At 31.9% G+C, this 70,397-nt stretch overlaps 9 protein-coding genes and 1 long non-coding RNA gene across 17 annotated transcripts; 1 reads left to right on the top strand and 9 right to left on the bottom strand.

Annotated features, from left to right (window-relative positions):
- Window positions 1-9,144: 9,144 nt before the first annotated feature.
- Window positions 9,145-10,255, bottom strand: LOC114189216 (ethylene-responsive transcription factor 4-like). Its single transcript, XM_028077930.1, has one exon. It carries the CDS (start codon window positions 10,167-10,169, stop codon window positions 9,495-9,497), a length of 675 nt encoding a protein of 224 aa, XP_027933731.1. The 5' UTR covers window positions 10,170-10,255; the 3' UTR covers window positions 9,145-9,494.
- A 7,558-nt stretch (window positions 10,256-17,813) lies between these two features.
- LOC114189101 lies at window positions 17,814-18,493 on the bottom strand. Its single transcript, XR_003605556.1, has 2 exons — window positions 18,156-18,493; window positions 17,814-18,079 (listed from the first exon to the last, which is right to left on the bottom strand). It is a non-coding gene; the product is annotated as an uncharacterized LOC114189101 (long non-coding RNA).
- A 2,499-nt stretch (window positions 18,494-20,992) lies between these two features.
- On the top strand, window positions 20,993-23,452 carry LOC114188174 (uncharacterized protein At4g28440). Of its 2 annotated transcripts, XR_003605383.1 has the most exons (3): window positions 20,993-21,362; window positions 22,684-22,936; window positions 23,162-23,452. XR_003605383.1 is itself a non-coding variant. In XM_028076724.1 (2 exons), the coding sequence occupies exons 1-2, from the start codon at window positions 21,005-21,007 to the stop codon at window positions 22,872-22,874; spliced, it is 549 nt and encodes a 182-aa protein (XP_027932525.1). In that variant the 5' UTR covers window positions 20,993-21,004; the 3' UTR covers window positions 22,875-23,160. The 2 variants fall into 2 exon arrangements, 1 of the variants encoding a protein (XP_027932525.1); XM_028076724.1 differs by lacking the exon at window positions 23,162-23,452 and having other exon boundaries at window positions 22,684-23,160.
- A 1,954-nt stretch (window positions 23,453-25,406) lies between these two features.
- LOC114187083 (protein NUCLEAR FUSION DEFECTIVE 6, chloroplastic/mitochondrial-like) lies at window positions 25,407-28,252 on the bottom strand. 5 transcript variants are annotated; one of them, XR_003605188.1, is made up of 5 exons: window positions 28,043-28,252; window positions 27,848-27,969; window positions 26,652-26,722; window positions 25,952-25,998; window positions 25,449-25,754 (listed from the first exon to the last, which is right to left on the bottom strand). XR_003605188.1 is itself a non-coding variant. In XM_028075211.1 (4 exons), the coding sequence occupies exons 1-3, from the start codon at window positions 28,183-28,185 to the stop codon at window positions 25,991-25,993; spliced, it is 273 nt and encodes a 90-aa protein (XP_027931012.1). In that variant the 5' UTR covers window positions 28,186-28,251; the 3' UTR covers window positions 25,457-25,754; window positions 25,952-25,990. The 5 variants fall into 5 exon arrangements, 3 of the variants coding, with proteins under 3 accessions (XP_027931013.1, XP_027931012.1, XP_027931011.1); XR_003605189.1 differs by lacking the exon at window positions 25,952-25,998 and having other exon boundaries at window positions 25,407-25,754; XM_028075211.1 differs by lacking the exon at window positions 26,652-26,722 and having other exon boundaries at window positions 25,457-25,754; window positions 28,043-28,251.
- An 830-nt stretch (window positions 28,253-29,082) lies between these two features.
- On the bottom strand, window positions 29,083-32,250 carry LOC114188860. The gene is made up of 3 exons (XM_028077517.1): window positions 32,074-32,250; window positions 29,684-29,842; window positions 29,083-29,502 (listed from the first exon to the last, which is right to left on the bottom strand). Exons 1-3 carry the CDS (start codon window positions 32,083-32,085, stop codon window positions 29,278-29,280), a joined length of 396 nt encoding a protein of 131 aa, XP_027933318.1. The 5' UTR covers window positions 32,086-32,250; the 3' UTR covers window positions 29,083-29,277.
- A 3,800-nt stretch (window positions 32,251-36,050) lies between these two features.
- On the bottom strand, window positions 36,051-37,282 carry LOC114189013 (protein E6-like). The gene has a single exon (XM_028077712.1). It carries the CDS (start codon window positions 37,231-37,233, stop codon window positions 36,370-36,372), a length of 864 nt encoding a protein of 287 aa, XP_027933513.1. The 5' UTR covers window positions 37,234-37,282; the 3' UTR covers window positions 36,051-36,369.
- Window positions 37,283-40,548: 3,266 nt separating this feature from the next.
- Window positions 40,549-41,311, bottom strand: LOC114188781. The gene has a single exon (XM_028077421.1). The coding sequence runs from the start codon at window positions 41,107-41,109 to the stop codon at window positions 40,666-40,668; it is 444 nt and encodes a 147-aa protein (XP_027933222.1). The 5' UTR covers window positions 41,110-41,311; the 3' UTR covers window positions 40,549-40,665.
- A 1,688-nt stretch (window positions 41,312-42,999) lies between these two features.
- Window positions 43,000-46,148, bottom strand: LOC114187235. Its single transcript, XM_028075428.1, has 9 exons — window positions 45,860-46,148; window positions 45,608-45,735; window positions 45,291-45,338; window positions 45,007-45,120; window positions 44,331-44,399; window positions 44,154-44,210; window positions 43,780-43,920; window positions 43,476-43,556; window positions 43,000-43,375 (listed from the first exon to the last, which is right to left on the bottom strand). The coding sequence occupies exons 1-9, from the start codon at window positions 45,993-45,995 to the stop codon at window positions 43,319-43,321; spliced, it is 831 nt and encodes a 276-aa protein (XP_027931229.1). The 5' UTR covers window positions 45,996-46,148; the 3' UTR covers window positions 43,000-43,318.
- A 693-nt stretch (window positions 46,149-46,841) lies between these two features.
- On the bottom strand, window positions 46,842-61,685 carry LOC114188189 (glycogen phosphorylase 1-like). Of its 3 annotated transcripts, none has more exons than XM_028076744.1 (22): window positions 60,848-61,672; window positions 58,503-58,617; window positions 57,571-57,671; window positions 57,349-57,440; window positions 55,521-55,656; window positions 55,317-55,385; window positions 55,073-55,174; window positions 54,663-54,761; window positions 53,619-53,729; window positions 52,460-52,666; window positions 52,010-52,117; window positions 51,559-51,654; window positions 51,404-51,460; window positions 50,790-50,936; window positions 50,208-50,267; window positions 50,013-50,117; window positions 49,522-49,683; window positions 49,282-49,355; window positions 48,257-48,380; window positions 47,726-47,817; window positions 47,402-47,522; window positions 46,842-47,304 (listed from the first exon to the last, which is right to left on the bottom strand). In XM_028076744.1, exons 1-22 carry the CDS (start codon window positions 61,514-61,516, stop codon window positions 47,152-47,154), a joined length of 3,000 nt encoding a protein of 999 aa, XP_027932545.1. In that variant the 5' UTR covers window positions 61,517-61,672; the 3' UTR covers window positions 46,842-47,151. The 3 variants fall into 3 exon arrangements, 2 of the variants coding, with proteins under 2 accessions (XP_027932545.1, XP_027932546.1); XM_028076745.1 differs by lacking the exon at window positions 60,848-61,672 and adding an exon at window positions 60,625-60,644 and having other exon boundaries at window positions 46,845-47,304; XR_003605385.1 differs by lacking the exons at window positions 46,842-47,304; window positions 47,402-47,522 and having other exon boundaries at window positions 48,257-48,372; window positions 60,848-61,685.
- A 2,307-nt stretch (window positions 61,686-63,992) lies between these two features.
- Window positions 63,993-68,389, bottom strand: LOC114187277 (DNA-directed RNA polymerase III subunit RPC7-like). Its single transcript, XM_028075479.1, has 8 exons — window positions 68,069-68,389; window positions 67,603-67,732; window positions 67,128-67,241; window positions 66,955-67,008; window positions 66,513-66,559; window positions 65,559-65,669; window positions 64,318-64,372; window positions 63,993-64,196 (listed from the first exon to the last, which is right to left on the bottom strand). The coding sequence occupies exons 1-8, from the start codon at window positions 68,165-68,167 to the stop codon at window positions 64,180-64,182; spliced, it is 627 nt and encodes a 208-aa protein (XP_027931280.1). The 5' UTR covers window positions 68,168-68,389; the 3' UTR covers window positions 63,993-64,179.
- Window positions 68,390-70,397: the final 2,008 nt, after the last annotated feature.

Raw genomic sequence — 70,397 nt, 5'->3', positions numbered from 1 at the left:
CAAATTGTTAATTTGATTTTTCTAATATTTGAAAGGAAAAATAAAATATATTTTAATATCATTTGTAGTAATATTTTTCCGAAGTGAATGATATATACAGTTTTTTACCCTATATACAAGGAAGAGAAAAGAGAAAATCATTTGAGTGTTTCTGCCAGATTCATTAGCTTAAGCAGAACAAAATTATTTAGTTCATTTTTTTACTCAGTAATGTATTAACTCAAATATCACAATTATAAAAAATTTGACAAAAATCACAATTGTGACCAAAATATCACAATTATCATATTTAATACAGGAATCAAAGAGCATACTTTTTTATTAATTAATATTAATGACTAATACAGCAACCAATTCAGTATAATGATCACTGTAGAACTCAATTTATTATTTTAGTTATTAATAATTTTAATTTTTAAATTAATATTTCAATTAGTCATAATAATTTTTTGTTTTTAAAAATAATTATTATCTAGAAATTTTCTTATAATTATATACAAAAGAAAAAACTTACCAAACTTATTATCTTCAAATTTTAGATTAAAATATATTTTAATTTCTTATATAAAATAATCATGGATTAATGACGTTGAATCTTATTTCCATCTTGTGAAAGAAAGATAGAAAATTTTCAAACAATCCAGTCCCAATCTGAAGATATTATAGATGTGATCAAATATTTGACACCCTTGTAATAAGGGGATACACATAGTTTTGAATAAGATAAAATTAATTATGGAAGAAGGGAAATTGCATTCAATACGTTTACACATGAACTAGTCTGAAAAGTTTGAAGTCCCCTTGGACAGTAGGGCCTGCAGAAGAGACTAGATCGAGATGTTCTTCTTTGTTTTCTTTCACTATTATTATTTTATATTTTATTAAAATTCTCTTGGTATTCATCTATTTTTTTTAATATTTATTATTATTATCATTTTACAAACTAAAATAAAGTTCTGTAAATGATATTAACATGAAAGTGTTAGTATAAATTAGAATAGGTTTATAATATTTGGTGTAAAGAGTTGTTAATTAAAGATATTGTTGGATGAAGGCAATCCCACGCAGAGATCTGTAGGACCCATGAACCAAAATGTGGAATTCATAACAAAAGAAAGTCAAGAACACACTATCTGCTTTTACGCGTACACCAAATTTTTCTTAGATTCTATACCCATCTATTTCTTTACGATTTAAATGACATTCATGTGTACACGTCACACTCACCCTTAATTATTATTGCAACCTTAAGTATACCTAATTCTTTCCCTTCAGTTTACTTGGACTTCTAAACAAAACCACCTAGTCAAATTTGTGAACAACTAGGACTGTTAAACAGCTGGGTCCACTTTGTTTGGGCTCATTAAGCTATTCAACTAATTTCCTCTTTTCTTCTCATCGTAAATTACTTTAGATGTCCAACATTTGTCACTTTCCTAAGTTGCACAAATCTTGATCATACCAGTAATAACATTTAATTTTAAGAAAGTTTGTCTAGCTATTTTATGTCATAGTTTCTTCTTTATTCTAGATGTTAACAATATACCTTTCACATTATATGATAGGTTTAATTCAGGTTTTCTCTTTAAAACTACTTTATTTTTTTATTGGACCTTTCATTTTTATTTTTAAATGTTTTTTTTTCTATCGATTTTTTTTTTTATCCAATACATCATGTCATCTTTAGATTAAGACACTCCTAAAACAAGTACAGAGAAAGATAAAAATTAACCAATTTAATTTAATCAGTATGGATTTCGGAATGCCTGATTATGGTCCATGAGACAGGTTTTCGGAATGCAAGAGTCAAGTATGGATTTCTCTCTGTATGAGTCATACTTGCAACATAGTAGGATGAAGTGTTTAATCAGTATATCAATCTTTTTTTTATAGTTTTTGTTTTCCACTGGATTTATTAATACTTACACATTTTTTTCTTCAGGGGTCCTTAAATTAATATCACGACTTCCTATTTGGATAAAATGGAAACTTCTGATATTTAGAAAAATTAAGAGAAAAAAAATGAATTCTTATAGACAAAACATATGGTTAAATATAAATTTTCTAGAACTTAATAAGACATTTTAAAAATCATCTAGCCCCTACTAGCTAGACTCACCAAGTAGGTTACGTATTTCAAACATTTGGAACATTTAGAAACAATAATATCAATCACCTAATTAGTTTTTGTTGTTTAATGTATTACAAGATTTGACATTAGATAGATAATATTCTACCTACCTAAATATACAACCTACGTGAAAAACTATTATGTCCATAAAGAATCCAGAGCCACTCATTTGATAGGGCATGAAATATTTGAAAAACCATACTTACCTTTCACACTTTATATAATGGACGGCTAAATTTTTTAATAGACATGATATATACTATGGTCGTTATCGTGATTCATGTGATGAAGCACAACCATTGAATGAAGTTGAAACGAAAAGCGGGGACCATTCATAGTTCTGTTCTTAGGTAGTGTTTTGAATTCAAAAGTTGTTTGTTTGATGGGCCAGTAGGAGATCGTGTTAGTTTTTGTCTCATTCGGCCATGGCCATGCAGCTGAACAGACATTCCTCAAAGGTCCTGTAAAGAAGTATCATTTGGCTTTTTTATAAAGTCAATTACTTCATCATTAAATCTTTGTTAAATCACTTCCTCCATTTTCATTGCTTCCTCCTTTTTAGGCCATTTCTTTTTATTGGATTCTAGGCTTTACTCGTGAAACCAAATGCAGAAAAAAGTTACCTGAAAGTTGAAGAAAAGGAACGCAAAACCACTCCTCCATTCCAATATCTCGAACGGTCAAGCCACACTTTCAGGTCGTAGTGGAAATCATGATTGTAAAATATAAAGCAGCCCCACTAACATTTTGTACTGTCATATACAATTAAACAGTTTTTAATTCATATGCAAAAAACCATTCACCTTCAACAATACCACACTCTATAGCAACAGTGCTTCATTCATGCAAAGAATAAATTTTTGCAGAAGACTTAGCACAAGCAGGTGGGGGGCAACAATTTTGTACAGTTGCATTTGATTACAACAAGACACACCAGCATGGGCTACAATATTATATTATACAAAAGAAAAAAAGCAAGAGTAATATTCATCTTCTAAGTGTTTTTATAAACAACTACTCCTTCCCAGTCACAATAGTAATAATAACCCATGACCCATCTCATAAGTAGATTGCTCAAAATTTCAGAAGGTAGAGACAAAGTCTTATAAATAGGAAAGTCATCACTTACATGATGATAACAGTATCATCATCAGAAACAGTAACTATCAAAGAATAGTTTATTGAAAACTATAAATTCGAATAACAAATCATAAATAGGGGCGTGTTTATGGGCTCCATTCACCATTAATTTTTAAGAACTTGCAATTTTGCTTCGTCACTATAACAGGGTTACACAGTCATTTGGTGAGACAAATTTCGTAATCCTGCAGAGCATTTTTGAGCTCATTACGTTTTTTCACACATGAATAACGAAATGATTTGTTTTTAAAGTCTAAATTATATTACATAAAACCAGCAAAGTTTTTTCAATTTTTTCATCTCGAATTAATTAATAGGAGACTTAGATATAAAAATGAAACCACCAAACGAAGAGAAAAAGAAGAAATTTCTCTTATTTAATTTTTTGCCTCAACTTGTTATGATTCAGAAAATTGGGCTCAGTACTTACTGCGAGAGAAAGACAAAGGAATAGTTGCATAATTGAGCGTGTGAAAGGTTTTTCTCTGCAGAAAATAGATGAGTCAAATGCTTGGTTAATCAAATACCTAGGGTGTGGAAAACGTGTTGATTTTTAATGATGCTTGCATTCGCATTAGTCACATAACTTCCATAAACGCAGCCTCAGTACTTATATTTTATTTTCATCTTAGTTTGAATATAAAATGAGTAATTATTGGTTCCACCGCGTATTGGTGTTATTTTATTGATAGAAGCCAAAATGCCTCATCATTCTCCATCTCCACACCAGAACCACAAGCCACGTGCATGTCTCTTCTTTCAATTTTGAATTTAGATACTCAAAATCTTCTAGATCAAATTTCAGTGACTCACCTCTTGTGAACACCCACATGAACATATTCAAGACTTGTACAATTTTCTCTTTTTAAAATATATCTCTGGGACGAGGTTTTCCTCATAATTGATTTTGTTACTATTGTTCCTTTCTCCTCACGTATTTTATCTCATACTTCTGTTTTAATTGTTGAAAATATTGAACATTGATAAAAACCTCGTCCTTTGTAATTACAGTACTAAACGACAAGGTAGAATGGTCAAATATTCCAAATCCACTACTTTTCAGACCACGAAATTTGGTTTTTGACGTTGAACGCGCTTAGAAGGAGAGTGTGGAATGCGAGTTGAGGAGAAAAGGAGAATTGAAAGTAGCCTCCGCCTTTATATTTATATGTTTATGATATTTATTCTTTTCCCTTTCCACAAAAGGTGTCACCTCAATGCACAACAAAATATTTAAAATTATAATCAGCACCAACAAAAAAATAATAATATTATTATAAAATAAAGGACAGCAGCCGCCCACACCTAACCAATTTTTTAACATGTCGTTTTTTCTTATGCGATTGCAATTGTAGTAATTATTTTGACATTACTATTATGGACTACGATAGTGGTAGTAACTCTTATTTAAGCAGCGCATGAATCTATAATATTTATTCTAGATTGGGGTGATATGATTAACCTATGTGTGTTTCGTTTTTGGTTGTGGGAGAGTGAGTGTTCCCCAGCGCTGCAGAAGATAATAGCCGCAATGGGCCCCACACCCACAAACATCTTTTTTTTTGTCCAAAATTGCCGACCCGCCGGCGTAGCTGTCTGTCTCTGTCCGACACGTCACCTTGATTCGTGCACCCTTTTCTCTTTCTTCCCATTCCCAATCCAATTCACTATTCTTTTCATCATTTTATTATCTATTTCTTCTTCATGCCCATCATTCACTATTTACTTTTCATTCTTTTATCACAACAACCACACTACCATTCAAATTAAATAATTTCATACTTATCACCAACACTTTTTATCATAAATCAATTTTATTTAATTATATATATACGCTGCAGTTCAAGTTCATATTATTGTATTGAGCTTCCGCGATTCTCCAATTCAACAAATGTGATCCATAAAGATTTTATCAAAAGAGATCAACCTCATATTAATACTTGTATAATAGAATCAGTCTTTAACTCATAATCAGACAAATTTTTAATGGAGGGTATAAAATACGTACAAAATACATAGTTATTATAATACGGAAACAAAGAGAATCATGAATAATTTGCCTCCACTTGTCGATCCTTGCTCATAATAAAGCAGCATCTTCGTATATCAAATCGACAAAGCAGAGCATGAATCATTGATTAATTTATTTTTAATTTGACATGTTGTCTTTTAATTCAATGCAACTAATGAAATGTTACAATCCGGAAAAAAGAGCTGCGCAGCACTAATCCTTTCCTTGAGCCTGGTGTTAAGGAGAATCAATCATTGCTAGTTATCTAATCTTCCCAACAATTACCCATTTTTCATCAATTTTTTATTCTCCAACTACAATCTTGATCCAACTAATATAGATTTTTATTAATTATAATACATATTTTAGTTTAGCACAGATTTTTGAAATCAAAATCCGGGTACAACATGGAAGTTGCCTTTTTGATCTATATCTGTAATTTAATAATAAAGTTTGACCTCTTTTAAATTGTTTCTAGATGCCAAATTTTAAGTTTATAAATTATGCATATCCTCTTTTACAACTGGTTTTTAATTGTTTTAAGGAGTTATTCACAATAGGTAACGATCTGTGAAAATTGATTTTGAGATGATTTGGAAAAATTGGGTCATTTGATTTATGTTATTTGTGAGGATTTATAGAAAAAGTTTCTTAAAAAAGAATTGTGAAATGAACAAAAAAGCTTCAACAATATTACTTTTCATTGAAAATTAATAAGTAATATTTCATTTTTTTTATTTTCTCAATTATATTTTTATAACAAAAAATAGTAATATTTTTATAAAGGCTTAAATATCTTTTTGGTCCTCATTTTGGTAGTGTTTGTTGCAAATGGTCCTCATTTTGACAGAAGGTTTAAAATGGTTCTCATGTTTACCGAATGTTTAAAATGGTCATCATTTTCGCAATTCGTGTTTTATTTTGTCATTTCTTGTACACACCTTAATACAAACCGTGTCACATGTACAATGCTTCGTTAATGATTTAAACGACATTTTAGAAAAAGACCAAATAAAACACGAATTGCGGAAATGAGGACCATTTTAAACATTCGGTAAAAATGAGGAATATTTAAAACATTCTGTCAAAATGAGGACCATCCGCAACAAACACTACAAAAATGAGGACAACAAAGATATTTAAACCTTTTAAAAAATACACATATAAATGTTTTTAAAATTATCAATCATATCTATCAATCACATTTTTATTCAAATTCATTATTAGCTTTCAATTCATTTAAATTAACTTATTTTTAACTGTTTTTTTCTTCAAATCACTAGTTTTCATCTGCATCATCATTTATTTTTCTTGACTATTATCGCGTTCACATAATCCGAAACGCGTGTATGGTGAGAAAGCTTTATTCTTAGTCACCAATATCAACTATGTACTAAACCAAATTACTTTTGGCTTCAGCAGCATTTTCTTTTCTCTCTGATTACAATTTTCCTATTATTTTTCATTGCTTAGCTTTTTTGTATTCTGAGTTTTTTTTTTCCTTTATGAAAAAGTGTTTTTTGGATGGGAAGAAGGTCTGCATAACCATTAAATATTCATCTCATCTTATTTAATTATCTTTGAACAGAAAGGCTAGTATGCATCGGCCACGTTCTTAAAATTTGCTTTCCAAAGGAAAGGCAGAGAAATAAAGTGAATTATTTTTATTTGTTTTTAATGCATTCCTCATTCATACAGGTGGAACCCTTTCAGAGTCTTCAATCAATCAATTTTGCATCCTGACCCAACCAATGTCAATAGAAGCACCTCGTATAATTAAAATAATTCACCATATAATCAATTAGATATTGTAATTTTAAAATCCCATATTACGCATCAGTCAAAGTCCAAAGTAGTTAAAGTAGAGAATAATAATATGGAGAGAAATTTTTAATGAAGAGAAGGAGATGAAAAAAATGGTAGAAAATATGGGCGGTGATTGCAACATGTGAATTGTGAAGAACAGGACCACATTGAAGAGTGAAGTAAGAAAAGTGTGTGTAGTGTAGAAGTACTTGAGTGGTTGGTGGGCAAGGTACGCTAAAATGGGAATAACAAATGAAATGTTTGGTTTCTACCAAACCAATCGTGAACCACGCTTACGTCTTTCTTCTCTCTATCTCTTTCTATTACAACACAACCTTCATCTCATCATCATTTTATTCTCTCATTTCGATTACCTTTTTATATTAAGCTTAATCCATTTTATTCCCTCCATTGACACCTAGTTTAAGCAAATATGTCATAACGAATTTTCTAAGTCAGAGTTAAAGGACAAAATAACTTGGAATTCCCTTATCTATTTTTATACAAAATATGAATGGTTCCCCCTGAAGATTACTTAATAAAACATCTTTAAAATAAATATTATTAATTTTGAAAATTGATGTTTTTATTTTAATTTTATCCTTAAAAATATGAAGGCGACAATATAAGCATCCTTCCACGTGGAATGCATCTTAGGAAATAGTAAATCATAGGATGTTACTCATGTTATTCCTTTTGTCAAAGTCCAAACAAAATAACGGTAGGCCAATTTGTCTTTTGGCATAATTAGTTTGATAAGGTTATGATGAGAAGAGAGGAAAGAAAATAGAGAATGATAAAACGGGATTCAATGAACCAAAACATCACAAAGATGCATCTCCTCCCCCATACATGGGTTAATCATATTTCTTTTGTATCAGACGCACATTAAAGAATTGGTTGCGTATTGAATATATATATCTAACCGCGTTATGGTTGCTTTCTTTTTCTGCGTGGCTTTCTGAAGGAACCTTCGTCCTTTGTGGAATCAACTAACGTTTAATCATTCCTTCAGCCGCAAACTCATCTAATCACATGCTCAGTTTCCACCAAATAAAGGAATTCAAAATATTTAAACTTCAACGTGCCGTTGCAATATATAATATAATTCCAATCACATAAAACTACACGTATCCTTATGTAGTAATATTCAGTAAAACTTACAAAATATTTTTATTTATATTTTACAAAAATAAATGAAAACAAGCATATATTGTAAAAGGAAAAAATATTTAATGTGAATGGGTTTTATTGTATGTGTTCTGAATGAACTGCATCAGGGTTCTATTATAGAAGATTCCACCGTAACTTCTTTTGTATTGTGCCATTGGACGATGAAGCACGGGCGTATCTGTGTAAACCCCAAAGTGGGTCAGAATTTTGTAGTCACGTTATTGTTGTGTAAATTATGCATAGTTATTCCCTGTCACGAGTTATTTAGAGAATGTCGATATTGCATTAGTTGTCACAGGATTTCCAGAATATTTTTTCCTAGTTGCATGTTATTACAATTGTCTTTCCTGTCTGTGGTTTGTGTTTCAACAAATTTGAAATATTTATTTTTATATAAATAAGCTCAATTGTGAATAAAGTTACTAACCATATTAACGAATTTGATTTGGTTTATTAAAATAGTTAATGGAATGATAGAAATATGATTAAAAGTAATAAAAAGTGGAGATATGGTTGTGGTATTGAAAGAGGAAAGATAGTTGTTTGGGATGTGTAAGGAGGAAGAAACGTAAAATGGATCCGTTATGTGGTGTGACGTATGTAAAGAAAGGGGGAAAGAATTTGATGGGAAGAAAGTGGTAATGGTATGGGTTTTGCAATATGGAGGAATGAGTGTGGCAGTGGGACACGTGTGGTGTGACCTTAAACTTTTCAAGAGGAAACAGGGGCCAGCTGTCACGTGGCGGCAGGTCAATAAATCAACGCCACAACAACGACCACTGCTACCAAGTACGCTTCACCCACACCTTTTCTTTCCCACTCCCCATCCCTATCCATTTTCCCATTCTCAAACAACAATTCTAAAACAACATCACAATCAACATAACCAAAACTTTGCTGTTAAATTCATTTAACCAACAACATTACACCTTACACAATATACTACTCACCACTAATCCAAACCAAAATAATAATAACCGTTTCCTCATTTAAGAAACAACAGCATCAAACCGACGGTTCGGTTCTTCTTCTGTCGCAAAAAATACAGACAATCATATCGCCTACCTATTCACATACTACTATTCCTGTCCTTTCCTGTTATTTTAGGTTATCGGACGCTGCTATTTTCTCTACTCATAAAAAAACTAAAGAGAGATTCGTAATCCGAAAAACAAAAATTAAAAATCAAAGAAAAAACAAAAAACAAAACTCAAGGCTGTGTCAGATTCCGGATCAGGCCATCTCCTGTGGGGGAGGGTTATTAAGGTCGAGATCGAAAATCCTGGAACCGCTCCCCTTCACATCGCCTTCGCTGTGGTTCAGATCGATCACGGAGGACGAGTCGGAGTCGCTCGTCGTCGCGTGGAACTCGCTCGCCGCAACGGGATGCTGATTGTAGCCGAACCCAAACCCACGCGGGCCGCCCAAACCGGCGCGTATGACAGCGTCGAAGTACAAAACCTGGTTGGCCGCCGCCGCCGGGAAAACGGGGAACTGGTGCTGGAAGGGGAAGCGGGCAGCGGATACGGCGGCCGGGGCGAGGTTGAGATCAAGCGGGGAGGAATCGGCGGCGACATCGCGGTCGCGGCTGGAGGACTCGACGGTGCTACTCTGGCTAGGGCTGGCGTTCTTGACGTTACTATCGGATGGAGGAGGGAAATTGGTTTTGGCCTTGGGGCCGCGAAACTCCCGAGCGGCGGCGTCGTAGGCACGCGCCGCCTCCTCCGCCGTGTCGAAGGTGCCCAGCCAAACGCGGCTCTTCTTGCCGGGATCTCTGATCTCGGCGGCGTATCTCCCCCATGGCCTCTTCCTGACTCCCCGAAAATGCACCTCCTTGACCCCGGCGGCTGCGGCGGCGTTAGCGTTAGTGTTAACCTTAACGGCAGTGGTCTTGTCCCTGGGCGCCATAATATTGTTATAGATTGAATTTATTTTTGGTTTGTAGGAGAGTGAGAGAGAAAAGGAAGCGCATGGATGAGTGGGTGTGGGAGGGAGCAGGTAGGTTTTTTATAGATGGGATGGGATGGGATGGATGGGCCATGCATGATGGATGATGAATCTAGAGAGAGAAAGAGAGTGAGTCAACTATGTATTTGACTGGGGTGTTGGAGATGGAAATTACCATTGCAGTGTGGAAGTTACAAAGTTACGTGGCATGTGGGTTGTCCAGACAGACAGCAGACAAAGCAGTTGGTTTCGTCTGATGATCACATCATCCACCCCCACTTATCCTATGCCTCCGGACAACCCTCTCTCCTAAATTATTTATTTAATTCATTTCTAAGTATTTTTTCTGTGGTGGTGATTTCATTTAATAAAGATTTGAAAATGGATGGATAGTGTAGTAGTACGTAGAAAAGTTGTCGGCGGAATCTTCTGTCTCGGCGCGTGACTTGATAGTTGGATCTATATCTGATGTTTTTTTATTTTTTATTATTATGAAAGGAAGGAGGGCTGCTATTGTTTATGGGCATGGGAAACGCTCACTCGCTCCCTCTCCCAATGACATATCAATCTGCGGCGGCTAATTTTATTATTATTATTCCAAACCAATCACTCTATCTTACATTCCCTTCCTACCCTTTACTTTCCTTTCATCTTCATTCTCATTATTATTATTTTACTCCTTCTTTACATTTACTTATAATATGCTTATCCTTAAGATCCTTCTCTAATTAACTTAATTAGTCAGGTTCTGTTAACCACCTCCCACCCACTTTCTCTCTCTCTTCCTTCCTTATTCCACTAAGTTAATCTTTTTTTTTCTTTACCTTAAATTTTGACAATCAAATACTTAGTTAAATTATGTAGCTTTTCAACTTCCTCCCTTTTAGTTACGCTGAACCTATCTTACAAGGGTACATACTTTATATTATATTATCTCTGTTTTAGTATGTCATTTCATTACCTTCTACTTGTTTAGGAAAATGAAATCCCTAATTTCCACCTTTTGAGAGGAAAGAAGGAAAAAATGTTTAAACCCTGCAATAACTCTATTCCTCTTTCCAAGTCAATCTGAACCAAGATATAAACCTTGTCTTTCATGATACATTTTAGTTAGTTCTATAAATAACTGTATCATTTTCTTAATCATTTATTCAAATAGATTAAAAAAAAAACATGTTTGCCTCTAGTTTACACAAATTTTACCTTGTAATACACATTTTCAAATAACTATTATTATAATTTAAAGCATTTTAATCACAAAGCAACATAAAAAAACACACATTTAGTAGCTATTTACTTTTGTTTCAAATTTAAACTAAAATATTTCAGCTTTTTTTTTTTACTTCAAACTGAAATGAAAATGTTTTATTGATTTTTTATTTTAAAATTAAAGTGAAAATATTTTAATAACTCTGATTACATCAATAGTGGAACTCAAAACAATACAATTAAAGTATTTAATACAAAAATTCAAGAGTTTTAATTTAATTTAAAATTCAATCATAAATATTTTAAAATATATTTCTATCAATAATATAATTATTTTCACTTATTTTTTATTGTATACTATTATAATGGAATACACTATTTTTAACCGGTCTTTTTTAATAAGACAATTTACTCTTTAATAAAACTAAATCATTTATCTTTCAATATATAAAAATAATTTATTTAATGAATGAAATACGGAACTGCACAGTTTATCCATTCAAATATAAATTCTGTAACTTATCTGCTTAAAATAACTAACTCGTGAATTTATTTTTTAATTTTTAAGTTTTTCTTTTATCAAAAAGGAACATATTTAAAATCTTTATTTAGTGTTTAATTTTAAATAAGTTATCCATTATGCTTTCTATTTTTCTTATTTTAACAGGTGAAAGCTCGTCCAAGTGTGATTATTTTTTCATAATAATAAGAGATAAATTCATATTTCAAAAATTAATTATTGTAATAAAATAATTAAAAACATTATCAAAATTTATATTAAAGCTATAAGAAAATTAATATATGTGAAAAATTATTATAATTTTTTTAAAATCTCCTAGTACATTTCTATATAAAATAAAAATCAAATTTATGATAAAAATTGAAGAAAAAATAGTTATAAAATACTTTAATTTTTATTTAAAAGTAAAGATTATAGTGATATAATAGAATAAACTTCCAACTTTTTTTGGATTATTGTCTTAGATAATAAAAAATAAAAACTATTTTAATGAACATAAAGATAAAAGAATTTAATTAAAATAAATATATAACTAAAATAATATTTTATGTTAGAATTTAAAAATACGACAAATAAAACAGTGGATTTTGTTAAAGAATTCACAAAATAAAAAAAATGAAAAATAAGAAACACATCACATCAGTGTGGCTGAAACTGTTGGAAAAACATAGCCATAGGGTTCCTGGGTAGCAAGCATTAATGAAGATGGATCCATTAATATAGCTTCAATTCATTGTTAGCGTGATTATAGGTCTACCCCAACTATAACAGTGTGCCTCTGTGTCACTGCTTTACAACAAAAAGTTCAAACAGAACAGCACGTGTAGAAGAAAGAGGTGAGGTGAACCAATTCAAAAACAAGTAACAAAGAGAGAAGCATGTGGTCAACCTTGGTTTGGTGTGAAAGCCTAATTATTTCTTTGTTCTCCACCAACTCAACACGCAAACAACTCACAGCCTAATAAGTTAAAAAACCACACACTCCATTAATAACTCACACACCCACTACCCATTAATTCACAGGTATTCTTGTCGGATCAATTTTCCATTAATTCAATTTCATTCATCTCAGTCAACTGTAATATCTATAAGTACCTATATATTACCAGCTGATAAAATGTTAAATATCAAATTAGTAATTAATTTAGAGTAATTAAAGAATTTAATTCTATTTAACTAATATTCTTGGTAAACTAGCTTCTACAAAAACTAAACATGTTATTTTACTAAATCTAGCAGCAGGGATCATTTGAACCTGCCTCTCTCATGTCATTATTTAATTCATATTCTTAAGAAAGAAAAGAGAAAGAATGTAAAGTAGATAGAAGGAAAGTTATTCGTTTTCCATTAAAAAAACAAAGAAGAAAACGTGTGAAGACAGAGTCAAGTGGTCCATTATATTACTTACCACTAAAAATCTAAATGGGTAAAGTGTTTTCTGAACTCTACAAAATTCTTATGAATAACTACTACCAAACTTTGATTTTTTTTTTCTTTTTTTAATATGTAAGTTCTGAAATAGAAGTACTCTGTTATCCACAAGGTCACACAACACGGTGCTGAGCAAATTGCAGGCCCTACCAAAAAAAAAATGATCTTAAATTTGGGTTTTGGTTTTATATGAAATGCTAGCGTGTTCTGTTAGGTGTACAAGAATTTCCTTCATTGTCCATCTTTATCCGTACCACTTTGACACCTAGTAGCAGCAGCCATTGCGATATGTCCGACACGTGTCGACAACTGAGTGTGTGAACATTTTTCTATCTAGGACACGACCCATTAACCATGCCTGGTGATTGGTCCCACAACATTGAACATGTGACTACCTCGTGTTTCTTTTTCTTACTATGGACTCAACCCAACTTAGAGTAATAACAGTGTTAGGTTGTTAACCTTTGCATTCACAATTCTTCTTTGTGACCGCGGATTACTTCCACCGTGTTATGTTACACGTCTTCAAAACATTACAAAAAATTTAATAGAGATTTTTCTATTGGAAATAACTATTTTGGTATATGATTATTTTTTTGTTGAAAAATATGTTATATGTGAGATGAAATATATTATTATATTAAAAGGAAACACAGTTAAAGAAAGTGAAGGAGTTGGCATTTTACACCAAAGAAACAAAAAACACATCTACCCTGGCTGCTAACTCTGCTAATTTGTGTCAAACTGATGCTGCTGCCGTCGACTCAACAAACGCGTTGACCCACGAATTTGACTCCAACGTTTTCTTTGACCCAATCTAAAGCTGAATTTTCAGTTAAAAAGTTACTAAAATATTGTGACACGGTTCATGAATATATTTTTTTAAACACTCATTTAATGTCATTCCTCAAATCAATATATTAAAAAAACTACTCCATCCTATTATCATCATATGACCTTTCCAGTATAAAAATACACACCAATATAATTGATTGATTAAACTAAAGTTGTTAAATTTTTTGTGAATTATCAAATTTGAACTAATTATTCCATATAGTCATAATATGTGATAAAGACAACAAAATTATAAAAGATATAGTATACGGATCATCAACTTCTTGTATAAATGTCTGTCTTGTGTTAAGGATTGACGGAAGAAAGTAATTGGCTAAATGGATTTTAATATTTTAAAATTAATGTTTTAACAATTAGTTACTTAAAACCTGACAAGATTCACTGAAGAAGTCAAAAGTTGTATTGAAGAATGTTACAATAAAGTCCACAAATGGTTCCAAAAAGAAAACATTGTATTAATTTGGTGAGGCATGCATAGAGTAATAAGCAACCTTAAGATACACTAAAATTCAGAAAGTTAAGTAATCCTCGTCTAAATTTAAGAGCAACATGATTCACGAACATCTTAGGAAGAAATAATACCAAATTAAGCACAGGCCATTTGTATTGTTATTTTCTTCTATCATAACACGCTTGCGGGCCAAGTTAGTTCAACTCGTACGTTGTACCTTTTTTGATTTCGTGGTTGGGGGTTTCATATTCTTATATTCTGTCCCCATTTGCTAAGAAAAAAGAAAAAAACAATTCCCAATTTGTTGCTTAAACCAACGACATGTATCCATTGCATTAGTATTATAGAAAATTTACGACTAAAACTAAGTGTACACAAGTGTGAACCTTTGACTGCATCATAAATTGGCACTGAACCTGATGTGAGATATTTTCCACTAATTTGTTGATACTGAGCAATGATAATTTATAGCCAGAATTCCATTGGAACAGATGGGTGAAGCAGCAAGAACTGACTCAGACATGTTAAATCACCATTCCATGGTTATCCCATTGGAGTTCAAAGTCTCCACACATCTTCATATCTTAGCCATGTCTTCATAATTAATTCTATTTTTTTAGCTATTTTTCAAATGACTGTTCCGTACACATCACGAGACAATAACGGCAAATATAGGGTCAAACCATTCACAACACCCAAAATTGGGATATATCATTCAAGATCTAAGCATTTTCAGAATTCGGTATCTTGGGGGAAAAAGACAACGTTAAAAACGCAGAGTCCCTCTCTCAGGAGTCAATAAATTGTGTAAAAAAAAAAAATGTGTCCTGTGTTTAAGGTTGCACTTGGTGGAAAATAAAGAAATTGACCAGACAGACATGTAAACCAAAATTGCAATTAGGTCTCTCTTTGATTGGTTAAAGAAGCCCACCTAAATTGAAAAAAAAGTTTGGTACAAAGTTCTCTGTTTCATTTTATTTAGTTAACTCCTCGCGTTTTTCATACATAAAAACTTTTTGTGAAGTAGACTTGAAATAAACTCTAGAAGTCTTTTTATGAGTAATCTAGAAGGACAAACATATTATTTTATGACTTGATTAATAGTTTATTACTCGTTTAAATTGTTTAAATCAAAATTAATCTTCTTGAATATGATTAATTTTTTATACTGGTTTTGAATGGAAGAAATTATTTGTAAGATTTGTCTTAGAATATAAATGATACAAATGAAGTGAAGTCTGAGCAATTTATTAGTTGAATTAAAAATTTAATAAAAAATTGAGAAGTTAAAATACTCTTTTTATTGTATAGCATAAGATGACGTGTATATAATAAAAAGGATAACACAATATCGGTTGAATGAATTTGACAATAATAAAATTTAGATTTTTAAATATATATTTGTTTTACTCTTTTGTTTTTCATAGATAGAAACTTCTTCATGGTAATCGGTGTATCATCTTCGATCTTAGAAACTATTGTGTGTGCAAAATTGTATACGAAGGAAGAGACAATATTATTGGAAACAAATCACGAACAAAGAGATAAAAGTAAAAGAATCATACAGAGAAAACTACTTGAAGTGGGTTAAATCAAGAAGAAGAATAAATAACAAAAGAAAAAAGTATAACTAAATTATACATACAAAAGAAATATAAAATTACGTGAAACTTGAGATTTTTTGAAATTACAAATCCAATAGAGAGGAGAATGAAGGAGAAATAAAAGTAGATACTAACAAACTGGAAAATGAAAGACTTTTAGAAATTTACAACAGATAAAAAATAAAAAATAAAAGGAGAAATACCGGTTTCATTAAATTTTTTCATATAATCAAATTTGTAGTACTGTTTCATTACCAAAAAAAATTGAAAAAGAAATTAAAGGCAATGTATAGTTGAATTATAAATATACAAATAACTACGTTAGAAAAAATAAAAAATTCCCAAACTCGATATTATTGGGTGATAAATTTAACGAAAACATAACAAAAAGAAAATAAAAAATAGACATCGTCTAAACAGTAAAAATATAAACTTTTATTATACTAATTAAAACTAAAAGATTTAATTATTATTTAATGTATGTTAAGCATGGATCAAGGAAAATGATTACTTATGAGAAAAAAAATTATAGTAACTCACGGATTTGCTGTAAAACACTAGAAAACTGAACTTAAAAAAAAATGATCATAAAACTTCTGTAATGTTTTCAAATTATAATATTTCAAAAACTACGTTACATAAAAAGATTATTCGAGGATAATAAAATTAAGATGTGTATTACAAGGACAATAAGAAGGTAAGGTGCATGGATGGACTTTGTACTTTGGTTATTGATTAATCAGTTTTAACTAACGATCTTGCGCGTTTCATGAATTCCATCAAAATTGAACTACACCTTCCACCATTCATTAAATTGTGCTGAACTCTAGTTCTGGGTTTTTGGTCTATTTGGACTTCATACTATAACCAAAAGTCATCACGGGCCTAGGCCCAAAGTTTAACCTTAATGGACTCGGGACTCGTGTAAAAAACCAACGAATTCTTTATTCAATTTTAGAATTGGGGCATCTTCTACAAAACGAGCTCAACAAGTATTTTAATGAAAATATATGTACAATATAAAAATTAGGGATAACAATACAGTCTGTCCCATTTGTTTAGGCCTGTCTCTTATTTGGTCTATAAAATATAGGTTAGATTGATCCGTTCCAGGTTGAAAATACATATTTAAATATTTTGCCCGTCTCACATAAATTCTAATATGTGGCCGACTCTTTTTTTAAAAAAATCTAATGATAAAATTTTTAATATTTAACAAATTAAGAAATTTTAAGAAATTTATAAAATTAAACAAAAAAATTGAAGAGTTTAATAATAAATTGATAATTCAATATTTTCATCATATTCCTACTTTAACATGCACAATGAATTATTCAAATCTTAAAACATTTAAAAATAAATAACACTTATTTTTTTTATGTAGTCCAAAAGAAAAGTAACTAATAAAAATAAACATATGCATTGAATTAAAAATAAAGAATAAAAATGTTCCGAATGAAGTATTAACAATGATGTGCCAACTAGCATAAAAAATAAAAAAGCAAACATGATGAGTGAAGTATGAAATTCCGATAAAAACAAAATAGATAAGAATTGAACCTCTGAGCCCATGAAGTTGTCCTCCACAGTCACTTTATTGACAAGCTTATAATTTGGTGCATGAATTGTTAGTGTTCTATGTCCAATGTCCAAGGGAAAGTACTGACTATAGTACACAACATTTTAACAACGGTTAAATTGGGTTTATTAAGACGGTTTTTCAACTGTTGATATATGAGTGCTGGTCACGGTTGTTGTGCCCAGAATCCATGGACTCTACCAGGCAGCGAAGCCCAAGAAGCTTGAGTGAAACAGAAGAAGCAAATTAATGAGAGCATGATTAATGAAGTTGAGGTTGAAGTTGAAAGAGAGAGTACCTTAGAGATATAGAAGGAAGAGCAATGTGTTGGGTAAGAATATGGAGAAAGAAGCGTGCCCCGTGAAGGAATGCCAAAATTCCTGTGAAACATAACACCAACAGCTCCATCATCCTCTCCTTTTTCTTCACCTTTGGTTTCAGTTTCAGAAGCTGAGACAGGTTATGGTTATGCTTAAAAATTTATTTCATTGATGAGGGGTGGCTATGTGGGTTCAATCGTTTCAAGAGGAATTATATGAACCACCGTTTTCCAACAAACAACCCTTTCATCATCAAACTACTCAAAATAAATGATAAATGCTGTCTAACCACTCTTTTCAATTATTGCCACACTTTTCCCTATGAAAAAACTCTAATTTAAATGAACAGCAGCAGTATTTATAATGTTATATCTGTTTAGAGATTATATTTTTACTTTATTTGTATTAGAAAAACACTAATTGATTATATATATTTATTTAATTAAGAAGTCCGACAATAATATAAAATATTTTGTAGTTGTGTGTGTGTCAATCATTTAACAAAAAATGTGATAAGGGAAAACAAGTCTCCGTTTTTTATTTTTGGGATATACATAAAGAAAAGCCAATCCGCTTCGCAATTCCTTATTCATACCAGGGAAGTAAATTACGTACTAGTCTGAAAGTCAAATTATATAGAGTGCACGTTTGATTAACGTTTTCCAAAAGTTTTTTTTACTTTAGTTAACTTTTAATAAAATTTTTAAAATTAATTATTTCCAAAAATGCTGTTGTTAAACTTGCATTAAATTCCTAACTAATAAATTATAAAGTCATACAGAAGTAAGGAAATTTTTTTAATTTGAACTATATTTAACCTGTTTGTTTTCATCAAACTTAATATTTTCATCGATTCCGTTCCTCAATTACTGAAAATAAAAAACAACGATATTTTCATAATAATTAATCAGTGAAGAGATATTAACCAAATATTAATTAACTACCCAATATATTTTTCATATTTTCTATCTTATTTTTCTTTAACAACTCAATCACTAAATTAATACAAATAAAGTGTATTTAGTTTATTGTGTATATCATCAATGATATATATTTTGCAATTCAATTATCTTTTCCTAAATACATCTCGATATGTTAAGTAATCAAATGTGTTAATTTAAAATTAAATAAAAAGATTGAATTAAGAATCGGCCATTCCACTTATTCTTAGGGTAAATATATATTGTATAAGTAATAAATTAAACATTTTTATTAAAATTGATAATTATTAAATTTAAATTAGACCAGTAGATATAATTACTTTAGTTTAATTACTTTTATCTTACAAACTATCATTCAATTACATCTCAAAAAAAATATTTTACCTAGATATTATGTATACATGAAAGCAAGACTAGTCAAGAACACACAGGACTCTTGTTTTCATCGCCTACAAAATAACAAATGTTAAACTTTTAAACTTTTAGATCTATTATTTTCAGATTAGTTTCTTTGAATTCAGGCAAAATAACTTAATAACCTCTCACATTTTTTATAACTTTAATTTACTTTCATATTTTAAAAATTATTTTTACATTCATAATTTAATTTTTATATTTTGGTCAATATTTTCAATTATCAACAAAATATCATTTCATATTAAATTTTAATTTCATTTCCTTTAATAAAAAAGTAAAAAATTTAAATATACTATCATTAATCCTCCGTATGTAATATGAAAACTCGTTCAATATATATTTATTTTTGTTAACATAACATACCAATAAAAATTAGTAACTAACATTATGAATCAATCATATATATGACATTCTAACTTTCAAAACAAAACCATGATTTGATATATTAATAAAAATAATATAAAGAATTTTAATAATTGATCCTCTGAGGATATTATACGGTTGCATCTCCCAACTATGTTTAGGAATGATCATGATTTAAAATGTTTTGTCCTATTCTTATTCTTATTTTTCATTAAAAACAAAAAAAATCAAAAAACCATTCAAAGTACTCGTAAACTATATAAGCTTAAATTACGTATTTGTTTAACGTGAAAGTAATACATTTCTGGGAAGAAAGTGGTATATGACTAATATATATGATTCAACCAACTGAGGATGAAGAACCAGATTCACTGTGTGACAGAATACAAATTTGAACTCCTAATAACAAAAGTGGAAAAGAAGAAAAAGGATTGATATGAATACTGTTGCCTTCAACATTATCCTTTGATGGAATAAAAATGTAATACACATTGAAAACAAGAAATATAAGCAGCTACAAGGTATGGAGTTTATTAGAGACATGTTAATGTATTTGTATCAAAAGTACAAAATGTGCAATAAATCATGCACATAAAGGAGGATAAATGATAGAAAAATGATAGGTTGACAACCACATTTCATCACTTTTTTTACCACTTTCATAGGTTACAAGTTAATTTATTTGGATTACAAGTTAATTTTAAAGTGATAAAAAAAGTGGTCAAATGTGGGTGTTAACCTATAATTTATCTAAATGATATATATAACTTTCAGGCGTTTCAATAGAATGATGCATTTTATCTTTTTAGTGTTTTATCTTGGTGAATTCGTAACTGATCTTAATCTTTGTATTTTAAAAAAATTGTCATGTTTTAACCTTCCAAGGTTTATAGAATGAGCGAAATTCAGAATTATGAAAAATGTAAAAACCAAGATTATTATTGTAATGCATAAAAAGTAAGTAAATTAAAGTATATTGCATAAAAAAAAAAGGGAAACTGAAGTCACGTGAGGTTAGAGGATGGGAGTGGAAACGACGTGTCGCTTGATTTAGAAGGGAAGTGCAATGGAAGGTGCGAAAGAAATGCATAAAACTGGTTGGTTTTATGGTAGGGCTTGTGTTTGGTAGAAGAGTGATAGAGAGAAGAGTGAGTGAGCGAGGAGTGAGTGTGTCTGAGAGTGATTCATTCGGATCGATCGAGTGTTCAATTCCAATGGCATCATCCAATTCCACTCAGCAAGATGTCAACAAACCTGCCAAGAGAAAACCCGTCTTCACCAAAGTGGATCAGCTCAAACCCGGAACCAACGGTCACACGTTGGTGGCCAAGGTCTTGTCCTCCGACACCGTCGTGCACAAACCGCGACCTTCCTCTGCCCATAACATCAAACCCACTGTCATCGCCGAGTGCCTCATCGGCGACGACACCGGCACCATCATCTTCACCGCTCGCAACGAACAAGGTACTCTAATTTCGCCTACCCATCTTTGTAAAACTTATTCTTTTTTACTTATTTCAGTTTCCCTTTTATCAAAACGGAAACTTTCCACATGGGCACTGTTTTATTTGTCTCAATTTTGAGTTTTTATTTTCATTTTGGGGTTTTCCTTTTGCGATCTGCATTGTTCTTGGGTTTGTGAGATTGCGCTTGTTTCGTGCCCTGGTTTCAATAAAGCATCTGGGTCTATGATGGTGGTGAGTGGATCATGAGTGCCTGATTCCATAGATAAGATAAGCCTTTCTTCTCATATATTTTTGGTTTGATTGCGTGATATCTTAATCGTTTTTAATCGGGCTGAAATCTCCTTCCTTTTCTTCACTGATCTTACTCCAAGTGGTTTGATTCGGTTCTATAATGTGTCAACCGGCGTAGATTTGGTAAATTCTCGTGCTTCTTGCTCTGCTCCTGTGATGACGACTGTGTTTCCTCTTCCTTGAGGTGTTGATACGAACTATGAATATGATTTGATATACTGGGTGAACTTTTTGTGGGAATGAAAGTGTATGATTGTGGTAATATTGTTCCTTTTTTGTGTTTTGCGATTACAAAGCAAGTTTTGCTTAGAAGGTGATAGTAGCGATCTTAGGTGTCTTCTTTTTAATTTTATATTCCTAATTTAAACTAGTTTTATCAAAGTGTTTTAGTTGATGTGTCTGCGCCCAGTTAATTATATTTTTCCTGCTCCAACTTTTTTGTTAATATTTCTCTTGCTTTTTTCTTTATCTCTATTGTTCATGGGATTGCTTAACCAGGAATGCCCTTAGTACTTCTTGATTAATCTTCGCCTCTTTCAAACTCACGGGCTTTGGCTTAAATGTTACAATGTCTACACTGATGAACAACATCTTGATTTTATACTTTTCCAGATCCACGTTCTTGAATAACATCAGTGCCTTCTGTTTCTGTACACTTCGTGAGTAAGAATAATAGTAAGGAAAATAGGAGTTGAGTTATGAAAATTCAATGTAAACAGACAGAATATTGATGTTACATTACTTATTTTCACTCTTTTCTCCTTCTTTCTATTTTGAACAGACAAAACCTTGAGTGATGGGTTTAATTTTGATTTCAGCAGTTCATACTATGCAAGTCTGCATGTATAAGCATTTGCATTTACATGAGTTTCAGTTGATTTATTTTAGTGAAAATTACCTTGATGTATGTACTTCCTTGGTAGGTAATCAACCTACAGGTATTGATAATTCATATAAATGTAGGCAGAGGATGAAGGGACTAATATATGTTATGTTCAAGTTATTAGATGACCTTTTCTTCTGTGCAGTTGATTTGATGAAGGCTGGTTCTACTGTAATTCTTCGTAATGCAAAGATTGACATGTTCAAGGGATCAATGAGGCTGGCTGTTGACAAATGGGGGCGTGTTGAGGTAACTGAACCTGCAGATTTTGTAGTTAAAGAGGATAATAACCTATCCCTGGTTGAATATGAATTGGTGAACGTGGTTGAAGAATAATCCCATGGAAGAGAGCAAGGATAGCTTTATGATTTGGTTATGGTGCATTGGATACCCTCAAGGTAAACTTAACTGGTGATGGATGGTTGGTAAACGTTCTCACTTTAATTAGCTTGTATTTCCCCTTTAACATGCTTGACATGATTTTGGGTTAAGTTGATGTCACTTGAACAACCTTTGTGTCAAGCGAACAATATTTGCTATTATCTTCATCAGCAACTGTATTCAATGAACTTAAGTATAGTATTATGTTAATATAGTTATCCGTATCACATCTTTCTTTGCAGTTTCCTGTGCATCGATATACATAGGTATGCCTGTGTTTGAGTTAATGAAGCAGCGCAATCATTATTCATAGCTTTGGCTTTATGAAGCAGCGCAATCATTATTCGTATCTTGGCTCAAATAAGAGAAGACAGTGGTTAAAAATTTGGGTTAAAGTCAACAGTCCATAATTTCTGTTTCTTCTGCTAATGAAATTCAATGACCACTGTGTCATTCATGCTCACAATATGTTTTTATTTTGGTTGTGTACGTCATAACTTTTTTCCCGTGATAAAGAATTTTGTTCACTATTAGTGTATTGATTATGAAACTTAAGAGGCGATTGAAATTTAAATTCTCATAAAGTTGTGAAGGTCGTAAGTTTTTTTCCATGATAAGGAATTTTGTTCTCTAGTAGTGTCTTGAGTTATTAAATTTAATAGGCAGTTGAAAACTTAAATTCTCATAAATTCGACGTACTGTGCAGACTTTTTGAATCAAATCAGAAGCCTATACCAGAATGTTAAAAATTTGTTGGCTGAAAAGTTACGCGTGTGTGTGTATATATCCATTCAAATCTATTGGTTTGATAGAATGGAAGCTTCTATTTCTTTTTTAGATGTTTATTAGAACGCGATCACCAAAGAACCTGATGAACAGGCAAGGGTGTCCTCCTTTTTTGTTAATTCATCTTTGTATAGTGCAGATTAAATACATAGGGTGTATTTTCTTCTCATTTGACAGTATTCGAAGGCACACTGTCTATTGTTTGTGAAAATGCACAAATAAACCTTTGTACGATAATTCTTAAATTTTCAGGTTATACACTATGTCTTCAACCTAAAATTCGTAAATATTGGTCCTCTCTAGTTACCGAACATGGAAAATTGTAATCAGTTCAACATCCAAATTGAACTTCACGCTGATTAATAATTTATGGCTTCTCTACCGAATTGCCCTCATTATATTAGTGATTAGCAAAACTTCTGGTGGGAAGCACGAAAATAGGGGTGTAATTAATGTAGTTGGTTAAACAAGACAGCTTTGGGAACACGTTCAACAAGGCTTTGGAATGTGCGGGTCGAGCCTTAAAGGAATCACCATTGGAAATGAGTGATGAAAGCGGATATATAACACTATAATTGCATTTCCGATGTTGAGGTCAAGTAGGGTGAGTCTACGGTAATAATGAAGATACCATTGCTATTTTATCCTTACTGTTTGTTTATTTCATTAATTTACATCTATTTGCGTTAATGATTCAGGTTATGTATGCCAACCTTTAATTGAAGCCCCTCTAACTTTCAAAAAAAATAAATAAAAATTAACGGTATGTACATGACGTAATTTGGTTTGTAAAAAGGTTGATTCATTCTTTTATGTTTTTTTTTTCCTGTTCTAAACTCTCCCTTCCAGAAAGCTGTCAAAATAAACCAAGTGTTCTAGAAAACTCTTCTAAGGCAAAACATTTAGTATTTTATCTTTTTCTCATCCGGAATTGTTATTTATAATTAGTTATTCTTCTTAAGGTTTATAATTAAATATTTAAAATTTGTGTCTACAACTTTTGTTTGTTTTTTCTTCTAGTATTTTAATTTGTGAATTATCTTCACGTCGATTTGTCTGCTTTTGTAAAGAGTTTAATATCAATCAGCAAACCCTATAAGACTATTTAGTAAATTGATTAAGCATGAGATGACATGTAATTCCTCAAGCAATTAATTTACTTAACCAACTAAATTTAACCTCTATACGATCGATCTCAGCAGAAAATTGAAGAGTAACGACAGTAAATGATTAAATTTAGTAGTTTTCATGTAAAATTATTGACTCAATATAATAATATGAAAAAAACAAAAGCACCGTTTGTATGGTCAACTGTCAACAATTTTTTCATCCTAAATTTACTAAAATATGAAAAGCCGTGAGTGAGAGCATTAAAATCAATTAATCGAAAACCTATATCCTGATGATAAAACGTCCAACTTAATAACAGATATCAATCCTACTTATTCAGTTATTGAAAACGTAAAAGATAGGTTGTACAAAGCTAATGGTGACGTAAAATGAAATGTAAAAATTTTTGTTCTCGTATTAATTTAATGTGTTGTGAATTCATTGGTAGTTTTATGAGAATACATGATATTGAAGATAGGTAGTGGAAGCCATTTATGGCCTCCAATTAAAGTGCTCGTTTGCTTTTATATTTATCGATGTTTGGCATTTCGTTCGAAAGCATAATTCCAATCCGCCAGAAGAAAAAAGCACTGACAAAAGTTCCAGTTTATGAATTCTGAATCTCTATCCAAATTCATCGGTTGAACTCTTAAGGGACATGCTTATTCGTGTAACATTTTAAAACAAGGGTGAGAGTAATCCCATTTCCAATTACAGGGTCAATTATCGTAAATCGCAGGTAGAGAAATGTTGCAATAATATTCTAAGGAGTAATCATACCTAAGCATGTACCAGCTCTGGTGCTTGTACAATTTAAGTCTTGGAGGTTTCATATTCGACCAAGGACAAAAAATCTCTAACAAGGTCTAACTAAGTAAACTGAAATCCACGGAAAGTATGACCAGATGCACCGCACCCAAGACAGCAATCATCATCCATCTAGAATTAAAAAAGAAAATATTTTTGAGAAAACTCAATTTACATACTACAATACAAAATCAGAATCAAAAAGGTTAGGATAATCTAATAGTCATACATAGTATATTAGTAAATTAAAATGCAAATCATTTAGATACAGGACAGGAATAGATCGAGGTAAGGGAAAGCAAAGCAAAATGGAAATGACGAAACATTACATGGCTAGTCCTCAAGCCTAAAAGCCAAAGTGCAAATGATCACGACCCTAGACAAGGAAACAGCCAAGTCAAAATAAAGAGTTGCAAAGAGGTCTACATGTATAAAAAAACTTTGGAGCGGCAGCATATAAAAAATAAGTCATTTCAACACATTGCTCATTTTACACAGAAATGTTAAATTTTATACATTCCAAATCACGTGCTGACAGACCAGCATCTGGCATCATTCCGGAGATTATTAACAATATCCAAGTCAACAAGAACTGCAATTCTAAAATTACAGTTAGCAAAATCTCCAGTTTGCTTTAGTGACACTCTAACATCACAATAATGGCTTTTTGCAGCAGTGAACTATATAAGATATAGCTGGCTGGTATTCTGTATTGAGGTTGATTTAAAATTCTAAGTATTCTTAATGCCTGTGATAGTTTGCATAAGTGTGGTTAATGGATGATGTCAAACTTCATTCATGCATGAACAAAAATCATTCCCATACATAAACTCAACATCTTTGAGTAAGAAAAGAAAAATGCAGAGTATGCACACAAACGGTATCCATAAGTCGATATCAAGATGCAATTTTAAAGTGGACTAACTATTGCTAAGTTTGAGTCACTTATACAATTTCAGCAAATGCTTGTTTGACGTTAAGGTATACAGTAACAATTAAAAATCCCAAAAGAAAAATTTACTTGACCACCTTTTTTCAAGCGCATCTAGATAAAACTTTGCTCGAACCCTCTGTCATTCATCATACATCATCATTGCAATCTGAGTGAATACAATCAATCAGTATGATCTTCATGTGATTATCTCTTAAGTGAATGTTAGCTAATATATAAGTCTAGACATTTTAAAAGGTGGGATGCACTAAATGCGACAATCCATAACACTTTTTCTAAGAGAAAGAAAGAGGAGAATTGCCCAATAACTCAAAATGAAATTTCTTTGTCACGAGAAGTTGTTGCAGATAAATTAAACATAATAATTAGGGTACTTCTAAGAAATACCATTGAATAGCACCATAGCCCCCACATTTGTTTTCATGAGATATGGTGTTCATTTTTACATTCAACTAAGAAATTTCATGCTCTCCCTAATCTACGGAAGTCAAGTTCTCAATTCTTCAAAAACCAAAATTTGAAACAAATCCATGTGACACCATCTCTGATGCTTGATCTTCATCTAGTCTTCTCTTGCCCTACAAAGAGGAAAAAATATACATCCTTTCATTGTGAGAGCAAGAGAGAGAACCTAACCCAAAAAAATGAAATGTTTGAACAGAAAAATAGTTGCCCATATGCACCCAACACTTTCATTTAACACAGTCTGTTCACACAAACCTTAGCTACCACACAGAAAGGGGACAACGACAAGAAAACATTTTTATTTAGCATAAAATTTAAATCCTATTTTTATGCAACCCAAGAAAAAAGGAAGAAATAAGTATTTCACTATGGCATTGCGTAGTAATGAAAGTAGTGCATCAGGCTTCCGAAGGGTATAAATAAATTTTCTGGGAAACCTAGACAGTTAGACAATTCGCATAACGCAGCATGTTTAACCCATGGAGTTTAGCTAACAGATATGATTTTTGTTACAGAAGTCAAATTGGCGTAGAGCAAAAACTTTCACTCCTTGATTCTAGACCAAATAACCATCCATCAAATAAAGAAAAAAAATAATAATTGGAATTTATAATTCACAAGCCAAGTAAAATGAGCATGTTTGCAGACAATCGGGTAGGTCCAGTAAGTTACAATAACATTTCATTAAATTTAATTTCAGAATCCAATGTTGGCATTTCATAAACTTAGCTCTTCAATCATATGTATCACATACACATCCAACTAACTACGTTGAAGATAATGGGAGGAAAGTGTTTGGAGGGAATACCTTCAGGAGTCCAACCGTAGGAGTGGCGAGACACAGAGAGCATCGAATTCAGCAATGCGGAAGCAGTAGCACTGTGATAAGGAAGCATCGATTCCACGCAGAAACTCGCTTCTACCGGTAACCTGTACCAAGCAAAATAATATTTTAATCAAATTGAAAATGTTTGGAAAATGCGATAGAGAGGAGCAGTGTTACCTGAAAACGCGATTCGAGATTGAGGTTTGCTTTGGGAGACGAAACGGAGATCGTGCAGGTCTCGTTCTAGCTCCGGCTGCCAGATTTGCCGCACCGGCAGCGCGGGACGTGGCGGAGCGCAGCAAACACCTGGCGGCGGACATCGTGAAGAATCAACAGGAAGGGGTTTTGGCCTTCTGGGGCTTTGATATTTCCTTTTTACTATATTTTTTTGTTCCTATTTTGTTAAAGAGCTATGCCATGGGTCACCAGTGTGTGGATTTCTTTTTGCACCCATACTTTCCTTTTGCACCTACAGAAATATAGATTTTTTTACTATGTCTATTTAGTTTAAAGATTTTTATAGATTTTGTATTTAATTTAAGAAAGTAAAAAATGTCTTTTGATTCGGAAGTTATTATTTTTCATTAAGAGTTTCTATATTGTATATTTGAAAAAGGTATTTTTGAATTACACAATTTGAAAGTTGGAAATGACTTATAAATTACACAATTTAGAATTTATTTATTTTTGTCTAAATCGTATTTTCATAAAAGAAATATTTGAAGTTGTATAATCTAAAAATATCTTTTAGATGACCAATACAAAAATCATAATTTGCATAAGAAAAAAATTCTAAAATGTGAAATTCATAAGTAACCTTTTCATTGTACGATCCAAAAGTGATTGTTATTGACTAATGCACTGTAATATGTTGATCTCTTCTAAATGGAGAAAATGATTGGTTTAAAATAAGTTGAAATTTACATATGCAGTGGGAGAAGTTAAATCGGGATAGAAAATAGAATGATATTGTTGTGGAAAGTAGAAAGGGCAATAACTGTGTAGCGAATGGTCCTAAGTGCATGTACTTTCTGATGATATGGGTTCCAGCTTTCATGTAGTTGGCTTCAGTGCCCATGATATCACTCCACAAATTTCGATTCCTCACCCCACAAATTTCCATCCACCAATAAGCTTTTAGCAACACTCCAAATTATACTTCACCATCTCTTCATATGCATACGGTGAAAACTAGTTGTTATAAAGAAAGGACTCAATAAGAAAATACAAGTAACCTTTTATTAATTTGCTATGGTATGAAATGAAAAAACGACACAACAAACTTGAGAAAGTTCAAATGAGTGATGTAAAGAAAAAGTGACTGAAATAACTGGTCATCGTCACTCGATTTTGACTAGGAGCAACAACAAATTTATGAATTGGTTTTTGGAAATGGTGCAGTGGTGTTGTAGTTAGTTCCTTGAACTCTTCTTACTCTTCCTAATTTTTAGCAAGGGTATGCAAATGACTCGAGACATATCCATTTTAGAGGCATCAGAAGTAGAAGCCTTTGCTAATTTCTTTTTCCTTTCTTCAAACCGTGAGTTTGGGAAGTACAAGCGTCCTCTTTCTCCTGCTCTAACTCCAATCAGTTGGGCAAGGGATACACTGTTGTCTTGGAAGAACGATGCCGTCGACTTCTTGTTGCAAAACAAAAGCATTGCAGTAATAAACTATAATAACCATTATAATTGTTCTTGCTCCATAACAAGAGTGATAATACTTATTTAACCAATTTATGAAATAGTAGCATTCATTGAATAACGAGTTAAAACAGATTTTGAAACCAACCGTAAGATAGGAATAAGAATAGAGTACCTCTGTATCTAGGTTAGAGGATGAAAATGAAGAGAAACTGGTGGATGGCACGTGCAATTGGTATGGTGCCATTGAAGCTGTAGGGAAGGATTCCCCAACTCTAAGTCTCATGTTCAAGAAGCCAAGTCCAAGTGGCCAACCAATTGGCATCTCATCATTCTGAGATCAGATGACAGTAGAAATTACCAACATTAGATACTTTAAATAACTTCAGAAAAACATCTGTGCATGTCCTAAAAATTCAGTGCCTTAATTACAAGAATGTTCAAAAGAACGAGGTCGAGATTTAAGTTTCTGATGAATAAAATGATATCTCCTCTGTTGGAACTTTAAAATATACAATGGATCTAGTTTGGAAGAGTAAACAAAATGGGTAGTAAAGTGTCAAAGATATGAATAGGATATTGTCGGTTTCTCCTAATTACGTGAAAAAAAGCAATTGGGGGAAATGGAGAAGTTGTACTGAATTGAGAAATTGTAATCGTGTTTCTATTCAATAGATATTGAACCAAAAAAAAGTAGAACAATATGGAAGGTACCATTGTTGCCACTTTTTCAGTAAGTGTAAAGAGTCAAAGAGAAACAGTGTCATATTCTTCACATTGTTGGTGTTCTATTACTATCCTCCTCGTGGTAGAAGAATATATTACAGGAACCTAGTTCATATGACACCGCAACTCTTTCCTACCAGACTTGGTCAAGTCTTAAAATTATTTTTTCTAAAGCCCATAAGCTTTTGTACTGATAAAGAATATCCATAAAAATAATCACATACAGGAATCAAGTCAGCAAGATATTGGATTCTGTCTATAGATTCCAAGGTTCAGACTATTCATTCTGATCAACTGGGTGGGTAAGTTCAATCACAGTAAATTCCGAACACACTAATCCTTGTTTATAATAAGAAATACAAAACTTAGATTGAGCTCAATATATGCTACTGAAGTTATTGTTTAATTAGAATTAGAGTTTTAATATGTTAACCTTTATTACCCAGATTACCAAAGTGAAATACTAATACGACTGGAGAATAGTGCCAAGTTAGAACACCTAAGTAAAAGAGTATGAGATAAATAATACTAACAAGTCACAATCAAAGCATCAAGTGTTTGCTTGTTCCTTCTAGTTTTTGTATCAGCGTTATACCTAACTGAGGCTTTGTTTTCCGCTGTGAAATGGTAAAAGAAAAACATGAATGGAAAAATTGAGAGAGATTGAAGTGTCGGCATAATTAGCAAATGACCGATGTTCAGCTTATGGGTTGATTTCTCCAGATATTTTCAAATATATTTCTCACTCCTTTTGTACATCTTAAACTATTCCTTATTTTGTTCTCTCTTGCTTTTAGATTTGGCCCACTTCATGTGCAACTCACTCAGCCTTTTTTACTCAACAATATAAAATATAAAAAAAATAGTCACTCAAAATAAGATGGATGGTTGCACATGTAATTTTTACATTGAGGCAGACACTTGGGTGAAACTACTCCTACACCATGTAATTATGACATGTTATGCTTAAAATGAACATTTTTATCTGCCTCTCTCTTTGCTATAACTCTTTAGCTACTAAAATGATCAAATTATTATTAACATACTGATAGGGGACCTCTCTTTTTTCTGTACTGCATTAAAATTAGGACTGATGTATCAGTTCAAGTTACATTCCTAACATTAAGTTCGGACAGCAAACTTTGATGGTTTTAATGAAACGTTAATCCATGTGTCTACTGAATCCACAACTACTAGCATTATGGCGGTAACCAAATACACTAATGGGGTCTTTTCTGGGTGTCATTCCAATTGCAAAATTCAATTTTTCTACAAATTGGTGGACACATTTATCTTCTTTTTCGTATCAATCCATTCAGAAAATACAAACTATGCATCTCGGTTGACATGCAATATCACTTTCAAATAATTGTTCTCAAAGCATGGCAAATCCTAGAAGAACCAACAACAAACTCACACAATAGCAGGAATTCAATTCTCATTTCATAAATTCTAACAATCAAGAGTACTAACAATATAAAAAGATCAAACAAAGAAAAATCCGTGTCCTGAGAATGATTCTTATCAACTGCAGGAAATGGACTAAGCATTCACAGAGAACAAAAGCAGAGGCTGTTCAGTTTCATTCCAGTTTAAATAAACACTTGACAGACCAGCACATTGACATTTTGTGGATCGAGTTGCATTAAACAGACCCCAAAAAATGTATTGATCTTTCGCTGACAAAAAAAGTGAAACAACTGATAAACCAGTCAAAAAGGAAGTATATGGGGACGGGAGATGCTGAATGCGAGAAGAAAGTGAAGAAATAAGGGACAATGTGAGAAAATCTTTGTTCTTATTTATTCAAAAAATACAAGGAAAGCACAGAATTAGTACCTCTGCAAGCATGGTGTCTCTGCCTGCCCGAGAGAAGTTTATGGGAAAATGATGATCGCAGAGAGAACTGAGAGCAAAGTAAAAAATGTATTGGAAAAGCAGTGGTGAATTTACGTGTCTCCTAACTGGTATTCTTCCTTAAACATCAGACATTTAAGAACCTGGTCCCACTGGACCTGCACTACATTACTTGAACCAAGCTTTATTTTTTGAGAGACTATATGTATATAATTTTACTGTACAGTAAAATACACGGTACAACCAAGAGAGATAAATGTATCATAGAGGATCTGTCTAATAGAAGAAAGAGGTGAATAAAAAACAATACTATAAAAAGGTATATGAAATGAATCATGGAACCCTTTTATTTTATCCCAAGAATTCAAATTTTCACAAGTAAAATGAAAGTAAAGAATTTACATAACAAACAGTTATAAATAATAATAATAATAATTAGAGCAACATACGGTTGGAATAAACCTTTAATTTACTGCCATTTTAGAAATTTCTAAGGACTTAACACTGTTAACAGATATCAGTGAAGAAAAATTAAAAGGGGTGTAGTAACTGATAAGTGATTGAAGAGAATATTGCATGTTATTTTTTTACGGGGTATTTAGCTTTTGAGTTTGGTGGAGAAGTAGACATCAAAACGGTTGGGAAGATGTTCGATCTATGCGTGGCGTGGCTTAATTAGCAAAAGTGTTGGATTTTTAAACACTTTTTGTCACCATTGATTGGTAAAAAATCGCTTAAGTAGTAGGTCAACAACGATGAACAGGTTACTTCACAGTTTGTAATCAGTGGTTTCTTACAGCAACACGCAACTGAAATTTATGTTCAATGTTACACGACACTGAAATTTGTTTACCCAGAATACTGTTTCGTACGACACTTTGATCTTCCTATTATTGTTGGTTATTTGCATTTTAAATTTCTATAAAATATAGATTAAATTAATATTTTTATTTATAAATCTCAATATTATCTGTACACTGCTGACATTTATTAAATATGTATTTTTACATGATTTACGTCCTTTCTCCTACCTGAATTTTTTTTTCCATCTGAGTTGATGATTCAAAACAAACTTAAAAATGAAAATACTTATAAATTTACTGTTTTATTAAGGTTTTAGATCTTAAAAAAGACTTATTAATAATTATGTTTCTAACGATCACGTAAGGTTGGTACATGTAGTTATATCTGTATTTTTAGTCTAATATGTGTATGCTACACACATAAAGAATCACATAAATAATGCAATTCAATTATAGAAATGAAATTAAGAATGCAACATATAATTTTAAATTTTTAGATAAGAAAAAATAATAATTTATCTTAATTTTTATGCTTAATATGCTATTTATTATTTTTATTCTTAAGGGTCTTTTTACTTTTATAGATGTACTATTTAAGAGAAAAAGAAGGAAAATATATACCTAATTTATTTTAAGGGATTCGCGAGAATTTATGAAGATGAATTTAAAGGGAAGAGGGATGAAACTCATCTCCTTGTAACAAGAAAATTTACGAGAAAAATAACATCATCACATATTATTTTACCAATTTACTCCTAACTTTTGTCTGGTTGTTATTATAATCTCATCTACTTATTTAAGTTATAAAATATATTAAATAATTTAATGTGTACAAGTTATAAATTAAACTAATATATAATAAAATTTAACAATTTTTCATATATTAATATTAATAATTATCATAATAATTTATAATAATTAATTTTAATAACTAATAATAATAATTAACAGTAATAATATAACTTATTAATAAATAATAAATTTTATTAATAATAATAATAATCATAATAACAACAATAATAACATAAAATTACAAATGTGAAATTGAAACACATGAAAAATAATTAAATAATTATAATAATAATAATTATTAATAATGTTAAATCCTGTGTATAATTAAAATAAAAATAATGATAATAATATTAAAACTAATAATAATAATTATTATATTAATAATCATAATAATAATAACAATTATATTTAATTTTATATTAATTTTAATTATAAGGGTAAAATTGTAATATAATAATTTTATGTATTAAAACATGTTTTTTTTATCTTATCTATTAAATAATTCACAAATTTTCATAAATTATATCTTCAAATGTCTTTACTTCTATTTTTTTCAACTATCAAAACAACAATCTCACTTTTGTGTCTTCATCCTTTTAGATTCATCTATTAATCTCTTTCAAATCTACTTTTTTTTTTTTGTGATTTTAAAAATATTAAACTCAATTTAGACAGTGTGATGTACGTGTTTTTTTTTTTTGGCGAAAATTATCTAATGGATTGATAATTTATTTCATGTCTTTGAGTCCAGTTTTTCTCAAAGAAACTTAAATAATAAAGTGCTCTTATAAATATTGACTTTCTCACATTATCTCTTAAGAGCTTCGAGCTCATCCCAAAAGAATGGAGATTACAAATAAATTATTATAGGTTTACACAAACTTTTATAGATATTTGAAGATACTAAAATCTTACAATTTGTTTTATCAATAGTGGTATTTTATAACGAATCCTATATTTATAGGGAATTATGGGTGAGTTTCAACTTACTTTCTCAATCGTTCATTCAACAATTAGAAGAAAAAAAAAAAGATGGGCTTTCGTACATAATTTAGTATGGGGAGATTTCTTCTTGCACCCCATGTTTTCTTCTTCCACCCAATAAAAAATTCTGAAAAGTCAATTTTACTCTCATCTCCTCCTCCCTTGATGCCAAACGTCTTTCATTTCCTTTTTCAAACCATCTTTAACAGGGGCACTAAAAAATAACCTCCATGAAAAATAGAATCTCCTGTATGCATCAAATTCTGTATATTGTTTTGAACCCTAATGTAATTTTACTTTTTTACTTATTTAAAAATCCTTTTAGGAGACTATCGAAATTTAACTACACATATTTTTAAATGTGTCTAAGGATAGCATTCTAGTTATAATGTTTCCAGATATATCATTCATCATATTTTTTGAAACAAATGTTCCCTGACCTATATCAATATAATGAAGAAGTTCGTTGTTTCACCAAAAAAGAGTATATGAATATAAAATGTATAATAAAATAATGTTTTTTTTTAAAGTTAGTATAATGGATAAAATCATTTATCCTTTCCTAATATGTTCGTTTTAAAAATATACCCTTAAAATGCAAAACTTTTCAGAATTTGAAAAAAAAAATTCAGATATCTTTTTAAAATAATAACGATATCTTCTGAAAAGTACCCCAAATTGACGAATTGAGGGAGACAAACATACTAAAACCCATACTTTAGATTTATTATGAGTAAGTAAGTATATGGTGTGTTTGTTTTGATACATTTGGACATTTTTTTTTCCAACACGGTGAACTCGAGTTCAGAGTCATGAAACCTACAATTATGATTTACGACTTATACGAAAGAACAACAAAGTCTTCTTTCCCAACACAAAAGCATGTTTTTTCCTTACCGTAACCAGCGGAGGAACTACTGACAAGTCGATTTGTTTGAATTCAACGTCATAAATAAATAATTTGTGCTTTCAAAGTATCCTCGTCTATAAGGAACCCTTTGTTGTGAATTATTTTTTGTCAAATGGTTGGCCAATACAGTGCAATTTATGAGGCAGAACAGAAGATAAAGACAGACACCAAACCAAGCAATATAGCCGCAATCAATAATTATTCTGCTACCTACACTACCCATAGCTTTTGTATTTCTCTGTTCCCTTGCCACACCAGTTAACCATTCATCAATGAATAATACACTACCACAAAATTATTCTCACTAATTATCCACCTATATGTAAGCAATTTGCATCAACTCCCTACGAGTAATTGATGTTTGTCTGTGTACAACTTTTCTAGCTTTCCCTCATATTTTGCTGGTTCCAAAGACACAGACAAAAGGAAGAATAATTGTATAACTAAGCAAAAAAGAGAACATAACAGGGTAAGAAGAAAAATGAGAAAGTAACATGCAAGCTTAGGTAACATTATACAACTTATTAATAGGTGATAAGCAAAAAAGTTGCTTATGCTCTTGCACTTTAAGCTATATTTCCAGATCATGATGACAGAGACAAAGCAATTCGTGAAACAAGACTTAATAGAAGTACTACCAAGTAAAAAATAAAATAAAAGTCCCCCATAATTAACGTAAACTGTTACTTTGTGTTTTCTTGAGTCTAAAGCACATTAAAAACATTAAACACCCACAGAGGTACGTACTCAAAAGTATAGTGAGCTCTTCACTTAGACAGTGATCCAAGCTCATGGCTCAAAGTTCTCATGTTCATCTTCAAACACCTCCTGGTTCTGGTACCCATTGTAATTGCCACCTCTGTTGTTGTACCAGTTGTTATTGTTCACTCCCCTGGATGAATCATCGTAGTTAGTAGGATGGTTCTCTTCTGCGTAAATATCATGAAAATACCTTCCACCTTCCAAAAACCTTGTGTCACTCATGCCTTGCTTCTCACCATTGTACCTGTTAGCGTTACCATTATAGTTGTTGTTGCTGCTGTAGTATTTGTGACTAGCAGCATCGTTGTTGTAGTAGTTCTGGTTGTTGTTGCTGTCGTAGGATTTGTAACTGGCAGCATCTTTGTTGTAGTACTTCTGGTTGTTGTTGTCGTACGACTTGTAACTGGCAGCATCGTTGTTGTAGTACTTCTGGTTGTTGTTGTTGTAACCTTCTTCAGCGTACTTTGTGTCGCTTAACTCATCTTGGTCACCCCCATAAGAATTCTTGTTGTTGTTCGTTTCCGCGAACCTATTGTTGTAGGCATCGTTGTTAAAGTTGTTGTTGTTCTCAAACTCGGGCTTGTAGGGGTGGTAAGAAGTTGGGGTGGTGTAAGAATCGGAATTTTTTGTTGTGGTGGTGGAAGGAACCTGGTTTGACTCATCATGACCATATAGGCCATAGCTGTTTTCAGTCTCGGGAACAAAAGGTGGTTGTTGATCTACCTTGCTTGCTTCTGGTGCTTCTTTGTTGGGAAGTTCTGTCTCTTTGACATTGTTGTTGTCGAAATGGGAGACTTTACTGAAGAATTGGCTGTCTCTTGCAGAGATTTGAAGAGCCAACAAAAGGGTGGTGAAGAGAAGGAAAAAAATGCAGTTTGACGAATGAGCCATTGGTAACAGAACAGAGGGAAGATGGTCTATGCTGATGAGAAGTTATGGTTGCATAAGTATCTTTATATAGAAGTTCTTAAACCTTTTCTTTTCTCACTATAATTTTTTTCCCACTTATTAGGTGTAAATGGAGCAAAGTTAGATGGGTGTGGACCCTCTCTCAATGAAACTTTAGCTGATTAATATTTGGATCCCATCCATTTAGGATGTGGTCATGGAGTAACTATTTGATGTTGTTAGTACATTTTGACGTGATCACATTACATTATTATTTTGTTAATAATCGTATTATGTATGTAAGATTTTGAAGACTGAGGATATGGTTATGGAAAAACAGCATCATTGCAAGGGAAAATGCCCAGTTATCAGATTTACAGCGCATCCTTAACATTTAATTAGCCTCTGTCAGATTACCTTTAGTGCAAGCTAACTCTTTATTAATTAGTAGTTGCGCCATCTATTATGACGCAACCATTGCATTCATAGGTGGTAGCTTTCACACCGTTGGATTCCAGCCGAATAAAAAGGTTCTATATTTGATTTTCATTCATATCCAGAGAGGTCCATAAAGTGTATTGATGATGCTATATATCAGTTGTCAAAAACGATGCAACCCAACTCTATCCACTTGATTAAGATTTTGGTCCTTATTAAATCGTGGTATTTTATTCATAGATTTTGTACAGACAAGATACAAGTAAAATATATAATACATTATGAAATTATTCAAGTTTAATCTTATGATTTTTTTAACCAGCTGTTATAACTATGTTCAGAAAATGCATAAGACTAAAGTTAATGTTCTGGTAGACCTGACGTATTGATTAATGTTAAATAGATTCCGTAGTTAGCTTTCACATTTAGTCTTTTTGGACATTATTCATCATATATCATAACTCCATGGATCATAGTATTCCTACCACCGAAAATACGGTGTTATTGATCACGGTTCAGTCCAAAAATAAAACCCCTTTGTAAAATGAACATTGTTCTAAAAGAGTTAAAGTTTGGAAGAATGAAAGAAGAAGGAGAGAAGGGAAGGCTTGGGCGAGTAATTATGCGTGGATTGAGGAGTTGGTAGGACACGAAAATAATAACATTTGGTGCACACTGCATGTGCCTTCCATGCTTTGTCTATGTTGAGAGTGACTCTCCAAAACTGAGCTTTCTTCGATCTTTCTCTGTGAATGTGCATACATACTCAAAGTCAGTGCAGCGTCTCTAACTCAGTTAGACTTTTATCTCTTTCGGTTTTGCCATTTAAAAATTATAACTGAGTTAGACTTACACTTCCTAATTTTGAATAGAACGGTTTAAAATTTGACTTTCTTAGCGTTTTTGAAGAAGACTACTACCAACTAGCTTCAAAGTTTCTTAGAAAGAGTGCACTAGGTGCTTAAATCTAAGTTGCTCAATCAAACTTTGCCAGTTTTCAGACCACTGCTTAAGAAGTAAGAGTTCTGAACAGAAAATGAGATTAACACATCCTCACATTGTAACTACTAATTAGGATGCTGTGAAGTAATACCTTAAAATTGATGATTTTGCTTAATATGAGGAATGAAGACCCTTTTGATAAATAAAATGAGGGTGAGTTCACTTTAAAGTATTGTTGTATTATTATCCCAAACTGTGGCAAAAGCAAAATGGGTTTCTTAGCCTAAATAAGCATAGTTTTGGATTGTACTATTTCAGATCATTCTTCAAAGCCAAGTGCGTGGAGTTGATAAGATAAAAGGCACTTTGTGAGTGTGTCGGGTATAAGATGTGATGGAGTAGAATTTATCCTTTTTGTTTTGTTAGGTTTGTTGAGTTACTAACCTGATCTAATAGCAATTGTGCGTGAAGCATGGCAACAACTATTTATGAAATAATTAGGGAGGGTGATGTTACTGAATTTTCTTCACGTAGGTAAATGTAATGAAGGAGTGGGGCCAAGTTGGGATCTACATGGAACTGAATTGGTGGCATTAACCTGAAACAAGAAAGAAAAGTCTTGAATAGGTTGCCAAAATCTTGCATATAAGAATAGGTGGAAGTGTCAACACATGAGAGTAGATTCCAAATCAGAGGTTTTTATTTTATGTTATGGGTGAAAGCGTGGGTGTAGGTGTGAATACTTCATTATGTTCAGATATTTCATTTGTGGTAAATAGTTAAAGCAATTAGGAGAGCCATCACACGCAAAGAAAGAGTGGGATGAACAATCTGAAAGTGAGAAAATTATGGCATAAGTAGATCTGAGATCTGTGCTTTCCTCTGAATAACATTTATTTTTAATTTGTTATTAGATACCCCACAATGGTGGGAACAAGAAGATGCACCTAAAATCATTCATGGATTTTAATTGTACATAGAAGAAAAAGTAAGGTGGCTAGATCTTAAATCCTGTAAAAAACTGTGGAATTGATGATGACCATTTGATTTATTAAAATATTGAAGGTGTGTAAAAAATAATAAACTCTTGTTTAATCCGCAAGCTAATTCAATCCAACTCCATCAAGGAAAAAAAAAGCTGGGACCAGGACTTGGTTAGTGATTGAATGGGGTAGATTCCAGCTTGATTGACTAACCTTTTTTCTTGCAATTTTTTTTCTTTCCTTCGTGTGAAATGGTCCTGAAATTGATTGCGTAATTGGTGGAACTATACGAGTCTTTCTGGCCAGTTTTTCCAGAAGAAAATAAAAAAAAGAAAAGAAAGGAAAAGAGTGAAAAAGGACAAAGTTGACGAAGGGAAACACGTTCCATCTCAATTAGAGGAGTTAGTCCAAGATAAGCACGTTCCATTTTCAAAGACTTCGATGTTTTTTTTTCTGCCTTATTCACAGAGCTTGAAGTTTCATCATTTTTCTCATAAATACACCAACGGAAACATATAGAACACTTCCAAACTAAACTTCTATGCACATTTTTCTACTCAAGTCCAAATCTGGATATGAGAAGGAAGTGTTTGTTTTTGTGTTGTATGAGAACATCATTGTTCTCCTTTGACATAACATGTCATCATGTTGCAATGATTTTGGAGGCTACTTGTCTCCCCTACATGTCTCAATACTGTGTCAAATGACATTAGCCTATAAGACAAGCGCTTCTCTATGAACCAATTTTGTTTAGTTCTTTATATTAACCAACCACTCGACCCAACGATTTAATTATGTAGAGATATAGTAAACTATGTGAAAATCACAATTTTTTCAAAGCTAGATGACTGATTTCACCGATTTAAAAGTATAACTACTACAATAAAGTTTGACTTAAATACAAGAACTAGTTCTTTTCCTAAAAAATGAGGGTGAAGGAATATTATAACAACAGTTTGCTGAAAGCGCATCCTTCAAAGAAAGCATTCGTTCATTTCTAGTAACCATCATTGTGTAAGAAAGAGAAAAAAAAAAGAAATAGTCCGAAATTAGAGAATGAAAGTGATGTGAATCAATCTAGAGATCGAAAGGGGTTCCAAATCATAAGCGACAAGAACACAAGATTTGGCATTACAATGTGTAAAACGGGGTTAACATTTTTGCGAAGTTTCCGAGCCATTCTCTCCCTAACATAAGCTCTTCTCTGTTGGCGTTCCCAGTTAGGGTGGTCGAGTCCCTGCGCGAGAATCAAGGGTTGGGGTTGATGGAAGGGACACTTGGATCGCCAAGAGGTGTGAGGAGGTGCGGTTCCGAAGAGCCTTTTGAGGAAGAATGAGCGGAGCCATGTTGTGAGAAAGTTGGGGTTGGAGCAGAGAAAGGGAGGGTAGTCCCAGTTGATGTAGCAGGGGATTTGGGTGGCGATGAAGAATTGAGAGTGGAGGGATGGGGTGGTTGTGGGGCTCGTAAGGATGTGGGTTAAGGCTTGGAGCCTCTGCTCCCATGGTGCTTCTTCCATGGCCCTCCTCCTTCACACAACTATGAGGATGAGGATGAAGCTAAGATCAGATAAGGTTTTTTTTTTTTTCAAAGGATTAAAGTTCCATAGATTAACAACGCCCTTTCTACAATTATTCGCCACACCAAAAAACAAGATATGTCTGTTTTAATTTTTTGTAACATTAGTCTTTTAACTGGTGAAAATCTTCCTGGCAGATTTTTTTAATAAAAATATACTCAAATTACAATTATAAAAATAAAAATAAATTTATAATTGTTTTTAAATTGTTTTATTTATTTTGTAATCAATTTTTTAACTATAAATAATTATTTTAATTTATAAATAGTTAAATTTAAAAAAATTAAATATAAAACAGTTAGATTTGAAATAATAAAATTAATAAAATAATTATATTAGTTTAAATAAACAATTAGTTAGTAAAAGATAAAGTTAAAAAACATATAAAAAATAATTATTTTTATAAAATAATTAAAATATATTTTACTTTAGCATAAATAATGAATTTAATTAAAAATATAATTGAATTTAAATAAATAATAATTTTTAAAAAATAAAATAATTATTCAATTTAAAAAATAATTAAATTTAAATTATCGATGATAAAATTGAAAATGTAGATATTTTATTTTAAAATAAAAATTACTTAAAAAAGATCATATTTAAACAAATATGTAAAAAAATGTCATAAAATATATATATATATATATATATATATATATTAATATTATGTATAGATAAATAAAATAAACTATAAATAATTAAATTTGATCACATCATCTTTGCGAGAACTAGAAAATAATATCTAAGAAGTGATACTCTGTTTTAAAATAATGAGACTATTATTTTAATAATAAAATGTTTAACTATAAATAAAAAGTTTATAAAGGATCTTATTGTTTAAAAACACTTCTTCTTTCTAAAATCTCTTTCTAAGAGTTTTCTCTAAATTATCTAATCTCATTTGAGTAAGTTCATTTTTAGCTCTTCTTTTTGTGTAATTTTGTTCACTTTTGCATGCATCTCTCTTTGAAGTGACATATGTTTTTTTACTCTTCTGTTTAGTTCTATGTTGATCAATGGTCATAAGGGTATGATGTGATCATTTCAGTGCTATTTCTATGTGTAAATAGAGTACTATGTGGCTTGGGAAATGTTTTGGTATTGTTAGAGTCATTTGAACTTTTCACATAATAAGGAAAGCTAGTCTTAATCTATGTTGGATGAGTTTTTACAAAAATTGATGTTTTGCATGTTGTCGCTTTCTTGCATTTGGAGATGAAATGTGGATGGTTTTGATGAATTTGTTTTGATGTATGCTTCCTGTGATCTAGTATGATTTGGTTGATAATTACATATTGAGTGTTTGTGATTGTTTTGGTGTGTGAATGAGATAATTTGAAATCCGAGCAATTTGGTACAAGCTCCACCTTATGTAAAAATTGTTTTGACTCAAAGTACTAAAAGAGGACTACAAAATAGATCAATAGGATAGGTCACAATTCCCTTAATCACAAAACAAAAATTCAAAAATTATGTTTTCTGATGCAACGCTGAGGGCCAGCTTTTATGAGCTGATTGAAGCTGAGCATCGGAAATCATTGCAGGTCTGAGAGCATTTTAACTCTATGACGTTGAGCGCCTATTTTCATGAGACAAATGGCGCCAAGGGCCAGATGTCTTGTTTTGCTTGTTTGAATGTTTAGTTATTTTTAAATGATTTCTAGTTGGTACTAATCATATTTATTGGCTTTTATTATTATGATTTTAGGTGAAAATGTTGTGAATATATAAGATGATAATTGATATAAAATTACATGTGAGCATGTGAAGTTATGACATTTAAAGAATTTCAAGGAAAATTATTTGTGATTAGTGTATGCCTTGATATAGAAAATGTCTGGAAAAAAATATCATGAACTTCAATAATCATTCACACTCAAATATAGTAACTTTCCCTACTAGTTGTATTTGGAAACACGGGTAATTCATCCACCTCTTTAGTTTTACTTTCCAGAAGGATATGTACAAGAAATAAAGTTGCACGTAATGCCACTATTCTTGGCTATTTGCAACCTGATCCAATATCAAAACTACACTAATCTACCATCACTATTGAAGGAGAAAAGCGTTGGAAGAAAGTTCAGTTGCCGCTGTAGAAAGCAGTATTCCTGTTCAATTAAAAAGAAAAACCTTGCAAGCATGGCAATTACGAAGAAAGCAACATCCAAGCACTCATTAATGGAAAGATGATTAGAGCAGAAGCCTGAAAACATGTAACATTGGTCAGAGAATTGCACACGTTATAACAAATTTATTCATCTAAGTTTTGTACTTGATAAGTAAACTGAAAGCTTTAAGCATACCAGGAAGAAGACTAATTCATCATTTGCAAGAGATGCAGTCAATTCATTTCTCTCCATCTGATATTTGATATAACCTTGAAGCTACACGTTAAAAATTTTGCAGTTCAAAAATTCGAAATTCAGAATGCACATGCCGGAATAAGTAGTATGATAAACAACGTGATCTTGAAGCTTCAAATATCAATTTTGTATGAGAATGAACTTCCCATCCTCGTAAAAAAAATAAAAAAATCACTTTCATCCACAAATTTGAAACATCTATCTAATATTATTAACCAAAAGCTTATAGAAGGTCCATGCAGACCTGATGGTGATACATTCTTGTCAGTAAAAAGCATCTCTTCAACTTATCCATAGCCTGTGAGATGAGTGAACTGACTGCAGTCCTTTCGCCAAATACATATGAATAAAGTGCCCGAAGATCATCAAGAAGGATGTTGAAAAACTAGGGAACAAACAATGATAAAGAAAGGGAGATGAGAAATTATGGCTAATGGAATATATAGATGTGCTTATTGCCAGGAAGCTTTAGCAATTTCTCACATCTCTTTAAACAAGAAATACTACCCTGAAAGATTGTACTAAATACCAATGCAGACTTGATAAAGTGTTAATTATCTTTACATTAAAAAATTAGTGAAGCGCTTAAACTAGATATTCAAAACACTTAAAACTTACCTTCAAGAATGTGCATCTTGTAACGCTTGTTAGCCTTCGGGCCCTTAGAGTCCTCACCTTTGCACATACACAAACAAGTGTCCAAATAGAAAATAAATATAAAGCTCAAAAAACAAATGATGTAATTCTGCTAAGGTTTCCCAAAATATATATAACTAGAAAATAAACTGTATATACTTTGGTAATGTGAAGAGCCTGCTCGAGATGCTGAACTTGAATCCACTGTTCATTCACAATGGCATCCATCTGAAATGGAAAAGATGAATAACCTCAACTAATACTAGGACCCGTAATTTATCGCAACCAAGTCTCACTGATGTATAGGAAAATGTTAAGTTGCAAATGAAGTATGCAAATTCATAATGAGCATTATATAAGCTGAAATCTGTGACTAAAACGCATTATACTTTGAATTAGAATTGATTATATGTTTTCCAAAACTGACTTTCGTGCCACATGCTTATACCTTCAATTTGATGATGCATGCTGACCACTACCAGACTGGCAGGACATACAATCCCAGATACAAGGACATTATATAAAGAGAGCAGAGAAATAGTAGAATGGCTGAGAGTTTTGAAAATAAAAGGGAGAGTCTTTCCAGGGGTTTCCCCTTAAAACCAAAGATTGTTTTGTCACTCAATTATCAGAGAATGAATCTAACTTTAGGAAAAGTGAGTCCCCTATTTAACTGCCCAACCTCCGGTAACCATCTGAGTCATCTAACTGCCTAAATGATAGCTAGCCACTAACGAGCTTTCTTAGATGCCTCCAACTCCTATGAGGTATATCAAACATGAAATAAAATAAAATGGAACAGAAATCATAATAAATGATAGTATAACGCACAAACCTTTTCAACTTTTGAAGTGACCTCCTCTAGTCTCTCCTCAGTTTCTTGTGCTTTAGATTTCAAAATGTGAAGATCAAAGTTGTTCTTTCTCAAGGTGTGCCAAAGAAGTTGTACCTATGCATTTTCAATCCTATTTCTCAAATCAGTCGAACTTTCAATTAAATCCATGAGTAAAAGCTATACATTATTTTCGGCTATAATATATGAACAACCAAAAGTAAGAGGGGAAGTGGGGAGGGAGCATAGTAGTAGAGCCAGAGGAGCCTTGGGTTGGAGGAAAATACCTCTTCCTCCAGAGCTTTATTCTGTCTTTCGACAAGCAATGAATCAGCCTGCAAGAATCATATATAAAAAACAAATAAAAAATAAGTAGGCATCGATATGATGAATAAATTGTCATATATTTCCGATTATCCGACCAAAATAATAATTAATAAACTATCAAAATAAAGAAGAAAGAGGAACTTGACTTGGTGACATACATTGGATAAATAAGGTCAAATTAAGCGAATAAGAAGGTCTAGCAAAAGATCTATAATCTAATAATAAGATAATGAACGCTTTGCTCTTTTCCCCCCATTCTAGAGAGTGGAAGACAAACCTTCAATGTAGAGAGAGTAGATTGCAGATGGTGGATTTGTTCTGACAATTCATTCACTCGCTTATCACACTCCTCCAGGTACACATCACTTTCCTTCAATCTTTTATTGCTTTCTTCGAGAACTGATTCTGCATTGAAATTATTCCTCAGAATGAAATGCAAAATGAGCATAAAATGATATGCAGAACAGAAGCAAATATAAGAACTATAATGATGCAGATAAGATGAAGTATAACGTTGAATGAAAATGACCTAAGTGAGAGATTTTGACGTTGATTTGGTTGATTTCGTGGTGGATTGATTGGGCAGAAGCAGAAAGCGAAGCGTGAAGAAGAAGAAGAAGAAGTGTGGGAATGGAAGTAAGAAGGTATGGCAGCGCCATCGCCATAGTGATGCAGTGCAGCTGCTTCTCTTCCCTTCTCTTCTCTTCTTAATTTCTAGAATTATTGAAATTTTCAAATCTCAAACTTCAATCCATCCCTCACCTTTTAACTATTTTAAATCTACAGATTAAAGTAATTTCTTCTTTTCAGTGCAGCTGCTTCTCTTCTATTGTCTTCTTAATTTCTAGAATTACTGAAATTTACAAAATCTCAAACTTTAATCCATCCCTCACTTTTTAACCAATTTAAATCTACATATTAAAGTAATTTCATAAATTCGCACATTTACTCTCTCTCTCTCTCTCTCTCTCTCTCTCTCTATATATATATATATATATATATATATATATATATGCAATAAATTAGCTTTTCACATAAGTTTTATATAAAGTATGAATATGTAAAGATAGTTCCATTCTTTAAATGCAAATAAAATGCCCATTTATAAGATGAACTCTATCAAAAAATTTAAATATTGTCATTTTTCTGTTTAATATAAAACTTTAAAAAACACTTCTTTTACTTGAACAGTTGTTATGAAAAAGTCTTTTTTTTAAGCATAAAAACTCTTCCTTCAAAAATATAAATTTAATTATCATATAAAGCATAAAATCTGTGATTAACAAACTTGGTAAAACTTTACTTTATATACACTGTATATAAAAATTATGTGTATGATACTGATAAAATCCTTTTATGTATCGGAAATATTCAAGTTAAAGTAAAAAAAAAATGCTTTTATTGTGGTTAGAGTTTTTTTATATTTAAAGACAATTTATAAAATCAGCTGAAATTTCAAATATGTACTAAAATACTATCAAACATCTTGTTCCCAAAGATACAGGTAATTTCAAATTTTCTATCAGACTTATGTTTTTGTTCGAAATTCATTCTTTGGGAATTTTCAATATCTTTTTTATACATGGATTTGTATCTAGTATTGATCTTCAATTTTTCATGCCAAGATACACGATATAGTACAAGACATTTCTTTATCCAATAACTGGTATCAAGGTGCGTGAAAAGTTACAATTCTGCGTTATTGGTTATAAAATAAAAGGGAATTTCAATGTCTCGTTTCATCTGGCCTCTCCCCAAACAAAACTAAAATGATCACCAATTATTCTTCATTGTTAGCCTCGTCTACTGGTACATTGGTGATCAGAGAGGGCATCGGCTTGGAACAATTTTCCATGTCCTCTCTGCATACTCTTGAATGGTCCTGTCACTGCTAAATCTCCCAGAACCAGCAACGCTAAGGATACTCATCTTGATCCACTTCTCTGGTTCAACAAATGCTTTATCTGCAGCAGCCTGTTATCGTATTTAATCAAGGTTAAATTCTAATATTAAATAAAAACTGGGGTATTATAAATGGTTTGGATTCTAAAACAATGAAAAATGGAAATACCTGTGCCTCGAGGTAACTACTAAAATCAGCGCCAAGGAGATAGAAATCTTTACCGATTTCCACCGTGTCACATAAGGATTTGAAGTACTCTTTATAACCAAAATATCCATCTCGAACCATCCTAATGGTATTATCATATTAACATCAGTTATGTATAAGGAGAAAAAGAACAATTAAGAGTAACATTCCCTATTTTAGTATGCATAAGAGTAATATATTAATAGTTAACAAAGTAACAATTGAACCCTGATCAGAAATTTCATCTGGAATTGTTAATAATCCACTTATTCTTTGAAGATGGGAGTAATGTACCCGTTAATTTACCTTAACACGCGAGCAAACTGTAGAGGTACTTTTAAAGTAGATCCTTTTTCACGCAGTTCTGCAACTTCTTGCACTTTTGCACCAAAGAGAAACTGAAACAAGCGTAGACATTTTGAATTGAAGTTGTTACGTGAGTTATGAACCTTAGTCTCCGAAAATGATCAAAGAAAGCCTCCATTATTATATTACAATTATTCATAAACCGCGAGCATGAAATTATATTTCCTCTTTGAGAAATTTTTGGCAGGCAATCACGCAGCCAAGGCTGAGGCTAGCCAAGCCAACTACAATATTCTATCCCTTCTAGGAAGCAGGGTAGAATACGTAGGAATTTAAAAGCATCATATGATTACAGATCAGCACATCTTCCAAGCAGATTTATAGAAAGAAAATTTATACACGAAAAGAACTTAGGAAATATGCCAAAGCAACTTGATTTCTAAATTTAAGAATCTTTCATAATTTTCTCAAGAGCACACTCTATTTGAATGTGTTGAGAAACATGAAAACATCATCTGTGTTATCACTCACCAAGTTATCAGACCCTATTTCTTCAATTATTTCTATCGTAGATCCATCTCCCGTAGCTAAAAGTAAACAACCATTCATCAAAAATTTCATGCTCCCAGTTCCTGAAGCTTCATGTCCTGCAGTGCTACAAGATAATTATTGCTGTCAATATGTAAGAAACTTTTATTGCATTTCTCGCAACTAAATTTGAAAAATTGGGAGGGCAGGCAGGGTGAATGTATGGAAAATATAAATTGCACTACATTGAGCAAGAATAAGATGGCTAGGATGCAGCCTAATGTGTCATTTGGTAATTGGTGCAAGTGAATATATTAATACAACATTATAAAAACCTCGAAGGTTAGTTAGATTTGCTAAACGATGAAGGATTAAATAGCATCAAAATACTTAGTGGCGTGTTTTGGTTTGAAAAATGATGAGACATGTCAAAACAAAAGGAGGAAGCGGAGGTCTAAATATCTTTAACCCAAAAAATAGGGGATATTTTCTAGTAAACATCAAAACAATGGGAAAAAACTAGAAAGACCAAGTGGGCTTATATCCTATCCAACTGATACCCAGCACAACCACCTGCTCCAACTCTAAAATTGCTTGTGCTGTATCAACTACCCAAAAACAGACCAGAAATAAAAAAATAGTGCTGAATCAACTTCTTGTCCTATGTTGTTCTCTGTGTCCTCATGTTGTCATCAATAAACATCAAATGCATAAAAATCAGAGAGAATATGAAGACCATGCGCAGTTTCGAAGCAATGGGTGGACTATACAGGTTCTTGCTCAAGCTGGCTGCAATATACTGATTATAAATTAAATTCAACTCTGACAAAAGAGGAATTCTTCAAAATAGCTATTCCATCTGTATACTATCCCCACATTTTTCTCCATATCTCTTTTATTTGAAACTTAGTGCTAATTCTTGATCATTATAAGCATGGCAAATATCAAGCACGATGAGAAATGAGGATGAAGGCTAATATATTATGAGAATAAAAAGAGGAACTACGATGAACGCTAAATTAGGAGACCTTAAATGTTGAGAAAGGTCAGCCCCTGGTATTACCAATTCAGCAACAGAGACATTATAATCAGGGATAAAAACCTACAAAATAATAGAGACTGGATCAGCAAGAGATATGCCAACAAAAATACAGTATACTTAACAGGTCCATCTTGAGTTGTACTACACAGACAGAAATGCTAACAAAACGAAAGAAAAAGGATAACAAAAAAGAATCACAGACGAACTGTAGAAACTAGAAAATTACCAATTTCAGAAGATCTCCTATATCAGTGTCATTATTGATTTTTTCAGCCACAGAATGACAAAGCTTGATAATCTTCTTAGCAATTTCATAACCAGGAGCAGCTTTCCCGCCAATTATGCAAACACGGGGTACGACTTTCCTTCGCTCATTCTTGTCCATATTCTGCAAGAAACCAAGGAATAAATGCAAAAGAATAGTCGATGTCTCAGTATAACTCCAAGTGAAAAGTCATGATCAGTATGTATGAGTGTGTGATCAGTTTGTTTGTATGTAGACGAGTAAGAATTTAAACCACAGCTGAGGGGAATATCAGATTCTAGGTGCTAGGATTTCTTGCTCAAGTGCAGAAAGAACAAAGAGCATCATAAACAGAGGAAAAAGTTTATCATACCAAAGAAACATGTTTTTATTTTAATGGAAAAAAATATATTGCTATTAAATTTTTTTATGTATTTATAAGATCTTTTGGCACCAACAGAACATACATTTACCTTGAGACAATCATATCTATGGATTATTCCAAGTATGTTAAGAAATTGTCTTTTGTATTCATGTATCCGCTTCACTTGAACATCAAACATTGCATCCAAACTGACCTGCAATTGTGAAAGATATCCGAAAAAATAACTTCTATTGTAGTAATGAAAAAGAAAAGAAAAGTTCAAGTAAACCTATGTCACTTAAACCTTCACACCACTCATTGCTTCAATGTATTCAGCAAGCCTCATTTTATTGACCCTTTTAACCTACAATATCAAAAGGATAGAAAGAGATATAAAGCAGATCATATGATTCGTATTGGATATTAATCCCCTGCAAAGTACGAAGAAATAGGGAAAATAAAAGAAAATGCATGAAAGAGTAATGAGAGAAATGTTCCCCCAAGACAGAGAAAGGTTCTCTAATCTCCCAGATCCCATTCAAATTTCCTCCTCCGTAACATTTCCTCTCTTCTAACTAACTCCCAGAATCTCCCCACAGATAAAGATCTTGGTTAGGTCCCTCCCCACTGTTTTGGGCGGCCTTCCTGGATACACCTTAAAAGGCCTATCCTACTCAAATTTATTTCCTATTAATTCGACCCACTACAGAAGCTGCCCTGTCCTTAAGTAATAGATAAAACCTGGGAGACAGCTGCATCCATCTAGGAAATGTTGACAAACAATTTCAAAAGATGATTTTCCAGTGGTGGAACGGATGACGTATTCTACCAGAATTCTGCTGTTCCGTATAATAAGTAATAGATAAAACTTGAATTGAAAAATTACCATTTTCCATTCTTGATGGAAATTAGTATTGTCAACATGATCTCTCAATCCTGTCAGAAGGTCAGCATTACGTATCCAGGCTTCAGTTCCAAGCCACTTTGATATAAGAGCACATAAACTGGGATTGCTCACCACAATCCACCGACGCTGACAAAATATCAATTCATTGACTTATTAGTTGTTGCACTGTGTATACATAATCACACATTTTTTTTAATGAAGAATAGTTGCAATTGTCAAGAACCACAAACAAAATTTACTCTGCAGAGAAATATGAAAAAATAATTGTAAAACAAGCATCTTAAACTTACTTGGTCAATGGACAACACTATTTAAGATGTAATCAAGATACACACAAGTCTCCCAACAATGGTACTCACAAGGAGCTAACAAAATTTCATATAGCAGAAACTAGATTTGTGTATTTCAATTGAGTGTTGACAGCCTTTATAGTCAGAAAAAACAATTCTACATGTAGAAAGATAACTTCTTCAGCATATACAACTCCATTCGACAGTAAGCCACATGAGCCATTTCATATAACTATACATTCATAGCAGGAGAAAAACAGTTGCATTATACATATACTGTAGTAATAGTAACTGATTTTCTACCTGGGTTACGCCATTTGTCTTAAATTGAAATTTTTCGGGCCATAGCTCATAGAAGTCCTGCAAAGTCGAACCAATAATTTATTGCTTTATGATTTCACAATCAGCCAAGGTGATAAGAAAGAACAGTGAAGTGATTTGGCACAATTAATTCATACCTTAAATGTTGTCATTTTCAGTGTATCTAAATGTAATTTTGAAACACCATTCACAATATGGGAGCCAACAATTGCCAAGTTGGCCATCCTAATGTTCTGGAAATGCAATACATAATCAGAAAACAATATCAAGAAAACATTATTTCATAATACTCCCATAAGTATAAAGTTTTTTCCATATCCAGCACTAAGGCTGAATATGGCAGCCTAGTCCAAGTTAAAGCAGATTTGTGGTTATGTTAATCATTGTAATTTGTAACCAAAACCACTGGATTTCAATCATTCATTAAGCTTTTGTTTTAAGAATTAATATACATAGCACTAGACTTTATCTGATAGTTAAATTGAATAACTAAAAATATTTTGCACTACAAGAGATAAAAACACGCAGAAAGAAAATGTAGCCTACCAAATTTACCAGATTAAGCATTGACAAATTGTTCTAGAATACCTTCACAGCACCTTCTTCAACAATTGACATCCGGGACAGACGGTTGTAATCTAAACCGATCTTTTTCTTCAACTCCTCCATAAAATTAAAATTTATTTCATATAAAATCTGAAAAGAGCATTTACAATATTCGTAAATATAATCATACTACAATATATAATTAAGGAAAAAGGAAGTATTTTTATAAGAATAAGAACAAGAACAAAACAAAATTTAGATTCATCAACATTTCCATTCCAAATTACTGAAATTTATGGTTTAACATGGAAAACTCCCTAGAAAATGAGTGGACCATGCAGTCAAATGTTCCCATGTTTTAGCCAAACATAAAAGATGAAAAAAGAATCAAAGATACCTGTTTGGTGTCATTTAATTTGCTGGTAAAATACATATGTAAGGTAAAATACAAAATAAAATACAGAAACTCAAAGCATGTCTTGATGAATATACTTCTAAATGACGAGGGAGAAGGCTGCCAAGCAGATCAACAGGGATTTTCTCTAGTCCTTCGGCAACAACTGTGTGAGTTGTAAAAGAGAAAACTTTGCATGCAATGTCCCATGCTTTATTCCAGTGCAGATGTTCTTCATCTACCAATATTCGCATAATTTCAGCAATTGAAAGGGATGGGTGGGTGTCATTTAGATGAAGAGCAACCTAATACAGGAAAGGAAGATCATAAGTTGCAAGACAGTAGTGGGAGCATAATTATATCACTAGTGATAATCTAATGCATAAAACAAGTTTAACTCATAGTCCACTTTCACATATACTGAAGCAACAGATAGAAATCTGGCATGCTGGCATGGTTATTTAGGATAGTCACTTAGAATAGTTGGCAAATAAAGTTGCAAAGATAGGAGCATGACGGGAGAGGAGTGGGAATTCTGTTTGTTATCATGTGGGAACTGAGCATTATCTTGGTTTTAGAAAGGAGAGAAACCATTTATGAAAGGGGAACCCTTTGGAGGACAATCCTCTCCATAGATCTTTGAAATTGAGTGAACGTAGGATGCTGCCAAAGCCTTCTTCTTCCTTTTCTTTCTTCGATTTTCATGTCTCCCTCCCTAAAAACTCTAAAGAACCCTTTTCTAACCTGAAAACTCCCTCAATCCTAATGCAATAAAATCACTAAAACAACCAAAAAGGTTAAATCACTCATTTCGTTGCTATAGTTACAAAAAACCTTTAAGTTCTTGTGCTTAAAACATTCTCTTTTGGTACCTGCACATACCATTTTTAATCTCTTTTAGTCCTAACACACTATTTTAATCCCTTTTAGTTCCCACAGCAAGGACAAAAAGAGATTAAAAATTATGTGTAGAGACTAAAAGGGAATTTTTTTAAGTGTAGGGACCAAGAAAAATATATGTAATTGCAGGGACCAAATGAATAATTAAACAAAAAAGGAAATGTCATCAAGAAATGACCATGTGATATCCTGGAACTTTGATTGGACAATTGATTTTGGGAACCTTCTCACCATAGGAAAGAGGAACATTTAAAAAATATGTAAAGTACTTGTTATTGATAGTATTGCAATAGTGATTAGTAATCACCATACCAGTTAACAACCAAATGTGCAAGTACAAAATAATTGACAATGAACCTTATCGGGCAACTCATCAAAGCTATTATGTGCTTCTTTGAACCTTCGGATGATATCTTGCAAAGATGCCGAGACAAAGAAATATTGTTGCTTCAATCTCAGCTCCTTCCCCTGAAAAATACAATAAAAAGTCAGTGGTGGACCGACAGAATTCCAGGATGGGCAGTTGCACCCTCTCAATTTTGTAAAATCACAACTAAATATATTAAATTGTTATGTTTTATCATCACAAATTTGTAATATTGACCCAACAACCAAGTGATAGACCCATATGCTAATGTAGGAATGTGTAATTATACTATTTGTCTCGCTAGTCTTGAGTCTTGGATCCGCCACTACTCAGTGGTAATGAGATAAGAGGGATCGAATACTCATCTTTTTGAATGGGGCAAAATGATTACAAAGCCATAATTTATCATATTCATGAAAAATTATTAACTTCCTGATGCAATGTTTCTAGACCAAGTGGTATGCCAAACGAGACAGTCAATATTGTGAGGAAGACTACTAAAACAAGCTAAAATAGAATGCGTGGAATCTTACACTGAAAGCTTGAGAAACATAAGAAAGTAATGCACAAATTGACGAATGAAAACTTTTGAGAACAAAAGCAGAAGATAGAAAAAAAAAACTTTGCTCATTCAACAATTGGCACCAAGTTCCTTCAGTGAGTTTTCACCATAAACTACTGCAGTTAATAACTTCTATAAACAACTATGTTAATTCAATAAAAAAGAGAGATAATTTTCAATTAAAAGATTATTTTAAAACAACTGCACAAGTCACAAAAGATCGATGCAAGAATCCACTAACAAAGTAAAGCCTTATACGTAAATTTTCTAATGCAACAAGGAAACGATGAAACTATAGTAAGTAACCTTAAATGAAATCAATATTGGTATCTCTGTTTCCTACAATCATAAACCCACAACCGAACATATGGCACAGCTAGCTTTTATTACCAATAACAGAGACAGGGTAGAAGTTCTGAACAGTTAAAAGAAACAACTACCTCAGAACTTAAATATGATAATAAAGCCATACCTGATGATTACGGTCATCAGGGTACAAAACATTACTTATAGTTTCTGCCCTTTGTCTGTTAACAACAGAATTAATGTAGTCTCCAGTGTTATAAGCCTCCTACAAAAGCAATAGGAAAAAAGGGTTCAATAGTTCACCCTAAGCCCAAATAAAGAAAAAGATATGCCAAACTAAACAGAGAATAATGAACTGCAGCAGACCACTTTTCATCTTATTCTATGCTTAGTCAGTCTCAGTAAAGGTATGACCATATTTAATTAATGACCTAAATTGAATAATGTATGTAAAAGCTGCATGACCACGCTTAGTTTTTTTCTTATTTGCTTTAGACCTATATTATGATAATACCATCATGCCTATAATTTATTCTCAAATTTAGATCAGATGCTCATTCATAAGAAAATAATTACCAAATCAAATTGATTACTAGGTTTCGCAGCCCATAGTCGAAGGTTGAGGGTATTTCTTGTCCCGTAACCAGGTATTGGGTTGTCATAAGCCACAGCTTCAACCTGTAGTTCGGAAAGAAAGTTTGTCATCAACATTATGCACATTCAAAGTCTAAAAGAAATGTAACACATGTAGCAGTAGGCATAAATCTAAAATATTAGAAAGAAGTGTCATTACAAACCAAATTAAAAATATTATTCTTACCGTCTCTCCAGGGACCCAAACTCGATGTTTTTCTCCATTCATATCAACCTCTTCAACAGTCCCATAGAACTAATCCATCCAGTATAACAAAGAGATGCAGTCAATTTGTAATTTTGAGGTGATAATGTGAAAAGAAAAGGCAATAATATGAACAGAAACCATAAAATGATTAAAAAAGGCATAAAAGATGGAAGCTGGGCAAACCTTCACTTCATATGTCACATGAATCCGCTCTATTTCCCAAGGATTTCCAAAGTTCAGCCAATAATCAGGCTGCTCATGTTGAAAGCCATCCACTATGACCTGACGAAACAACCCATATTCGTATCGCAGCCCATATCTGCATAGTGAAGATCAAGCACAACCTCAGCGGACAGCAGCCTGTCTTTATATAATAGGCATATTTGTTTTCCATACAACAAAAAGCAAAATATATACACTTCTCTTTTCTGCACAGTTCCAGAATCAGCAAGTAGGTTGGAACTTGAAAAAAGTATAATAATAACACTCCAAAAATAACCAATCAATTGGATGTAAACTTTTATGGTTCTCAAGATTTCATAGGTACAATCAGTACAGAAACTGGTAAAAAGTATTGTTAACAGTAAGTACAATAACTTCCAAATTCATAGTTTTAGGACAAGACACTCAGAATGTGAACTAAACTTCAGGCATTAAGTTATTGAGACACAAATTCATTCTTATTTGACAATAACTACACATGATGTACAAACTGCTTAGACACGGAAAACCTTTCCCTTGTGTTGGATACGAAATTTCACAATTTTTAAGGCATCCAAAACAAAATATTTAAATTAATCTCATTTTACGTTATTTCATTTTCTAAATGTTTTGTTTGAATAAATCAATTCAAATTTATTGAACTTTAATTTTCTTGTTTGGATAAAGTGTTTCAACTACCACTAAATGCAAAAATGATTTAAATGTCAAATAGTTGCTAATAATTAAAAAAATATCAATATTAAAGACATGTTTTAGTTGACCTTGGTTGATTTTATTTTTCGGTCCAACTTCATCAAGATTTTTTCAACTTATATCGATAAAGTTTATTTTCAATTGACGTTGTCCATGATTGTACAGTTTATAACAACCACAATTATTTAGATTAGCATCAATTAAGATTATTTTTACAACACTGCTGGTTGGGGTTTCTTTCCTGACCTTTCAAGTGATGTTTATTGACAAATTTCCATTACCAACATTGACAAAAGAAATCCTAGTTAATGTTGAACGAAAGTTCTCTCAATCAACATTAGGATAAAAAAATCCTAACTAGATAAAGAATAACATTACAGTATATGATAGAAAACATAATTACTCAAAACATCAACAAAACAAGTAAGCATGGTAGACGTCAATTGAAAAAATGTAGTTGCGTCCGCAAAAAAAATAACATCCCAACATTGGTTGACAAAACCTTGACTCAACTGAGAAATAAAAATGGATCACAACAACATAAACAAAGTAATCCTAACAATATAAATAAAAAAAACAACTCATCAACATGAATAAATAAAACTGGTTGGCATCAACAATGTCTTGGTCTTAGTCAAGTCAACGATGCTCCAATTAAAATGAGAAAATATGAAAACAACACACATGAATATAAGAATATGAAAATTTTCAAATTCTTACCTTATAGGTGGAATTTGAAATTTTCTAATTTTTAGTAATTCAATTACTCTCTTAAAATTCTAGAATTTCATTTTCTTTTGAAATTCCTTACCCAAAATACACACTTTGACACAAGGCATTTCAAACTTTCTATTAAAAAAAAAAAAATTAACCTCCTAAAATTCCCTATCCAAACACACTTGGGCTTCACCACAACTAAATATGGCCAAAAAAAACTAAGTGTTAGATGTCCAAGCTTAAAATGTCAACTTCACAGCTCACAGCCTATATCTACATTTAGAATATTCATTAAAAAGTTAAACACAGTATGGTGAAAACATTACTATTTCAAACCTGCTAGAAAAAGTTTACAACAAATATGAAGATCACACCATACCCCCATGCAGGATAATCCAAGGTTGCCAAAGAATCCATTTGGCATGCTGAAAGACGAGCAAGGCCACCATTCCCTAAGGCTGCATCTCCTTCCTGGTCAGGGATGTCACATACATGTATATTAAGGGATAAGGATAACCACATTGAATTCTCACTGAGATAACAAATCTACAACGGTGGACTGGGAAATACAAAATGATTATATTAAAAACATTAATAACACCTGCTCGGCCAAAACTTCAAACTCGAAGCCAAGTTGGCTTAGGGCCTCTGCATATTGATCCTGGATGCCAAGATTGATTACACTATTTGACAAGGAACGACCTGATATCAAAAAGGCCACGTGTTCTTAACAATTGGATACAAGAACGGCATCAATTGTACACTTTCACAAACACAACCATTGATTAATAATTCATCAAATGAGGTATCAATTTATTTAATTGTTTGACTTTGCTATAACAAATCCAAGAAGAAATTTTGCACTGCTGTAGTTTCCTTCGTATTTAAACCACCAGAGTACTAAATCGTATATATACTTACATCAGAACACAATATATAATAAAAAATCTTAGTCACACTGGTTGCACATCATAAGCTTTAACAGGAATTAGTTCGTGCTTTTGCTTCTCTTTCAAAATAATAAACATTTCTTATATTATTTATCTTTTGGTTATTGACTAGGGTGTCCACAGTGGAATTACTGTCAGACTAACCCCTAAATTAGGAGCCCCTTCTAGATCTGAAATTTGGTCCAACCACTCAACTCAAGTGTCTTGCTCATTGCAGCTCAAACCATATCAGGTAAATATATATTCTGTTGTTAGTTCATTTGGTTACGTAGAATTTCATAATTAATTAATAACTAACAAGTAAAGAAAGAATTGAAAAGGAAGAAAGATTTCTGAGTCACTTTAGGAAATCCTCAGTGAAATTGCATAAAAAATTATGACTAACATTCACTAATTTGAGGAAACTATGAGAGGAAAATAAGTCAGAAAACAGACAGCCCCTAAATACGAGATACTATACAAGAGATAGTTTATTATACTTTTTTATCATAGATAACTGATTAAACTTATACATGTAACTTGCACATAAATAGTAAATAATGGCTGATGTGCGTAACAAAATTTAGGGCATCACTTTAACTACCCATGAGAAACTCAAGAGAAAGGAAGTAGAGGCGCTTAGGTTTTGTTCTCTTGAAGTAACTGTGAGTATCATGCCAGCGTTCAATCAACCGATCTCTGACACTGTGTGACAAAGCCTACAAATATCATCACACAAAAATAAATTTTTGGATGATAGCCGTTAAGAATATGGCGAGCAGTAGGTCAAAACATTTTAATATATTATTTGATGCCCTTTATAACCTACAGAATTGAATCTCAAGATGTCAAACAGATAACAATGGAATAAGCTTTAATGTTCCATAAATGAAGACTGAGTTCCTTCTACAACAAGGTTTGCTGGATAAAATGAAAACATGAATAACAATATGCCATGCATTCCTTCAAGGTCGATACAAAAAACTCCTATAAACATATCATAATCTGTCATCAAAATTACTCAGTCACTCTCACTCATCCTCTCAACATCCTTCAGTAAAAAATAAAGGGTCCAACGAACACTCAAAAGTGTGTTGCTTCAGGAGTACTAAATATATCATATTAAATAACAATATGCCATGAATTCTTTCAAGGTCAATACAAAAAACTCCTATAAACAAATCATAATTACACATCTATCATCAAAATTACTTAGTCACACACTCATCCTCTCAAAACATCATTTAGTCAAAGGGTCCTCCAACGAACACTCAAAAGAGTGTTGGTTTAGTAGTATTAAATATATCATATTAAATACTCATTACAATTACATAAAAAAAAAAACATGTACAAATAATCTTGGTGTTTTTTTATATATAATAAATGTTTACTTTCCAAATAAATACTTTCAATTTCTATTTGCTAACAAGCAACTGGGTAGTGTTAGTTTTTTTTTTTTTTCGTGTAGAAAACCTTGAATTCGCAGTAAACTTCTTCTTTTGGGTTGTTTAGATCCAAACCGATACAAAAACAAAAACTGAAAACTGATCCAAAAAGTCAATAACCGATCAAAAACAATTCTTTTTTTAATAGATTTGGATATTTTTGTCCAGAACCAAGCAGTTTGAATCAATTTCCGGTTTGAAATTTCAAACCCGATTCAAACCGAACCAAAATCAATTATCTAAAATTATCATATTACCGATTATTTCTCTTATATATGAGAGATGTCTACTAGAGACAAGAATCCAATGTACCTATTGCCTATAAATATACACTAGAGTAGTAACAATATGTTTAACATATGAATGAGGTGGAAGAAGAGTTACCCTGGTAGTGTAAATGTTACATTATTAATCTAGGAAGAGAAAAATGCTAAAACAACATAAAATATAATTGAAAGGAAACAAAATAGAAGACCGAATTTAATGTTTATGTTTTGAATTTTCTGCAATATTAGATTTGATAGCCTTATAAGAGATATATCCTATGGTTATCTAGTATTTATGTCACAATATATATATATATATATATAAAGAAATATTTATTATTTCCTTTTTCAACCTCTAAATCTATTTTAATAAACACACAAACAAATATCAACATGTGCCTAGGAACGGAACGGAACGGTTTAAAACTAGTTTTTAACTAAAAACAAACCAAGCCATACGGAGCCGCAAACACTCATAATGATTTTAATGAAGTTTAAACAAAATGGATTTCTAACTTGAACTCGAAAAGAAAGGATTCCGAAAACCATTTTCTTGCCCTAAGTAATGATTGAGGAATTAACGGGAGGAAATTTCGTTTACAACTAAGAGAAAACATTCTATCAATAGATGTTATAGTTAAGTCATCAATGTATCTCTGTCGTAATTTCTAAGTAAAACTTTTCATTTATTTATTCAATAACAATTGTCCAGTGCTTAGCAAATTAGATAAAATAGTCAAATGTACATATAACAAATCGTTGCCACAGTGGACTTAAGTCTAACAAAGTTTATTAAAAAACTTCTCCAAAAATGATGGTTCGAAACTTGAGGAGTAACTTAAATCTTTCTGACATATAGCCTCCATTGACAATGAAATACCCTTTTACACTAGAATTATATTACTCATTTTACACTCCTATTTAATATTCTTGATTGAAAATATATTATTCTTCACTAATTAAGTCAATTATGTTTTAGATACTCCGAAAAAAAAAAAAAACCATGTGGTCTTACCTGATTCGTCCAGAATTACTTCGCGTGGAGTGTGCCTGGTACCAAAAACAATTCTATCTGCCTTTCAAATAAAATGCACAAATACAAATTCTCATTTTCCCTCTTTCTTTTCGGATAACTAACCACGTTTGATCCACACATATACCAAAATGTACCACACCAGAGCAAATCAGAAAGAAGCACACACATAAACCAAAAGCAATGGAGTTGAAAGGCAGCGTACCTGATACGCTTCGAAATCGTCAAAACTAAACCGTGACCTGGCCACGGTGTACTCAACATGATTCAGAATATCCTTTTGAAGACTGAGAGGGTCGTTCTTTAGAAACCCATCCATTAAGGTAAACATTCTCTCCGCTTTAGCGCGACGCTCGCCAACGCCATCCACCAGCCCAGGCCTCCTCACCACAACCCCCGGGTTCGCCGCTGCCGGTCTCGCAGCCGAGACCGTTCCGTCGGCATCCCCGCCGACCGCCTCGGCCAACGCTCGCTTAATCCTCTCCAGGCTGTCGGAGTCCTCAATTTTGTTGCCATGTGAATCGGTGACGAAAAACTTCTTCACGAAGAAGTCGCCCTCGAATTCGACGGTGGCGCGGTCGACGGTGAGGCCGAGGACCTTGAAAACCCTGGTGATGACCTGGAGGAGGCCGATTCGGCTGCGAGCGCGGATCACAAAGGCGGTGGAGTCATCGGCGTCGGAGTTGTCGACGGCAATGGTGGAGGAGGAGGCGAAAGCAGAGTCGCTCGCGGAAACTTGCAACGGGATGCTCCGGCGAGCGGTGGCGTAGGGCACGGAAAGCGAGGAGAAGTGTGTGAGAGAAGGGAATGGAGAGAGTGAATTGATCGGAAATGAGAGTGAAGAAGTGAAGAGAGGGGATGAAAGTGTTTGCATTTTGGGAAAGAGCTTAGAATGAGTGAAATGGTGACATGAGTGAATGTTGTATGAGTGAAATGGAAAATGACAGTCAGAAAAAAGAAAGAGAAAAGAATAGCGGGAATCGTGATCTGTTGCAAGTTTCAACTAACTACTTTTAAAAGGAGTTTGCCTTTCCGATAAGAGGCAAGAAGCTTATGAAATGCAACTCGTGCCATGTCGCTGCTCACACCCAATACAAATAAACACAAAAATAAATAAATATTAGGACTACATCCTTACACCTTTTTTAAATACAATGTCAAAGTGACATGGGTTGGCTCACCAAGAACCGAGTTAAAAATGAGTGAATTTAATCCGATTCATTTTAGGTGAATCAGAAATTTTGTAACCTAGCTCAACTCATTACGGGTTGGTGAGTTAAGTGAGTTGGCCAACCCACATAAAAAAATATATTTATTTACTTTTTAATATTCAAATATTTAAATAAATTTTTAAGTAACTCATGAGATGACAATGATAGTAAAATCATGCTCACTACCAATATATGATAATATGATGAATTGTTTCCTAGAAAGTATCCATAATAGTCTAAGAAAACATACATGTTACACATTTTTTGTCATGCTATTCAACAAAATATAAATAAAAAAATTATATATTTTTGTCATGCTAATTTAGAAAAAATTGTTTATAAGAGAGTTGTTTGAGTAATTTATAATTAAAGATTAAAGTATAAACATATATAACTTGACAATCAAATTAATTAAACATTCAAACTATTCAAATATTATTGAGCAACATTCTAACATTTTAAAAATAGGAAATTGTCAACATATATAATAGGAGTAATAAATAATTATTAAAAGATTGTAAAAAAATGTTGGTGGGTTAAATGATTTAATCCACCTTTAATCCATGTGTTAAATGAACCGAGTTGAGTTCAACTCACTTTTGAAAAAATTAATCCATAATTATAAAGTAAAATATTACTTTTATGCGCCTCACCTGCCTAAAAAAAGGTATTTAAAGGTATTTATGCAATTTTTATATTATATTAAAATAATAAATTCATCAAACAAGTTTATTTAAGAAAAAAATAAAGAATATTTTAGTTTTAATAAAGTGTGTAAAATTAAAAGAAAGTAAGGAAGATATATTTGATTAATAATTGCATTTGAGATATTATATTTTTTAGTATAGAGTTTTCTTATTGTTTTATCTTTAAAAGTTGGTTAAAAGATAGTAATACAAAAATTATTTTTTTCTCAACTATATTGAATATTTTTGAATAAGTTTTTCGATCGAGATTTAAGGAAAATGAGAATTCATTTTTAAAACCTCTTTTATGTCTGTGCATAGAAATATTCAATAATGTCGCATTGTTTAAAAGTCAAAATTAAAAACAATTTAATTGCATTTTTCTCTATTAACTGTTTGAGGTGTATTTTAATAATGAAATTGTGATAGAAGCCCAAATTTAAAAAAAAGAACACCTCAAAATGTTATGGTTAACTCTAACATTGTTATTTTAATGGACTTAAAAGGTCAAAATATTAGTGCAATAATGATCGAAAAGTGTTTACAGAGATGAATCTTAATTTTCCTTAAATGTCAATTAAAAACTTGTTTCCAATTGTTTCACATCACTTTTAAGAGTTAAAATTAAAAACAATCCAAATAGACATTTCTTTCTTAAACTCTTTCAGATGCATTTTAAAGTCAGAAATGTGATAGATTTTCATATTCTAATGCAAATAATACCTCAAATGTCGTAATTAACTATAACAATGTCTATGTAAAAAGTCAAAATAAATTTCATTTTAAATTTATATATGTTTTTAGAATATTTTTAATGAAAATTTCTCAAAAAGTTTCTCGTTAATTTTTTAGAGAATTATTTCTTCACCATTGTTTATTAACTAGAGACACATATTAGGCGCCCAAGTCTAAATATGCATCCCAAAATGATTAAGTTTTAGATGTTGCTGTATTTATTGAATCTAATTATAATGTATATTGTACGTTTGGTCTATTTGTCTTTTTTTAATGAGTTTTATCCTTTTGTTGATTTAAAGAAAATGAATGATCCCAAGAGAACACTTTATGATCAACATGGAGAAAGAGAACATAGAGCATCCATATGACTTATATGCCCTAAACCCAAAAACATGAGACAAATACTTCGTTAGAACTATTATATCACCTATCAAAAAATTACCTAAATGACTTAGTGATATATATCAAATACAGTGGTGCAATTCGTGGCTATGAATCTCGTATGTTAAGTTGGTATTGAGGAGAAATGTAATGTCTCATCTGTATAGGGTGTGTTCCTATAAAACAGGTGTTTATGCAAATTGGAATTTAGTAAAATCGACGGATACAAAAGTGTTACTTACCGAGCTGATGTTAAACGAGATTAAATCGGTCACACTCAGAAAACCTACCATAACAGGATTAAAGTTACTTAAGTAGATTAAAAACTAACAAATTACTAAATAAATAGTTGCTTTTTTTCATGTTTTCTGTAAACAAAATTCATTTCTGGTCATGTCGTATACTTGTTTAAACTAAACATTTACAAGGAGGAAGACCAAATAAGGCTAACGTACAACCTGTTATCATTACAGAAGCTATAGCCTGTCACGAGAGGGGCAGAACATTCTTCATACTGCTATTTAATAGATAGGTTCATCTGCAATAACGGAAAATATTTATGTAAAGTGATTACAATAAAACATGTCATAATTGAATTTATTAACATTATTAAAATGAATGTAAATGATAAATGCAATGAGAAAGTAATGTGACAATACCATCCCCGTCATCTACATCATTGTAATCATCATCATCGTCGTCAAAATCTATATTCTGCAGGATTTTATTTCAGTTAGATACTTCAAATTTTTAATTGTTCTTTTTAACATGGAAACGAAAAACACAGCCTAGCAACCGTATGCTAAATAAGATAAGACAAAAACATACAGGCATATTAAGAAGGAAGAGGGAATACAGTGAAATAAATACTCTTCAAAATACTACCATCAGAGCCCCCCAACCGCTAAAAATTTACATGAAGTGACAGATAGTTCCCTATACCGCCACCATGTCAAATTAAGCAATTTCCAAAATCTAATTTTAGTAACAGTTCATTGAATGCTGAAAAAAGTCTATACCACCACCTGTTGTGGATGGAAGAAAGTGCAAGATGTGAAAGCAAACTCCACATTCATAGAATTCACTTCTATAATTTAAAAGAAACCTAAAAAATGTGAAAGGAAGAACAAGATGGCCCGAACCAAACATCGAATTCTCACCATCTAATTGTCTTTTCCCTTCAAAGGTCAAACTATTTTCTATTGTTTACTTTCCAACGGCGCGAAGAACATATTATGTGTGACATTTGAACAGGGCAATTTTGATATGGAATCCACTTAAAATTTCAAAGAAACTTCAGAAAGTATTGAGCAAGCACAAGATAGACTAAATCCTTGATGTTCCTATTTTCTAATTCTCTGTTACAATCCTACTATTTTCTCCTTTTCAATCTTATATTTATGTATGGGGTCTTCTTCTTTTCAATTTTGTATTTATGTATGGGATCAGAAGGAGCAGAGGACCATTGTGGATAGCTAATGAATCATCAGGTGGATCTGCAGCACCACGTACACTGACAGCACACAATTTACCAGTGTTATTTATGCAAACAAGAGACACTTAGACTCTCCTACAAAGAAGGGGGAAATATCAAAGATGATATGCTGCCACAGCTAAACAACTTGCTTCCATCATCATCTTAACTGTTTTCAGTATATCTAGTTAAAAAATTAAGGTAACCTTGATTCAATTCAACAATAAGGTTTTAAGTTAGACACATGAAACCATGTAAATGCAAGTTTTTCATGGTCGATAGCTGCGCAGGTTTAGTTTTTTCCCTATTTACCTTTGTCTTCAATTCAAAAAATTTTCTGGGTAAGTTTTTGTGACTAAAATGCATTATTACAACATAGAGACAAATGGAAAGATTAACACATCAAAATAAAGGCTACAGTGGAACCTGATTATAATCATCATCACTCATATCTTCTTCATCCTCCTCTTCTACATTACCATCACCATCTTCATCTTCTCCCTCTTTCTTTTCGGCTTCATCGGTTTCCTCTTTTCCCTGCAAGTGAAACCATCATCAACATATTTCACTGGAAAAGAAAAGATAGTCCAACACTGGAATAAAAGAACAAATACAATATTCATGTGGACCAAATGCAATCTTACTCCCAATGTTAATGATCTAATGGAGAGTTGCAGCAGTGGGAGTAGTTGTGATGGTGGATGTAGAGATAAAAAATTGATGGAAACAGTGAAGGAAGCAATATTAATGGGATCAGCAACGGTGGTGACAACAATTATGGTGTCGGTGTTGGTGTTGAGTGGCAAAGGTTGCGGCACTGTTTGCAATGGTGGTGGCAATCTTAGAGGCAATGTGAAAGTAGCAGGAGTGGATTTTAAAGGTATCAAACTGAGGTTGCAGTAACTTGTTTTATCGTATGTGTGGGTCAGAAACTGCCTCTTAATAATTTGAGGTTCTTTCAATTAGAAATCTTAGGATCTAGAATAAGAACTGAGGATATATTCAATTAGTAAAAGCTCAATTCCTTGAAAATGCTATCAGGAATTAAAATTTTGATTTTACAATGTATACCAAGGCAGAAATAAAAATTGTAGGTTCCTATTACATTCCAAAGGCCACATAAAAACATGTGTACTGAAAGTGATAAGCATCCAAGTACACGGGGAACCTACCCTCAAAAGCTAGTTATCATAGGAAAAACCTTAAATACTTTATCAAGCATCTTATAATAACCAAATATCATTCAACATGGACTTAGATACCCCTCACTACCCAAATACCGATAATTGGTATGTTCTACGATGAAATGAATGAAAGTGTTAGGTGTCTTGTTATCACACATACATACACAGGAAGTTGTTTTAAACATAGGTGTTTTACCTGGTTTGTTTTCTCTTGTTGTTCAAAGAAATCCATTTTCTTCATCTCTGTCACACAAACATCTTTATCAGTCTAAAGAGAAACCTAGTGCTTACTATCATTGTCATAAGTAAACAGTGATTCACTTTATAGATGTAGATAATATCCCAAGTAAGTTCCATAAAATGTTTCTATCCAATAAATAATAGTTTCTACACCGTAAGCTATCAAGCATTTATACAACGATATTACAATCTAAAATAGAATGTTGCATCCATAGTACATACAACAATCAGAAGAACATGAGAATTTTCATAAATTTCTCTAAAGAAAGTGGAAGCCTTTTACAAAGATTAAGCTTATTTTGAGCTAATCTAATAAATTCAGAATGTACACACGATAGTGATTTAACCAATCGATAATACCGCATAAAAGGCAAAAAGGTCATATGAAATCACTAAACCTGACTCTGGGTTCCATCGAAACTTTTTTCTTCTTGACATTCGCTTGGATTTGCCTGAAAACACCAATTTAAGTTGATATTATTTGCTAACATGAACCTCAAATGCATGATAAAAAAACAGTGGGTTTTTCGTGTAAAATAAAACCATTGACAGTCCATTCCATTATTCATACCTTGAACCAACTCGTGAGGAAAACCATTGAACGTTATAACTTGTGACAGAGAGTCACGGGTAAAATCGTTTGTCTTCTTATCAGAAAACCTGTCTACGTGCATCGTTTGCCTCTCTGTTGGTAAAACAAGAAAATTATTAATATCTTCCAATGAAATTTGACACAAGAAAAGAAAGTATTCCCGTCAGGGAATGAAGGAGGCAGATATTTAGGATAAATATGGTTCAATGAAAGCGTAAAAAATGTTTTAAAAATAGTATGTCCGGCTGTATGATGGCGTAAACCTGCTCATTCCAGGAACCATTTGAGTACCAGCTGATATGGGAAGCATAATTTGGTATTATAAGCGTATCAGTTTGTTGCAAGATTTTCTCTGGTTCAGTTTCTTTAACACAATGATATAATAATGCACTACAGTAAAAGATTTAGCTAAGCCCATGTCACAATGCACATGTAAAAACAACTAAATGCATACTCTTTGAGGTTGCCTCCTCCAAAAGATAAGGAGAGGCTTTCCAGTAATTTTGTAACTTGTTACTCCAATTAAGCAACTTTTTGGTATTAACATCTATATCACCAATTTTAAACTCAGGCAAAGTAACATCCTGCAACATCAGAAAGATGGTGACAAGCAATGAGCATAGGTAGTTGATTATGCAGGCAAAAAAGAAACATCGTACCACCCACACTCTGTCTTGATCAGTTTTGAGTAAGGAGATAATTTTGAGGTTTCAATAAACAAGAACTGAAAAGCTAAAAATCATTTATAGTAGAGGCCCTTACATATGAAGAGCCACAAAAAAGAAAAAGAAAATGGTGAATTATTAAACCGAGACCATCTTTTTTCTGATTGGGAAAGGATCGTCAACAGAGAATGAATGAAGAAAAAAGGGAAGTAGGGTACGAATGAATTAAAATAAAGAAAGGAAACAAAAACATACCTCAGGAAAAAGATCAAATGGCACCTGAGAAGCAAATGTAGTAAATCCACCTCCTCGTCCCCATCCCCGTCCTCCTCTTCCTCGCCCTCTGCCTGCCATCTCCACTCAAAATCCAATTCCGAGTGCAACTGTATCCACAACAAAGGAACAGTTTGCAAAACAACCAACTCTGTTTCGATCACGACCGACAGTGGAGAAAGCTAAGGAAGGTGGTGGTGGCCAACAGCGACGCACCCCCTGTGATGTAAATTGTCGAGTGGGTACTGTTGTGTGAATTTAAGGAAGAAGTTGTATCTCGACGATGAATAGGTAACTGATGGGTGTGTGTACTAATTTTAAAATATTTTTGTTTTTATCTAGTTTTTGAGAGTTCAAAAACAGTTCTCATTAGTTTATAATTTTACTTGTTATTATCTATTATATAAAGAATTCTTCATTTTTTTTATATTTTATAATATCCATTTTATCTTTAATTATTTTAAAAATTAATTATTTTATAAATAATTTAATTTTAATTATTTTTCTTTTTACATATTTTATTTTTCTTTTAATCATTTATTTTTTTTTCTTAAATCATTATTTAAATTTTTTTTTATATATATTTTTTTTAATTTATATTTAAAAATTATTTTAAAAAATTTATATTTATTATTAATCTTAAATTTCTTAAAAATTAAAAAATATGAATACACAGACACTGTCGCACGCCTGTGTATTCGCTAGTAATGTAAAAAATAAATTAAATTAAATAAAAAATTGTATAAATATTTTATTAAAATAACAATTTATTACATTTCTTAATTTGCTAATAAACTTTGAACACACATGAGAAAAATTAAACTTTAATTAAGTTTTATTGACTTTTAAAAGATTTTATGCTTTTGAATAGAGTATTTATCATTTAACTCTTTTTAACCGTATATTGTGACTATTATTTTTCCCCGTAACATGTTATTTTAATTTTATAATTATATAATTGTCTGATTCTATAATATTATAATATTTTAATTTATAATCATATCATACAAACATAATTTATTGATACGGGTAACTTTATAAAATTGGAAAAACATTACAAAAACAAAGCATAATATAAAATTACAAAAAATATACATTTCATACCATGTAAATTTAAAATTTATTGTCCAAATATAAAAAATAAAAAGAAAGAGAAGGAATGAATAATAATTTTAAAATTTGTTATATATAAATCATTTAAGTTTATTGAAAAATTATCAATAATCATAAATATGTTAGTAAATATTTATTGATAATTATACTTTTTTAATTGTTGATGAATCTTGATAAATATTTTGATCGAATCTTTGTTTTTTTTTTCATTTTTTTTGCCGTTTTTGTTTTGTCCTCCTCTTTTTCTCCTTTATTCCTCATCCAACTCTAGTTGTCATTATGTTATTATTGTCATTGTCACATCTTTGTGTTGAATTATAATTTTTCTCATATGAAAGTTATAGTCATTGAGAGATTGTGGTTATATATATATATATATATATATATATATATATATATATATATATAACATTGATCTTACACATATAAGTATTTGACACTTATAACTTTTTTATTATGGTTATGTGGTGTGGTCAGTCATCCCAAACCATCGACTCTGATATTGTTAGGTAGAGATTCTGGTTCTATAGATATATGACATGGGTCTTACTGGTCTTTAATATTTGACATCACTTTTACCCCAAAATCTTTAAGACAATGGTGTTATGAGCATTTATTCTTATATAGGGTTTAACTTTGTCTATTGTATTCCATGTGAAACTTTTAATTCACACTTTGACTATTCTAAATAATTAGACCTTCACCATTGTTGTACCTTGTACCTCGTTTGTTGTCGTCACCATCATATATTTTTATTTCTCCTTGTGTTGCTCCTTATCTACTTTCTTCTCTTCTATACTATTCTTCTTTTCCCAAGTTTCTTCTTGAAAAAAACCATCAACTTAATAAGAAACTTATTTCTTATTTTATCAACAAAAAATTTGTCAATGATATGAATTATAAAATATTTCAGAGCTTATAAATAAAATTGACCATTAATAAATAATTTATTAATAGATTATACCAAAAAATCCAATATTATTAAATATTTTAGTCGATAATTCAAATTCAAATTTCATCAATAAAATATGTAAAATGAAACTTACCAAAAATTTATTTTCATCAGTAAAATCTCATTAAGTACTATGAAAAATCTTATTATGTTTTGAAAATACGAGTTTGAATAATTTAAAAAGTATAGTCATACTATATAATGGCATTGGATCATTGCAATTATTTTATATTTATATCTTTTTAC

This window comes from Vigna unguiculata, chromosome 6 (genome assembly GCF_004118075.2).
Source record: "Vigna unguiculata cultivar IT97K-499-35 chromosome 6, ASM411807v1, whole genome shotgun sequence".
NCBI lineage: Eukaryota > Viridiplantae > Streptophyta > Magnoliopsida > Fabales > Fabaceae > Vigna > Vigna unguiculata.
Note: the sequence above shows the minus strand (reverse complement) of the source record. Positions and strands in the feature narration are given on the sequence as shown.

Excerpts from the sequence above, each read along its gene's own strand:
- LOC114189216 (XM_028077930.1), bottom strand. The coding sequence starts at position 10,169 with ATGGCGCCCAGGGACAAGACCACTGCCGTTAAGGTTAACACTAACGCT.
- LOC114188174 (XM_028076724.1), top strand. The coding sequence starts at position 21,005 with ATGGTAGGGCTTGTGTTTGGTAGAAGAGTGATAGAGAGAAGAGTGAGT. Across the intron at positions 21,363-22,683 it reads CACCGCTCGCAACGAACAAG|TTGATTTGATGAAGGCTGGT; the intron begins GTACTCTAATTT and ends TCTTCTGTGCAG.
- LOC114188781 (XM_028077421.1), bottom strand. The coding sequence starts at position 41,109 with ATGGAAGAAGCACCATGGGAGCAGAGGCTCCAAGCCTTAACCCACATC.
- LOC114187277 (XM_028075479.1), bottom strand. The coding sequence starts at position 68,167 with ATGGCAGGCAGAGGGCGAGGAAGAGGAGGACGGGGATGGGGACGAGGA. Across the intron at positions 67,733-68,068 it reads CATTTGATCTTTTTCCTGAG|GATGTTACTTTGCCTGAGTT; the intron begins GTATGTTTTTGT and ends CTGATGTTGCAG. Across the intron at positions 64,373-65,558 it reads GTGATGATGATTATAATCAG|AATATAGATTTTGACGACGA; the intron begins GTTCCACTGTAG and ends AAAATCCTGCAG.
- LOC114188189 (XM_028076744.1), bottom strand. The coding sequence starts at position 61,516 with ATGCAAACACTTTCATCCCCTCTCTTCACTTCTTCACTCTCATTTCCG. Across the intron at positions 52,118-52,459 it reads TTCTCCCTCGTCATTTAGAA|ATTTTATATGAAATAAATTT; the intron begins GTATATTCATCA and ends TGCTCTTTTCAG. Across the intron at positions 50,268-50,789 it reads TCCATCAAGAATGGAAAATG|GTTAAAAGGGTCAATAAAAT; the intron begins GTAATTTTTCAA and ends TTGATATTGTAG.
- LOC114187235 (XM_028075428.1), bottom strand. The coding sequence starts at position 45,995 with ATGGCGATGGCGCTGCCATACCTTCTTACTTCCATTCCCACACTTCTT. Across the intron at positions 45,339-45,607 it reads CTACTCTCTCTACATTGAAG|GCTGATTCATTGCTTGTCGA; the intron begins GTTTGTCTTCCA and ends TGATTCTTGCAG. Across the intron at positions 43,921-44,153 it reads CAAGATGCACATTCTTGAAG|TTTTTCAACATCCTTCTTGA; the intron begins GTAAGTTTTAAG and ends TTTGTTCCCTAG.
- LOC114189013 (XM_028077712.1), bottom strand. The coding sequence starts at position 37,233 with ATGGCTCATTCGTCAAACTGCATTTTTTTCCTTCTCTTCACCACCCTT.
- LOC114187083 (XM_028075210.1), bottom strand. The coding sequence starts at position 28,185 with ATGTCCGCCGCCAGGTGTTTGCTGCGCTCCGCCACGTCCCGCGCTGCC. Across the intron at positions 27,970-28,042 it reads ATCTCGAATCGCGTTTTCAG|GTTACCGGTAGAAGCGAGTT; the intron begins GTAACACTGCTC and ends TGCTTGGTACAG. Across the intron at positions 27,153-27,847 it reads CTACGGTTGGACTCCTGAAG|GGCAAGAGAAGACTAGATGA; the intron begins GTATTCCCTCCA and ends TCCTCTTTGTAG.
- LOC114188860 (XM_028077517.1), bottom strand. Across the intron at positions 29,503-29,683 it reads CCTCTAACCTAGATACAGAG|TCGACGGCATCGTTCTTCCA; the intron begins GTACTCTATTCT and ends TGCAACAAGAAG.